Below are 53,815 nucleotides of genomic sequence, written 5' to 3' on the forward strand. Positions count from 1 at the left end.
AGTCCTAGGAGAGTGAAATTATTAATCTGCTCTAGTTTCGTTGTATCGTACGTGTAGTTAATTTTTATAGGGTCTCTTTGGTGTGGGTGGAAGGTTATTAGTTTGGTTTTGGTGAAATTTATTTCTAGGTTGTGGTTTTTTAGCCAATTTATAACAGTTGAAAGGAGACTATTTAGTTTGTAGATTATATTTTCATTGATTTGATAAGAGGTCAGTAACGATACGTCATCTGCGAACAATACACACGGTTCATTTATTGCTTTAGGAAGATCATTAATGTAGATGAGGAATAAAAGACACCCTATGACACTCCCTTGGGGGATGGAAGCATTTATGGCTTTTAAATTGGATCTTATTTGTAATATTTCTTTGGTTTCTTTGTTGAAAAATTCTATCTCGACAACCTGCTCTCTATCCTTAAGATAAGATTCGAACCATTTATATGCATTTCCACGAATTCCGATTCCGTGTAACTTATTTAAAAGTATTCCGAATTGCACTTTGTCGTATGCCTTGGTCATATCCAGTAGTATACCTATAGCGTACTTTTTGTTATTTATTATATTTAATGCTTCTTGAATAAATTTATAGACTGCTAATGTTGTGGATCTGTTTTTACGGAAGCCATTTTGACAATCGTCTAATATTTTGTATTTTTCGCAAAAGGAATAAACTCTTTTACACATTGCCTTCTCAAATATTTTAGATGCTGTTGGCAGTAGGGCAATAGGGCGGTAATTGTTTGGGTCAGTTTTTAGGTTTTTCTTATGTATAGGTTTAATCAAAGCTGTTTTAAGTTCTTTAGGGAATTCTCCTTCTTCAAAAGATTGGTTTATTAGTAAGTAAAAAGGTAGTGTTAGTTCGTCTGCGCAAAGCTTAAGGAGGAATGGAGGCAGGTCGTCCACACCGCAGCTCTTTTTATTACGTAGGTTTTTTATTATTTGGTTTATTTCGTATCCATCGACTGGGCTGAGGAACATGGTATTTTCTGTGGGACAAATAACCGGGGCTCCCTTCGGTTCGATGCCAGAAGTGCAAGTGTTTTCGCCTATTGATGCGAAGAAGTCATTAAAAATATTAGCTACCTGTTTAGGTTCGGTTATTAAATTATTATTTATTTGTAGTTTCAAATTATTTTTGTCTTGTTTTGTTATTTTGTTTGTCCTTTCGTTTATTATACTCCACATTGTTTTTACTTTATTAGTAGATGTACTCATTTTGTTTATATATTGTAGTTTTTTCGATGTTGTTACAGTCTTTTTTAAGATTTTTTCGTATTTTTTATAGTATCGTGTTAGTATAGGGTTGTTGGTTTTTAGCGTAATGGTTTTGAGTAGTCTTTTATTTTTACAAGCTAGTTTGATACCGCTGGTCAGCCAATATTTTTTAAATTTTGTTTTTAATTTAATTTTTATTTTAGGTATACATGCATTCAAAATGTTTTGTAATACTGTTTTAAAGCTTGTGTAATTTTCATCAATGTTTTTATTTGTTGTTATTATGTCTTGCCACTTTTGTTTACCAATTTCTGATTTGAATTTTTTGATGTTTTCTTCTTTATATATTCTTTTTCTCGTGTACCAAGTTACTTGTTTATTGTTTTTAGTGTTTTGTAATTGCGTGTGAAAAATAGTAGCATTGTGATCAGAGAAACCCAATTCTTCAACGGTAGTGTAGTTGTCTTTAGTATTAAAATTAGTAAAAATCAAGTCTAGACATGTAGAGGTAGTTTGTGAAATGCGTGTTGGCTCTTTTATGTGTTGCATGAATTTGTATTCTAACATGAAATCTAAAAATAAATTAGTTTTTAAACAGTTGTCTAAAATATTAATATTCAAGTCTCCACCTAATATTACGTTATGTCTACTGTATTTACTATTTATAAAATACATAAGTTTTTTTAATTGACACATAAATACTTCTTCCTCTCTTCTGTTCCAATAAATAGTTATAATAAGTATATTATCTTTTGGTAATTCTATGGCACAAATTTCTACACAATATTCAATAGACATATCTCTAATATCACAAATCTCTTTATATTCTAAATATTCCTGTAACAAAATGCAAACGCCGCCGCCTCCTCGAGTGCTTCGGCAGTAGGATGCCGCAATTTTGTAGCCGTCGATGTGAAGACATTCTATTTTTTCTTGTGATAACCACGTCTCAGTAAAACATATCACGTTGTATTTCGGGTTATCATCGGTGAAGGCTTCAATTAGATGTAGTTTGTTATTTATGCTTTGTATATTCTGGAAAAGTATCTTAAAGTGTTCTACGGAAGTTCCGAAATGTATTAATTTGAGTGTCTTTGTTTTTGTATTTATTAGATGCGTATTGTTGTTCATGTATTTCTATTGGTAATGTGGTATTCTGGTGTAGACATGTCTCTTCGTTTATTGGTACATGTTTGCCGTCGATGTATAATTTATTGTTTCGTATTATGGCATACTGGCCATTTTTCCGTGCTTTCATCATTTCTTCGCGTAATATATGTCTAAATTTCCGTTCGTCTTTGCTCAGGAATTCGGACACATATAACCCAGTGCCTTGGAAATAATTGCCGTTCTCTAAAATGTACTTGGTCATTTTCTTGCTTAATAGTTCAATTACTATAGGTCGGGTTTTGTTATTGTTTCTTCCCATTCTACAGGTTTCCTCTATGTAGCCTGTCAGGTCTACATGCAGAATTTCATAAAACATGTTTATCAACCTGTTGTGTAGTTCATATTCTGGCTCGTTATAGTACTCAGTAAAACCATATATTACAATTTTTTTAGAATTATTTTCTGTATATTTAGCTTCTGGAATAGTTTTCATAAGTTTCAATTGTTTAATTTCATCCATCAGGATTTCCTTTTGCTTGTTTAAATTCTCAATCTTTTTGTTAATATTATCTATTTCTCGTGTTTTTTCTTCGTTTTGTTTAAACAATATATTTGTTCTTCCTTCAAATTCTTCTTTCAGTTTAGAAATAGCTTTTTTTATTTCATCCTCAATTGTATTTTTAATTTCTGATATTATATATTTATTATTTTCTTGGAGGCGTTGCATTATAATTTCACTTAAATTATTGAGTGAAAGATTTGCTGTAGCATGCTTATCTTTATCTTCGGAGCATAGTGTGTCGCCCAGAAAGCTCAAGTCCTCGGAGAGTGTCGAATTATTATGGTTTAGCGGTTTTTTACGCATGGTTATATTGTTGTCAGGAGTTTTTTCAACAGTTTGGTTTAATGATTGTGTTAATCTATCTGCATGCTGTCGTATTGGTGTATTTAAGTTGCCGGTTTTTGGTATTTTGCATCGGCATGTTTGACATTTCCATAAGTTCTTCTGTTCTGGGGTCATATTATGAAAAATAGTGGCTGAAATATTTCCGCACTGTAGATCATATCTATGTTTACAAAAATGGCATGTTATGTTTTCAGTATTATGCAGATTTTGTTTACATCCTGCACATTCAGCTTCCATTTTTAAGGGTTTTTGAAAATAGTGCCCTCTAGTGTGTAATAGCGTTGAGAAATCAGTATATGTGACTTCTGGCAAGGTTGGGATGTTATTTTTGCTACTTGACGCTAGATGGCGCTATTGTACTTTGAATACGCTAATTTTTATTTGTGGTTTTTATTTTGTGTTTCTAGTTATTAGTTCATGTTAGTTTAATCGGTCAAATACCTTTCTGGTGTGACATTTGGCAATATCCTGCTTGTTGTTCCAAATACCTTTGAGTAATGTTACACAGCACTTCGATTTTTGAAATCGTAGGTAAGTTTGGAAAATGTTCGTTAACGTAACACAAATTGTTTGTTTACATTACTTTTCTTGTAGGATTTCTTTGAACTATAGTTTTTAACACTGTCTGTAATTGAATTTTTCACTTTCATTTAGTTTTTATAGGGATATATGCACTTAAACTATTTATTAACATTTAAAATACACGGAGCTACTGTTTACGTGCGCACTGCAGCGCCCTCTCCCCTAGTATTACTAAACAAGATTGCCCTAATATTACTAAACAAGATTGCGCACGCTCAAAATATATATTTACGAAAATGAACTCTATTCTAACGCAATAAGGTACTAAATTGGTTGCATAATACACAGAGGCAAATCCGAGCCGAGAGGGATAGTTCGAACGGAGGCTGTTTGTCTCTTTCTAACACCTTGCCAGCATAAAAAAATGTTGTGATCAAAAGTTTTGTCTTCCCAAAAAACAATTGAATCACTTATATTTTTATCTTATTTTAACAATTGTAAGTCAGCAAATTAATAACAATCGCATTAATTTATTCGTATTTATTATTAAAACATAAACAACATAAATTTTTATTTTGCTTTTTTTTATTTTCTAGCGGTAACCCTGAACATTCTTGGCGCGTAATCAGCATTTAAAATGTTGTTTATATTTTTTTGTATTAAATTAATTTAAACTATTAAAATGGTGAAAAAGTGTTGCGTTTCTACTTGCAAAAGTGAATCCTATGGTGGTTGCAATATATCGTTCCACAGGTTAGCTAATAATAACATTTTCGTAAATCAAACAACTAGGGTGCCCATGAATTCTTGTTATGAGTCAAAATATGGGTGATGGATTTTAAAACTGTTGTACTATTGTTATAGTTTCCCAAAAAAATGTAGAAAGGCGATATAAATGGCTCAGCAGTCTATATGTGAAGCAAAAATACAAAAAAATCAGTCTGCACTTCGAATCTTCCCGTTTTTATTACTGCTAATTCCCGCTAATTATTAAAAGCCTATATTAGTAGTTTAAGGTCACAAACTGCGTAAGTTAAAACTTCAATACCAATCTGTGTTTAATAATCTTAGCAAACTCGGATTGGTCTCACATAGCTTAATCTCATAGTCACCCTATTAGAAAGGGACAGACGGCCTCCGTACTAACTGTTTCACTCGGCTCGTTTTTTGGTTAAAAATGCGCAGTCCTGTTTACTAATATTATGTCTATGAGGCTACCTTACGTAAAATTTTCAGGGGCCCGATTCTCCTAATTTTACTTAAGCAACATACGATTCACGTTCGACTCGATTCGACTGATATCCAATCCCGACTAGATTACGATTGAAGCGTATGTGGCATTCCGCTATTTTTTCTTTGAAATAAACGTTTTTATCCTTTTCTGTCATTCAATAATGAATCATTTTGTCTGCAAATGATTTACGATTGCAAAATGATTGTACAGCAAACTACCGTATAGACCAAAATCACCAAAATAGCAGACCAATCGCACACCAATCAAATGTCAATCGAATACGATTGGTCTTTTATTAGTAGCAGAATGCCCGATATGGTTAAAACTGCTATTACGATCATATTGCGATTCGATTTCTATTCGATTTTGACATTATTAACTTAGGAGAATCGGGCCCCAGATTAAATGTCAAAACGTACATCGATAGATATGAACGTTTGTTCGGAATTGTATAAAAACAGAAGGAACTTTTTTTCCTTATAAATACCTATAATGTATCAATTTATCAGGGCTAGTACAGCACTACAACTCATCTGCCTAGCCTTCTTTAACCGAGTTCCCAAAAAGGTCTGGATTTTTTTTTATTTTTCTTATATTTTTTACGTATGTTCTCCGATTACTTAAAGGCGCCTGCACCGATTTGCAAAATTATTTTTAGTTTAGTAATACCTACTTCTCACAGGTTATAATCTGATGATGGTTACCCTGAGATATCGAAGGCAGCTTTCGACGGTTGTAGACATGCGAAGGGTAAAAATTTACCATTTAGTTGTACGTGTGAACACATTTAAAACGGTGAAGTTTTACCGAAATCCCGTAGTAAGACCGGTTATCAGACTTTGCTGGCTTCTGAACCTTTAACGACAGAAAAAGATGTTCAAATGACGGCCAGGGTCAACGTGCCTTCCGAAACACGGAAATTACTGAAACACCTCACATTTTGGATGCCCCCAAAGTCTGACAACTGGTCTGGTTGGTCTGACAACTAGGTTGAGGAGACAAGATAGGCAGTCGCTTTATTGTAAAGCAGTCCACACATTGGAAGCTGAACCCAGCCTAGTTGAGAAAAGGCTAGGCAGATGATGACTAAACGAGCGGTAGGTATAGGCAAAGTTTCATTAAACCACAAAGATTTTTTTAAAGTCTGGTTATCCCATATAGTGACATAAGTATAATAATTCCTATTATTCATGCTAATTAAGCGTAATTATTAAATGGTTTTTATAAAATACAATGTAGTATTTAACGAAATTTTCCTGTAAACAAAAGCTCAGTTATCTAAACCTAAATATAAATACTGTTTACTTATGAAGTGTTACGGTGAAACTATAGTGATACATCCAAACTTAATATTATAATTGCGAAAGTAGGTAACTCTGTCTTTCTGTCTGTCTTTTCTTCACGCCTAAACTACAGAACCGATTTCATTTGTGTGAAATTTGGTACAGGCATAGTTTGGAACTTGAGAAAGGATTTCTTTTCGCTCACACATTTTCCTTTCGCAGGTATACTGGAAGATATTTCTTTATTTATATTATGATATAAGCATTACATTTGTTTTTTTTTTTTTGGCAGGGGGAAAATCCTCATGGACTTCCCTCCACCTGGGGTCGGTGGAGGGGGTGTGCCGGACTCTTACCGGCTAAAAACCCACCCAGCGTTGCCTTCTATTACCTATTGTCGAGGGCACGGGTATCGCCAAAGCATTCTTCCGCACCCCCGACAGGTATTGGCCCGCCAGATGTTCGAAGGCGGGCCCCGTCAGCCTCTGTGGCCGTCACCCAGCGGCCACAGCAAACTCCATTAAGAGAGGCGCGCGCAACACAACGCCACCGTCTCGAGGCCTGTTTCTGATCGGACGACAGACGCCCCTAGCGATGCCCACCACGTCTGCTGCGGGCGGGGAGAGAGGAAGCAGTTTCTCTCTCCCTTTCCGCCGCCTCCTTTAAAACCATCACATCCTCACAAAAGGAGGCGACGGCGTTCCACCCTTCTTCGCTGCCGACCATGCAGGACACGCTAGATCATGGCGCTGCGTTGTCCATGCTGGGCATTCCAACAACGTGTGCAGCGCCGAGTCCTCGCTGCAGATCCCACAGTGGTGGCATTCGGGCGTGGGCTCCCGGCCTATGCGACACAGGAACTTTCCGAAACACCCATGTCTGGTAAGAACCTGTGTCAGGCGGAAGCTGAGGGCGCCGTGGCTTCTCTCCAGCCACTCCTTCATAACGGGCCTGACCGCCGCGACAATGGCGTGCCCTGCCGTGGGTCGCGCAAGTCGCTGGTCCCATTCCACCATTAACACCTGGCGGAGCTCTGCCCTGCGCACCTCAACTTGTCGAGGCACGAGACACTCACCCCGCTGCACTGCTTCCTCGCGCCATGTATAGAGTGACGCGAGGACTTTCCCGTCTAGGTCCCATGGTGGGGATCCGGCTAGGAGGCATGCCGCTTCAAAGGAGATCGTACGGTATCCCCTTATGACCCTGATGGCCATCGCTCGCTGAGGTCTTCGCAGCACTGCAAGATTGCGGGCCGTCAGGGTGTTCGCCCACACTGGCGCGGCGTAGAGCGCCATCGCCCGCACGACCCCCATATAGAGCCTCCGGCAAGAGGTATTGGGTCCCCTGAGGTTGGGCAGTAGGCGTGAGAGCGCAGAAGCTGCGGCCAACAATCGGGGAGCGAGACGTTGGAAATGCGGCCCGAAGTCCCACCGACTGTCGAGAACGAGACCGAGGTATTTCATCGTCGATTCGACAGCGATGGTGACCCCTCCTACTACGATGCTAGACCCCAGAGGTCCCCATGGAAGCAGAGGGCCTCAGACTTGTGCAAGGCCACCTCGAGGCCAAGACGCCGGATCCTACCCACGACCTGCGCGACACTGGCTGTGGCCCGAATGGCCGCCTGTCGGTACGTCTTCCCACGTGCTGTTACTAGCGTGTCGTCAGCGTAGCATATCACCCTGACGCCGCACATAGGGGTATTTTGCATTTTTAGCCGGGCGAAACTAGTAAAAACAAACTTTCACATAAAAGAAAAAAATTCTACTTGTTAGCCAGCCAGGTAACTACTGAACGAAATCTGAGCTTTTTTGGACTCCTACCCATACGCCAGCTACCCACAAATCTGTCAGAACTTGGTTGTTGTCACATGCACTCACGTCAGTTACTGGCTACATTAAAAACGTGCCGTGTTTGATACCTCAGAGTTTTTTTATTGTGAGTCAGATAACCAAAACTACTATGGATTATCATAATACAGGTAAGAACAGTTTTATTTGTTACGATTTACTAATGTTTACGTGTATTTTTAAGATTCAAAATCAATTTTTGAAGTTCAACATTTTTAAACGTTTTTTTGTATGAATTCTACTATTCTCAGGGATTAAAGTTATCCTTCCGAGTGTTTCCGGGTAACGATTTCTGTTGTAACATATTACAAAATCTGTCAGGTGATAGATATTACACACATTGGGTGCTACTTTTTGCTACTTTCGACAAAACTTAGACTTTTCTGCTGGTGTTAGCTAAAAACCATTAACCATTATTTTCAAGCAAAGTAGCAAAAAGTAGCACCCAATGTGTGTAATATCTATCACCTGACAAATTTTGTAATATGTTACAACAGAAATCGTTACCCGGAAACACTCGGAAGGATAACTTTAATCCCTGAGAATAGTAGAATTCATACAAAAAAACGTTTAAAAATGTTGAACTTCAAAAATTGATTTTGAATCTTAAAAATACACGTAAACATTAGTAAATCATAACAAATAAAACTGTTCTTACCTGTATTATGATAATCCATAGTAGTTTTGGTTATCTAACTCACAATAAAAAAACTCTGAGGTATCAAACACGGCACGTTTTTAATGTAGCCAGTAACTGACGTGAGTGCATGTGACAACGATCAAGTTCTGACAGATTTGTGGATAGCTGGCGTGTGGGTAGGAGTCCAAAAAAGCTCAGATTTCGTTCAGTAGTTACCTGGCTGGCTAACAAGTAGAATTTTTTTCTTTTATGTGAAAGTTTGTTTTTACTAGTTTCGCCCGGCTAAAAGTGCAAAATACCCCTATGTGCGCCGTGGAGAAGCGCACCGCGCAGGACCCAATCGTATCCAATGTTCCACAGGAGAGGGCCGAGAACTGACCCCTGAGGAACACCGCACGTCATCTTTCGACGACCCCATCCTTCTCGACCCGGGTACACGACAGCCCTTTCCGACAAATAGGCCCCGATTATGCGACGGAGGTACCCTGGCACTCCATGAGAACGGAGCGCCTCCTTTATTGTATTCCAGGGCAGGGTGTTGAACGCGTTGGCGATGTCGAGCGACACCGCCAAGACCACCTCGCCCCGGGCGACTGCTTCCTCGGCCAGGACCCTCACGCGCATGATCGCGTCAACTGTTGAACGCCCCTTACGGAAACCATACTGGTTGTCCGCCAGATCCGGCCCCTCTCCGGTCATGTGCTGAATAAGGCGGTCGGCGATGATTCGCTCAAAGATTTTTCCAACCTCATTCAGCAACACAATGGGCCTGTAGGGCCATAACCTTTGTTAATTCATTCCTTCCTGTCTTCTTTGTTATTATGTGTGTGTACATAAATTGTAAATACATAAATAAAGGACGTAGGATAGTTTTTATTACAAAAAAAAAAATAATAATAATCCGGACATACAGCGCCATCTATCGGTAAAAACTAAAATCTGCCGGAAGTCACTATTCCACGCGAACGAAGTCGCGGGGCAAAAGCTAGTACCCAATTAGTAAGGTATAAAATTACTGAACACTTTGAACATGCTTTGGTAAACAATAATCAGAGGTTTACTGTCCATCAGACGTCTAGACTCAACGAAAAACAATGATCATTCACAGCCTTTTGTATTGTCCCACTGCTGGGCACAGGCCTCCTCTCACACAGAGAAGAATGGTGATTTCAGACTTCATAGTCCAGGATTCTTCGAGATGTTTTCCTATACATTTAATCAGTCATTGGTGTCCATGATATAGTTACAAAGAAAGTACCTACATAAAAACTTAGAAACGTTACATTGATACCTAGGTACTTGTCTGATCTGGAATCTATACTATTATTATAAAGCTGAAGAGTTTGTTTGTTTGTTTGAACGCGCTAATCTCAGGAACTACTGGTCCGATTTGAAAATTTCTTTCAGTGTTAGATAGCCCATTTATCGAGGAAGGCTATAGGCTACTTTTTATCTCGGTACGGGAAGTAGTTCCCACGGGATGCGGGTGAAACCGCTGGCGGAAGCTAGTCACAGTCACAGATATACACTTACTTGAGAGGTTTTTGATTTTACCCAATAGGCCTTCCGCTTGTTACGCAGATTACCATTTCTTTTTTAAATTTAATGCAAATTGTTTTCAATTCGATATTTTTACATTTCCACTATTTAGCACATTGTCTGTAACTTGATTGTAAAGTAGTTAAAAATTACTCATGGTGTTTCCCCTAGCGACATTGTTCTTTGACTTTTGACTAAGAAAGACTAGTATTGAGCTCCTTAGATGCTTTTTACATAATTAATATACAAGTTTAATTAGCTATGTTTTACATTAATTTAATATTTTACGTGTTAAATCTAGTGTTAAATAGTGAAGCAGGCATTACATTCAGTAAGTAAAGATTTTAATTTCCAGAATTAATTTTAGTATAAGGCCATCTGTAGATAAGTTTTACTAACTTCTTCTTCCTCCTGCCCGGTTCCCAATTTTATCTGGGGTCGGCGAAATATGTCATTCTTTTCCATTTTCCCGCATCACTCGTCATACTGACACTCACTCTCTTCCTATTCATGTCATCTTTCAGGCAATCCATCCATCTTTTCTTAGGTCTTCCTCTTCCTCTCCACCCGTCTACATACATTTCAGTTTTACTAAAGTAAGTAGCGATGAAGGAGATTGGCGAACAATAGAATGCTCTTAAGCTCATACATTTCTGATAAGTACACATCATCATCCTCCGAGCCTTTTCCCAATCATGTTGAGGTCGGCTTCCAGTCTAACCGGATTCAGCTGAGTACCAGCGCTTTACAAGAAGCGACTGCCTATCTGACCTCCTCAACCCAGTTACCCGGGCAACCCGATACCCCTTGGTTAGACTGGTGTCAGACTTACTGGCTTCTGACTACCCGTAACGACTGCCAAGGATGTTCAATGACAGCCGGGACCTACAGCTTAACGTGCCATCCGAAACACAGCCAATGGTGTCTAAGATATACTTAGAAAATACATACAAACTTAGAAAAGTTGCATTGGTACTTGCCTGACCTGGAATCGAACCCGCGGCCTCATACTTGAGAGGATGGTCCTTTACCCACTAGGCCACCACGACTCTTTTATCTCTTTTATTTCTGATAAGTACACAAATATGCGAATATCTCTTTTCCTAAATGTCCCACGAGATAACGCCCATAATTAAAGTTATTCTTAATTACCAGCATGTCGATTCTATAAAATATCACAACTCACTTCGACATCACTCTCACTTCGACTTCGATCTAAAGGTAGAATTCCGTGGACGCGACAATAGTCAACCTTTGAAAATGTATGGCACCGTTGTCGAGGCCCGTGACAGTCGCGCGCGGCCGACGAATTTCGTAAGCTGCTCGCGGCATTGTCAAAAATTTAATTCTGGTTTTACTAAAATTCTATAGATGTTATTAAGCGCTAGACCATGTTGAGAAGCGTACGGCCGCGAGCGGCTCACGAAATTCGTCGTCCGCGCGCGACTGTCGCAGCCCTCGGCAGCGGTGCCATACATTTTCATAGGTTGACTTTTGTCGCGCGCGGCTGCGACAATCGCGACCCACGGAATTCTACCTTAAAGTTTCGTGATTGACATTGTCAAACTACACTAGCGCTTCACTAGAAATCAGAAATCAGAAATCAGAAATGTTTTATTTGTCAAACATAGGTGTAACATTATATAGGTCTTACAAATAATAAAGTGCGCTATGTTTTGTCAACAATGACATACAAATTAATATACAATTATAATACATGTAAAAAAAGAAAACATGAATTTAGCATTACAAAAAATACAATACTTAATGTTAGATAAAATTATCATTTAAAAACTCATCTAGCCTATAATAACATTTTTTAAGCAGTAGCTGGTGTAGGGTACATTTAAACTTTAATACTGGCATACGCTTAATCGCGTCAGGTATTTTATTATAGACTTCGGGAGCAATGCCAAAAAAACTTTTCTTCATTAGTGCTGTTTTACATTTGACATGGCATAATGTGTTGAGGTATTGAGCACGTAGCGGCATTTTCTTTACTGTAGCCAGTTTTTGAAATAAATGTGGGTTTTTTTTTACAAATAATGCTGTTTCGAATATGTATAAAGCTGGGAAGGGTAAAATATTATATTTTTTAAAATATGGAATGCAACTGTCTGTCTTTTTTAGGCCAAACATTGACCTTACACACCTCTTTTGTATCCTAAACACGACTTCCCGGTTTGTTGACTGTCCCCAGAAAATTACACCATATCGCAAAACCGAGGATACCAATCCATGATACGCCATTAGTAGTGTTTCAGTGTTCACTTTTTTTGACAGTTGAAATAAAAGGTACGCTGATTTACTCAATCGCTTGCAAATTTCTTCCAGATGCGGTTTCCAAGTTAACTTATCATCAATAGTAACACCCAAAAATTTTGTATTGCTGACTTCTTCTATTTTAATATTATTATAGGTGACATCAACTGGAGTGTTAACTAGCCGTTGGTGGAAGTGCATAATTTTGGTTTTATTTAGATTAATTACTAGATTATTGTCAATAAGCCATTTAATTATTTTAGAAAGAGTATTATTTATGTCAATTTGGTAATTATTTGGATTGTCGCATTTTATAATAGCCGTGCTGTCATCAGCAAAAAGCACCATTTCTTGACTTATCATTTTAGGTAGGTCGTTTATGTATATTAAGAATAGCAGGGGTCCCAAGATGCTACCCTGAGGTACGCCATATTTACACTATCGAGCGTGTTGACAAGTTGAACTAAATCAAAGTCGAGATTTTGACAGATTTGTCAAAATCTGTCTATCTATAGGGGAGGTAGGGGAGAGATGGGCAGTTGGGAGACATGATCAAATCAGAATAAAAGGGGGGTCCTTTTATTCTGATTTCTGATCATAGTTTTGTTTTTTTTTAATTGGGTAGTTTACGTTACCGACTGGTAACGGTGTTCATCCATAGACTATCTGTCATTTCTGTGAGTTGTCAAGAACAAACACTCGTAAAAGTACTTAAATATTTTGTTGCGGTTTCGGATCGTTATAAAGAGAAAACTAATGAAAGGTATGTGTATTTTCTATTATTAATTATTGATTGTCAAAATCTCCAGTTACAATTATAGTAAGTCGATGATTGCTGACAGTATTCTACTTGTGTAGCCCTTTCATTTGATACCCATATTGAGGGGGCTGTGCCATTTTGTGCCGGCGGCCATATTGGATTTAATTAAAGGTGTATACAAAATTTCAGACCAATCGGTTGACAGGAAGAGGGTGAAATTTGAATTACTAAATTTGATCCAAGAATAAATAATAAAACAAACGGGGTGAGCTAAATAAAACCGTTTAAATATCTCGTAATGTTGAAACTGATTGTAATTTTTAGGAAAGCTCTTTCATTATATCTAGCCGAATATAAGAAATGGCAATAAAAGTTGATAATGATCTGTAAAATCTGATTTTTTATGCAATAAATTGTGAAAAAGTGCCCATCCCTCCCCTACCTCCCCTAAAGTATGAAATGACATTACGAATCGAAGTGAAATGCGAGTTGTTGATCGAGTTTTATAGAATCCCAGTACAGAGCTCTCGTTGATTATCAATTTTATAGCTGGCCGCCGATACCCCAGGGTCCATATAGAAATTTGCCTATTGTCCTTTGCAAATGTACCTAAAACCCCTTCGTATGAGTCATATAAAAAGGTATAATAATTTCCAGCTTATTATATTAATTAATTATTAGGATTTATTTACATAGTTATTTACAACTCAAAAAAGAATTCTATCCTAGTAGAACAATTAAAAAAAACACTATATCTAAAAAGCGTCAAAAAATTCATCCCCATCGCTGTCAATTGGGAGCATAGGTACCCAAGAGACTGGCAGCATTACCTCGTTGGATGGCCATGCTGATCCTTTGTCCGAGGCCTTTGCCAGCCCTTTGCCAGCGTTTTGGTCACGAAAAGCGTCAAACAGCCGCCTGAACAGATCTTTAATAAGTGATTCTTTTTACAGATGCAAATTCAGAAATGTCGGTAGATAGAGTGAATGATCTGACTTGCAGTTCACAAATTACCAACGTCGCGGGTTGTACGTACTTGCATCAATGGAATCACGTTTATTCTCAAAACTGGGTAGGATTCGGTAAGTATTCTATAAACCTTAGAGATTCGATACTAAACTGACGCTCAGCCGCCGAATGTGAGCGAACGTTACGAAATTTATTGTTTTCCGTACATATTATTTATTAGGTCACATGTAGCCGACACGTTATGCGTAATATGCATAGTCGCTGACAATCGGCAGCTGACATTTAGTTTAGTTTGAACGCAGTCTTAGTAAAAGGTATGTTTTTTTTTAACGAATTGTGCATTTGTCGTGCCGTAACAACTTTTTTACAGCACGTTTTTTATTGCGAACCAGAAAAACTAACCACCGTGCCGCCGTACGGTGGATTTACCGTACCTATATTTTCATTGCATTTAGGGTGTTTCTACATGGTGCATGAAGCAGGAGCAAGTTAACATGCGCAAGTGACAAGTGACAAAAGCACGCGGGTGGGTATTTTACTTTGGTACATGCGCGAGTTGCTGGACCCGCACGTTTTTAAAATGCATGTAACCTGCGCATGTGCCTTAATATGCGCAAGCTACTTGTACCGTGTAGACTCACCCTTGAAGAAGCGAGTTTTTCTAGTGTTTTATTAACTAATATTTTAATTACAGATGGCACGATAACCAACTACACGACTGTAAGAGCTTATACCAGCAAATACACTTTGACTCTGGAGAAATTTGATAACCTGACAACCATTTACAGTAACTTCGTTTCTAATGACGTAAACAATAATAATGTGATGTCTATGCAACTACAATGTGGCGGAAACCCGAACAAAAACGTCATCAATTTAGTTGATAATGGCTATTGTGAGTATTTTGATAAAAATCTTTAATCGAATCGAATTCAAAAGAGAGGTTCTCAGTGAGGGCTGAGGGATTGTTCGCGCGAGTTACCGTGGCCCTGGTACATAAAAGGCCAACGACGGAGCACGACGGTTTTTAGTCAGTAAGAGTCTGACACTCCCTCACCGCTGCTAACCCACAGCGGGAGGGGTCATTTGATGATTTTTGACGTCTTTAAAAAAAAAAAGTTCTCAGTGAGACATGTTCCTATGTATGTTTGTGCGCGATTAAATGAAGATAAAACAAGATAAACATATGCATATCCTAAAAAGCTTTTCTACAGTTAAATAAAACCGACTTTATTGAAATCACTTTACCCATTTATATATATTTACCTACACACTACCTGTGTGACATCACATACCTATATCTGTATTAGTTAAAACTGCATCAAAAACAATACGTTCATTATATAGCTTTTTGCGGGGACTTTCACTATATATTTAACATTTTCATTTAATTTCAGATCACTACACCGTGGATTTTATCGTCACATATACTGATAAACCGTTCAAGTTTAACTGCCAGCAATATTCCAGTCTTTCAAAATGTAAGTAAACTAACCCTGTCTGCGATGAAGTCTGTTCACTATAAAATACTGGCTGTTTACCCAATAATACATACACATATACATTCTCTCAAAGCTTCACTTGTGTTGCGAGGGGACCGTTTTCACTCAAAAATAAATTATTTATACTAAATTTTCAAAATCGCAGTAACACATTGCGTGCGAACATATCTAAAATGTCCGCGAAATTGCAACCTTTGTGCTCGAACACATGCTAGCTGTGGACTCGCGTCTACATTTTGACACAAGGCAATTGTGGACGAAGTTTCGACGTGTTTTCTCTGTAACATCTTATGGTGCAAGTAACTTGCGCATGTTGAGGTACATACGCAGGTAACATGAATTTTAAAAAACGTGCGGATCCAGCGACTCGCGCATGTAACAAAGCAAGATACCCACCCGCGTGCTCTTGTCACTTGCGCATGTTAACTTGCTCCAGCTACATGCACCGTGCATTCTAACTACCAGATGCTTATTTGTTTCAGATGTGTACGTGGCCTGGATTAACTCCGAAGGGAATAGAGTAATAGTATTCAAAAACAGTCCAGTTCAAGCCGACTTTTCGCTATTAAAAACTCACAATGGTTCAATACTATGTTGTATTTACTACGTAGAAACAACTACTGAAACTTCAGTGGATATAAGACGCTTTGTCAAAAGCAAAACTTTGTTCGTTTATCAAGAAAACTTATCAGGGAATGATTTTATAACGAACACAGTTGTAACTTCAAGTAAGTGTCAAGCTTGTTTTTAGTTTTCAAAAAAATAATCAGTACACTCATAGCAAGATAGGTATGTAGTTGTGAGCCTCGGTCAGGCATAAAAGTAGACTCGAGAGCCCCGAGAGCACACCCAAGTACCACCATCAATTAAAAAAAAATCATCGTTTGACTACATTGTTAGTGAATTTGGGCCTAAACTTCGGCCGATAGTCCGATGGTTGACTGATAGAGTATTTCGATGTCAATGGTGAATCCAATGAAACTTACTACCATTCATTTTCATACTGATTTTATAAGCCCGAACAACCTATCGGCCGACTAAAAGTTTGCAGGGTGCGAAAGCGACGCTCTTATGTGTAAAATAATACACTTGATAAGTAGTTTTCATACACAATAATTACGCTAGTATAACTAAGGGAGACAGAGTAATTAATGAGAATAATTTAAATATTTCAGCTGAGAAAAACTATCGCGAGAATACACCTAACATATCAGTGACCGCAGAAACCACAAACAATGTTTTAAACAAAAGTGTTGAAATAGAAACAGAAACAAACAAACAAGAAAATTCAAATAAAGAAAACATCGATGCCTATTTAAGAAAACTTAAATTAAACATACCTGGCGATAACACAAAAAAATCAGAAACAGCAGAACCAAATGAAAATCCTAAAAGTAATAAAGAGGATATTCTCGATGTCAGTACTCGGAGATCTGAAACGGTTAAAAAAACAGAGAACGAATGTGTTTACGATGAAACAGATTCAGTAAAGAAAATTCCAGATAACTCTAAACGAAATCATAAAATGAAAAATAAGTCTAATGATATTATTGAAAGCAGAATTGGTTCTCCGAATGAAAATCCTCGGGATGATATTAGTCTTCCTAATGATCAAAAAGGTGTATTTGAAATTACTTCATCTAAAGCAGAAGGAGAGATTTCTAAAGTGATAGATTTAAGGAATGAGACTGAAAATAGTAGCACTGGTATGTTCTTCATCATCATCATCATCTCCCGAGCCTTTTCCCAACTATGTTAGGGTCGGCTTCCAGTCTAACCGGATTCAGCTGAGTACCAGTGCTTTACAAGAAGCGACTGCCTATCTGACCTCCTCAACCCAGTTACACGGGCAACCCAATACCCCTTGGTTAGACTGGCGACAGACTTACTGGCTTCTGACTATCCGTAACGACTGTATGTTCTTCATCATCGGCCTTTTTATATTCCCACTCTAGCTAGGCTTCTTCCCTTTCTAGCCATGTCAACTTTCACACAATCCATTCATCGTTTCTTTGGATGTCTCCTTCCACAGTATCCGTCTACATTCATGCTCATCACCTTCCTCATAACATTATCGTCATTCAACAATTCAACAATTTCCGAATATTTATATTTTTATATTTTCTGGGGACTATTGTTCCACCACTTCTTCTTCCCAGCAAAAATACATAGGAAGTGGTGAAGGGCGGGCGTTTTGGGGTTTGTCTTTTGTAAATTTGACCTTCAAAAAGTGCTGTTTTACAGCGTACTTTGAATAAATGACTTTTTAATATAATGCTGAAAACTCTGTTTCAGATAAAGAAGGCGATCATAGCAATCTTATTATTATAATAATATATATATGTGCAACGTTGTTTATTGTTATAGTTTTATTTATAATAATAAAATGTTGCTGCAAAAAGAAACCTGCAACGCGACCACCGATGCCATTACCAAATAATGAAGTGAGTTGTGACTCATTAACGCAAAACTAATAAGTTTTAGGTCCCCGGATCTTCAAAAGAAAAAGACCTATAATGCTGTGTTCAAATATAACAGCCTCCGAACGTTACGCAGTTCATTGTAGTTTTAATTCCGAATATATTCACTTTTTCGTTCACATCTAACCATTCAATATGCTTAAAATGCATGGACGTTGACTGGTTGGTCTGGTTTGAACGCCGCCTAATGGCGTCCAGGCTAATTTGTTCCTTACATAAAGTCCATAAAATTCTTCGTCTTCATAATCCCCGAATTTTCATGAACTCAAATGTTTGTTTTTCAGCGGCCATTTTATTTAAACTTATTGTTCGAGAAAGAATGTGAACGAGAAAGGCAGGCTATCGAGCAACCTGTATATGAAGAAATAGACAACTAGCCGTATACCTGCCTTAGTTCGGATTACACTTTTAAGTATAAATAAAGAAAAAACAGAGTACAGATTGTAAATAGTTTTTTTTATCTTCTTCTTCTTTCAACTTCTCCTTCTTTCCTTCTCAACGATGAATTGATCTGATGGAGCTGCATATTTTATTTCCTAACAATCTCTAGTATCAGAGCTTTCTCAAATCCGCCTGACGGCCTCTGACGTGGAATTGTAACAACGACTGCTACTGAGTAGCTTTCCGGGACGTCCGCTTCACGTGCCCTCCCAGACACAAGGGTGTAACATTTCCAACTTCCAGATTCTGGGCTGCTTTGTGAAAGTTATTAAAGAGAAGTAGAGATTTCGGCAATCGATCACAGGACCTAGGGCACAGCAGCTGCGTCTTTCGAATAAATACAAGGCCAGCTATGGTTCCTGGACAAATGATAATGACCTTCTTTACTAATTTGTTTCTTTGTAAAATCATTAATGACACACCAAACCAAAATATGTGCCTATGTCATGCTCACTATCATGCAGGATATACATATAGTAGGTATCTATGTTTGTTACTTGCTTTTGTGGTTCAACATAGCATGAAATGTGGTAAGTTTTTTACTTACCACATTTCATGCTCACACACAAATAAATCTACTCCAATCTGTAAAACTTTCCCAATCAACATTGAACCTTATGTCTAAGTGATAAAGTTGAAAATCTATTTGATAAAGACAGATTGTAGTATCTTGATGCACTGGCGCCTGAACTTACAGACATGGGTATAAGTCTGCCCTTTTTTAAAGAAAATCGTCAAATGACCTCTCTGTTCATGTTCCTTCTTAAGCCCTTTATGTACCAGGGCCGCGGTAACCCTTTAGAACTTCCTACGCTTTATTTGAAGGGCCGAAATCGCTTTGTGGGTTTAAGAAACTTTCACGAAGCAGCCAGAAGCTTTGAAGTTGGTGATTGATACATCCGTGCATCGGAGAGCACGTAAATGTCGGTCCTGCGCCTTATCTCCCTTCGGTGGTGTCGGATTGCCGTCCCATCGCGTTATGAGAGTGAAGGAACAGTGAGTGCACCTGTCTCTACGCAAATGCTCGTGCACTATAATATGTCCTGCGCAGTTGGCTAATCTCCTTACGTGAGAACAGCCGCCGTAGCCGAGAATCGGCTAGGATAACATCATATACCTATCGGCTATTTTTAGCCATGCCCCAACTCTATAGAAAACAAGCTACTATACTACTACCTACTATTATAAATGACCAGGAAAGCTACACAATTAATTATGCATTGTTATCACAAGGAAAACTGGCCGCTTTTGATATTCGTCTGGTTTCGTTCTTATTTACCTACATATTGTTATAATTATCCGTTCTCCGCCATTTGACAGGACAATTGCATAAAGAGCAGTGATTTACGGAATTGTAAACAAAGTTAAAATGATTTTAACTGTCTATTCTCTGTTTGTACTGACAGTATTTCCTGGATTTTTTATTTGTTTGCCGAACAGTAAGTTGTTTTTAAAACTAAACTAACCCCTGCACCGTTCATCCCTACTAATATTATAAATGCGAAAGTAACTCTGTCTGTCTGTCTGTTACGCTTTCACGTCTAAACCACTGAAGTGATTTTAATAAAATTTGGTACAGAGATAGCGTAAGAAAGAACTTTTGAACTCCCGGACTTTTGAAGAATTCTCTTGGAGACACGATATAACCGAACTTTATGCGGGCGAAGCCGCGCGCGGAAGCTAGTTAGTTGTAGTCATCTGATGATTATCCTGCCTTAGGCCGGCGGCATTACACTTTTACTTTTCGCTCCAATAATTAACTTACGATATAAATGTAAACCCCCTTCGTAAGTAGCTTACAGTAATTCCTTAGAACTTTTTACAACTAACGGAAATTCGCACCCAATTTGTTATTGTTTGCTCAAACTTTTATTATTCTTGTAAAAAATATATATCTTCTTATTAATCGTGCTGTATTTTAAAAAAAAACTGAATAAATGCTATCTTCTGATTCTTCAGTACGTGTATTAGTCGCTTCCGGTTCCTATCTATATTTAAATTTTAAATAGGTAACTTCTTGCTTTTGTAAAACAATCACTTATGGTAGATTCACTAGGTATCACTACTGTAAAAGTTGTCTGTTAGAAAGAGTACCTCGATAAATGGGCAAAAGTAAGTTCGAACCAACTTCGTCCTGGGCCTCATAATATTGTCATAATGTTTTATTATAATATAAGCTGTATTTCTTTTTCAGATATTTATTTTAAAGACGCTCCATACTTCTTCGGTTACAATGTAAATGATGTGTTAAACATCGACATACTAATGATTAACAAACCAAATGACATGACGTTTTATATTTATATTTCCCCCGGCATTCCCGGTAAGTAATTATATTTGTATTATATACGTTCTACGTGGCGGAATCGCGAATCGAATTAATGTGACGGATGTCGACGTCGTGCCATACTGTGCAACGTCACGTCAGCTATTCAAAAGAAAATCGCGCCGCACCGGTAAAATCGGTCCAGTAGTTTTTGAGTTAATCAATTACGAACAAACAAAAATATTTTTTTTCCTCTTAGTAATAATAGTATAGATTGTATTTATTTACTTCATCTTCAGGCAAGAAATTCACACTCCCAGATATCGAAGGTCACATTCAGTTGGGCACAGTAACACTTAAGTCTGTCAGTTATACAATCGATCTGGAATTGCGTGATGGGACCTCAACTATCTGTACAGTGATAATAGCCGAAGGAAAATTGATAGATTATCAAAACTGTGAGTACTAAAATTATAGATGTAATGTACACACTACAACAGGGACCCGATTTTCCTAATTTTACTTAAGCGACATATGATTCACATTCGACTGAGATCCAATCACGACTCAATTACGATTGAACCGTATGTGGCATTCCGCAATTTTTTTTTTAATAAACGTTTTTATCCTTTTCTGTCATTTTATAATGAATCATTTTGTCTGTAAAAGATTTACGATTGTAATATGATTGTAGAGTAAACTACCGTATAGACCAAAATGGCAGACCAATCGCAAACCAATCGAATGTCGTTGGAATACGATTGGTCTTATATTAGTAGCAGAATGTCCAATATGGTTAAAACTGTTATTGCGATCATATTGTGATTCAATTTCTATTCGATTTTGACACGATTAACTTAGGCTGCGAACGCACAGGCAGGTGGCTTGCTTAGCGCCTAGTGTCTAGCGCGTCACCTAGCTAGCGAGTAGCCCCGTAAAACGAACGTTCTAAAATGAACGCGACCGGCTGCACTAGGCGCTAAGCAAGCCACCTGCCTGTGCGTTCGCGGCCTTAGGAGAATCGGGCACCTGTGTTCAAATTAAATTGACTGTCAGCCGCCGATGGTGAGTGAACGCTCAGTGAACGTCACGAAGTTCATACATACATACACAGGTATTCACTTTTTCGGCCATAGTTCCCATAGTTTCCCCATTCCTAGTCCATTAGTATCCCATCACAATAACCCCAGTAGTAGTAGTTTATTCCATAGTTGGCAATAGTTTAGCACCGAACCAGGGATTGTCCTTGGGTACATTTCTATGGTGTATACAGGGATAATCATCGGTTTTGTGTCACCACCTCATTATAGTTGTCTCAAAAGGGCTTCAGCGTGTTGGCTTCGGCCCCACGTTCGCCTTCCAAAAATCGACGCACATAAAAATAATGATTAATCTAAATAATTTCTGTTTCAGCTACTACGATTGTGTACAATAAAGATTGTTTAAACGATGGATATTGTACCATTCTTGTGGATTTTAATAAGTGTCCTTATCGAAGTGAGTATGTAGGTAGTAATATTAGTCTAAGATTCCATCTAGAGGCGACCTTCACCGATCTGCTTACCGGTTGAGAAGTAATTTTTATCTGGTTGCCTAAACACTTCCTTTCAAACTTAAATCAAAATCTGATCCTCTTGATTTTTTTTGGAATTCTTTACTTATTTATAACTAGCTTCTGCCCGCGACTTCGTACGCGGATCCTGTCCCTTATGCCAGCGACTACGGGGTCAGCAAAATCAAAGATCTGAATCGTCTGATATTGAATTTTAAGGGCCCGTTGACTTGAAAACAACGGAATACGCATAGCCATTAGAAACGTTCCATATATTTAATTTTTGTACTTCAACGGCAAAAGCACAGCAGACTAAACAAAACGCTGAGAACTGAACCGCAATAGACGCGACCATAGGGATAAAAGTAGTGATTCTAATTAGTCCGCATTTAAGTTGTGTGTGGCAAAAATATTACACGTATTATTACGTTAAAAAACATTAAATGTTACTGAGATGACAAAGTCGTGATGACTTAGTGGAAGTCGTGGTGGTTTAGTGGGTAGAGAACCAATCTCTCAAGTATGAGCTTACGTCTTTGATTCCAGGTCTGGCAAGTACCTGCCAATGCAACTTTTCTAAGTTCGTTTGTACTTTCTACGTATATTTTGGATACCAATGACCGTTATTTGGAGGGCATGTTAAACTGTAGGTTCCGGCTGTCATTGAACATTCTTGGCAGTCGTTATGGGTAGTCAGAAGCCAGTAAGTCTGACCAGTTTTACCAAGGGGTGTTGGGTTGAGCGGGTAACCGGGTTGTGGAGGTCAGATAGGCAGTCGCTCCTTAGGCTTGGCCGTCCAGAGTGGAGTCGCTAGAGCAGGGTTAGTAGCCCTGCTCGGAGGATAGGTGCCTCGTGGTAAGTGACCCACAGGGAGCGTGTAATCTGCGTTTAAAATCCGCCGAGGTATCCTCACATTTCAACCGCTCATGTCCATGTTGCCCTCTTGTTGCTATTCAGTGACTGATTCCCGGGGGCCCAGTAAGTGAGCTGGCGAGTCTCCACCTGCAATTTTTACATGTATCTAATACATTGTCATCGGCAGGTGCCATAGTTCCCGTAGTTTCCCCATTCCTAGTCCATTAGCATCCCATCACAATAGCCCAAGTAGTTTTCACCCACAGTTAGCAATGGTATAGCACAGAACCGGGGATTGTCTTTTTTTAACGACGTCCACCGGGGATTGTCCTTGGGTTCATTTCTATAGTGTATAAAGGGATAATCGTCGGTTTTGTGTCACCATTTCATTAAAGTTGTCTCAAAAGGGCTTCAGCGTGTTGGCTTCGGCCCCACGTTTGCCTCCCAAAAATTCGGAACTCTGTAGTCCCGAGGTCTGGAAGAGACATACAAAATAATAATGAGATATAACACAACAAATTCGGAGAGTGGGGGCTCGTGAGGAAACGTCTAAGTATGTAAAATTTGTACTAAGCAGTGACTTAACACAAAATTCAAGCGTGTTAATCTTCGTTATTATTTGTTTGTGAGAAGGAGAAAAGAAAAAATACGTATACATTATTTTAGGGTTATCTAAAAGAAGGACTAATTACTTTTTTTGATTCACCATACCTATTTCATAACATTCATTTCTATACATTTCAAGACAGTGTAGTATTGCTCTTGAAGTTCCACATCAGGTGTTCCAGATCTTCGATGTTTTTTCGTCAATAGAGAGTGCTTATCAGATTGAACCAGTTGTGCTAAAACGCAGGGGCGTAGCTACCGCCGTATCTGCCGTATCAATTATACGGGGCCCCCGGGCCACGGGGGCCCCAAAAGTGTGTAAAGACAAAAAATAAAAACTTCCTAATTTATTTTATTTTACAAATATCAAAATTCTGAATAGCAATTCTTTTTTTTTCCCGCCTTAAGCGTGCGTTCAAAAGTTAACAACACTCTACATCGTTATGGTGGGCTGCGGGACTTCCCCGTTTTACTTACTTCATCTTCAACTCAGCGGGGAATCCTTCATCGATATCGCGATTTACGTGTACGTTGTTGTACTTTACACTGGATATTAAACCACGGAGTTAGTAGCAGCATAAGGGGGGGGAGAGGGCGGTCCGCCACTGGTACCACGTCTCGGGGGGTGCCATCTCGGTCGACACATATCTGCACGACCAGGATGGCACGGGCAGAAGGGACAAGTCACTGAGGGTGCCATTCTAATCTGCAAAGCCTAGGTTCACTACCAGTCACTGCATGCTATTCAAAGAAGACGGATCGCAATCCATACAAAATTGCCCCACGTCCTATAACAATGTGACGAATCTCAAAAAAAAGATAAAAATGTTAAAAATAATATGGCATACTCTCTAATTTCTTTTTTTCACACCTTCATATGAAAAAAATGCTTTAAAGATTGTTTAGGCGCTGTTACGAAAACATCGTTCATGGGACTATTTATGGAATATTTTATTAAATTATTTTTTTCTCAAAACTTAAAAATTTCACACTGATTTTTAGGGTACAGTTAGAGAGCTGATATTTTCACAGATGATGTATTTCTGTTGCCGCTATAACAACAAATACTGAAAACTAGAATTAAATAAATATTTTGGGGGGCTCCCATACAACAAGCATGATTTTTTTGTCCGTTTTATAAATAATGGTACCTACGGAACCCTTCATGCGCGAGTCCGACTCGCACTTGGCCGGTTTTTATAAAACATGTTTGGGTTTTTTATATCCCAAATTTCAAAAATAGCTCTTTATAAGTTTGCAAAGACCCGTTTCCGGTTTCTTTACGTTAAATTAAACCTAGCAAAAACCACCACGAATGATTTCTACACGATTTTTAAGTACTTTTATTTACAATTTTAATCCATGATTATTGGGTGCTCAATAGTTAGTCCGCCGCGGGTGCCACCCGATGCTACGCCGCCACCGCACGGAGTGCAGTGCACTGTTTATTTACGCGCTTTATATAAATGTGCATTAAATGAGTGAAAGGAAAATAGATTATCCCAGCGGCGCTGAGAAAAGAAAAAGTTAACAGAAAAGGGAAGAGGTTATAAAAAAAGTGCCATATAAGGGCCTCCAAACAATTTTTTATACGGGGCCCCGACAAGGCAAGCTACGCCACTGCTAAAACGTCATATCTTTATATGATATAGTCTAGCTGGGCTCCTGGGGTTCCACATCAGGTGTTTTACATCTTCAATTTTTATAAGTCAACAGAGAGTGCTTATCAGATTGAACAACTTTTGCTTAAACGTCATACCTCTATATACTATAGTCTAGCTGGGCCCCTGGAGTTCCACATCAGGTGTTCTAGATCTTCAATTTGTATAAGTCAATAGAAAGTGCTTATCAAATTGAACAACTTTTGCTAAAACGTCATACCTGTATATGGTACAGAGAAGCTGGGCTCTTGGGGTGCCACATCAGGTGTTCCAGATCTTAAAATTTATTATCTCAGCTGAAAATGCTCATCACATGAAACAATTTTTGCCATGGCATCATTTTTGTATCTCTTATAGTTTTGTTGGTCTGTTGGTGTTCTGCATCAGGTCTTCAAGTTTCGAAGATACATTATAGCCTATATGTTGACCAGGCTTAATACTGATACAACAAAGAAAAAATCATTGAAATCCGTCCAGTAGTTCCGAAGATTAGCGTGTACAAACAAACAGACATACAGACATACAGACATACAGACAGAATTTTTTTTTTTGGATTTGAGCTCCATTGCTGTTTCTAAACCCCACCCAATTATTATTTTTTAATATATTCAATGTACAGACACAGTTTTTTTACAGATTTATTATATGTATAGATATGTATTTATTTATTATTTAGTACTAGCTTCCGCTCGCGGCTTCTCTCGCGGGTGTTGATAGTTAATATTTTATTATTTAAATACCTACCTACTATACATATGCTGTCACTCGGTAATGTACCCAAAAGGCTGGCAGCATTGCCAAGTTGGATGGCAATGCTCAATTATTGTCGTGCGAGATAAAAGGCAGCCTTAAAAGAATACCTACTTAATTCTATTTGTACTTAAATACTTTTCTTTCAGAAAATACAACAAACTTTCATTGTTCCAAGATCGATTTTCGACTGAGCATGTGCGCTTTTGAAAGTGAGTACGAAACCAATCTCAAATGGGGACAATTCTATGATAATGATAGTAAGTACAGAATAACCAGTATTTTTAATGGTATTTACATATAGACAGTACGTTATGTTCGTAGGTATAGTTATCACATAGCATCATTAAGTTCCGAAATAACATTCCTCACTCAAGTCCATACCATGGAGCAAAATCTCCTAAGAAATTAGCGCGACACCATGCGGGGTGAGGGGGACGAGGAACATTACTTCTTTGGATACGAAAACTTTTTGTAATATTAAATATCGATCACAGGTATCTCATAGAGCCCCATCGGGGCCCAACAGGGCCAAGGTCTGCCGGGGCTGCGGGATTGTTCGAAAGAGTTACCGCGACCCTGGTACTTAAAAGGCCTACGACGGAACACGACGGTTTTTAGCCAGTAAGAGTCTGAAACTCCCTTACCGCTGCTAACCCACAGCGGGGGGAACATTTGATGATTTTTGGCGTAGTTAGAAAAAAAAGGTGTCTCATAGAACCGTACGCAGTCATGCCCACCATACGAATTTAACCCAGAAGAAGGCGCCTGACCTGTCTGGTTTATGGCATCTCAGCTCATATTTCATTCTTCTGTAGCACATACATAATTTATGGAGAAGAGGTTGACAATTGTAGCACCACGATCTTTGTTTTTCCCAGGGTCCGTTCAGACAGACCGGCCCGGAGAGGAGAGCAAATTCCCAACACGTTCAAAATCGAGTACTTAGTATTTGCAGTGTTTTATTCAATAGTTTTACAAAATGATCTTATTATAGGGAAATATTAAAACTAAGTATCAAAATATTCATCCGCATCGCTGTCAGCTGGGATCGTGCCCAAAAGGCTGGCTGCATTGCCACGCTGGATGGCAATGCATATCCTTTGACCGAAGTATAGGCCAGCCCTTTGGACTTTGTGCTCGAAGGCGCTCGGTGTGAAATAATAAGAGGAGCTGAGCTGATCGGCTCTGGCTGCGTACTTTTTCTCGGTCTTGCAGACGTTTGGCTCCGATTGCATGCTCTTTCAGCCGATCGGAGCCGATTCCGGTCTGTCTGAAAAAAAATGCGCGCCTATGCTTTCCGAGCTGTCTATGATTTCATATCTTAAATAAATTTCATTCCAGATCATATTGGATATATGCCGAATATAACATCGAAGATATCAAAATACCTATTCTTCTTAGAAGACTTTGACAACAATACTTTTGTGGGAATAGAGCCAAATAAGCATAAAATAGTCATGCAATCAAAGATTCGTAAGTGTTTCTCTATATTTACATATTTTCTGGTATTATTTTTTTATGTGGCCAAGAAGCCTTACGAGGCTAACCTAATTTTTTTTCCTTCTGTTTTGGCTGCCGTATTGTTCGAGCGAGTTTCCGCGGCCGTGGCACGTAAAGCGCTTAAGAAGGAACTTGGTGGGTTTTAGTCAGTAAGAGTCTGACACTACCTCACGTTACTAACCCACAGCGGGAGGGGTAATTTGATGATTTCAAAGAGTGAGCAGCGTAAGGAAGTGTCAGACTCTTACTGATTAAAATCCATTATGTCTTCTAACTTTGTACATATAATTCTTTCCAAATTTTATGGCCACTCGTACCTAACATTTCGCAAGTCGCTCCACAGAAACTATTTAATAATGGCGCGTCCCAGTACTCTGAAGTTAGTTACAAGTCGCCATCAAGATTGGCGAGAACCATACCAAGGAAAGTTATGTTTTTTTTAGGCGAAGACAAAAATGTGAGCATACTCCTGTTCAATGACACGACACAGATTACATTTGATTGTGAAGAATATAAACGGTATACAAAACGTAAGTTTATCCACAGATTATATAGGTAATCTAGCAGGGCCAAGGCCCGCCGGGGCTGCGGAATGGTTCAAACGAGTTACCGCGGCCCTGGTACATAAAAGGCCTACGAAGGAACACGATGGATTTTTAGTCAGTAAAAGTCTGACACTCCCTCACCGCTGCTAACCCACAGTGGGCGGGGTCATTTGAACATTTTTGCCATATCGATAAAAAAGCCCAGAATTCATATTCTGGTAGTCGGGCCGATTTATTGTAGAAACTCTGCGTTGCACTATATATTTGAAATGAAATGAAATGAAATTATTTATTTGCTATGAATGTAGGTACAAAAATATGGTGTTAAGTGAAAGTAGAGTCCAGTACATTCTACCATGAGGCATGCACTATATTGCTATCAGTCTGTTCTCCTACAAAAAAATCGGTCACCGATATCAACAATGGGCAGCCTTAGTTTCATATAAGATGAACATGAATAGTTTAACACATTTTTTTTTAATTTACAGACTTATATGTAGGCCTTATTAATACAACAGAAAACAAAATAACGACAATGAGTGACAATAAAATTACGATTAAATACAATAAAGTATACAACGCTAGTATATTGTGCTGCATATACTATACGAAGTCTGAAAACACGCCTGAAACATATATAACACGATATGTTGAAAACAAGACAATGTTGTTATTTTATTATAATTTGCCTGGTAAGTAAAAGATGCATTGGTACTTGCCTGATCTGGAATCGAGACACTTTACTTGAGAGGATGGTTCTTTACACACTAGGCCACCACGATTTTCATACATACATACTTTTAGGGTTCCGTACCTCGAAAGGAAAAAACGGAACCCTTATAGGATCACTTTGTTGTCCGTCTGTCTGTCTGTCTGTCTGTCTGTCTGTCAAGACCCTTTATCTTAAGAACGCGTGGACGTATCAAGCTGAAATTCACATGAAATACTCGGGCCTATTGTCCCTTTAGGGTGTGAAAATATCAAGCTTCTAAGCCAAGCCAATCAAAAGATACAACCGATTATGTCGATATTTTCAACAAATTCTCGACACTCGCAAAGGAATCAAAACCTACAGGGTACTTCCCGTAAACTCAGAATCTTGAAATTTGGCATGAAGCATTGTTATATAATGCAAATATAGGAAAAATTGCGAAAATCTCTTTTTTTTTGTTATATAATATAATAAAAATATTTTAATAAAATGAAACTTACTACCTTATTTCTCACGAACGAATAAAGGTACCAAATTGAAATTTATACCAAATACCTATGTCTATTGTCCCTTTAAGCAATGAAAAAATCAAACTTCTAAGTTAACGCGATCAAAAGATACAGCAGTTTTACCGACACCTTAGACGAATTTCCGTCACACGCTAGGGAATCAAAACCCACAAGGTACTTCCCGTGAACTCAGAATCTTAAAATTCGGCACGAAGCAACGTTATATAGTACAGATAAAGGAAAAATTGCGAAAATGATAAATTTGAAGTTACATAAAATATTAAAATATTATTTTTGCTTACATGACATAAAATATTTTTTTAATAATTATAAACTTACTACCTACCCTTTTTCACATGAACGCGTAGAGATATTAAAGTTTTTAATAAAAAGTGAAATTCATATCAAACACTTCTTAAATATAATGGCCTCTAAACTGTGAAAAATTTTAAATCATTCAAAGGTCACCAAGGGCACCTTAGTATGAAAACCATACCCACGGCGGATACGAACGAAATATAGCACAGTATAATGATAAAGGCTCTGATTTACTATGGCATTAGTCGCATCAATGTGAACCATGGGAATCTAGAGAAAATCAGGTGTAAACATCAAATATTTTCCTCATTTCAATGGGGAATTTAAACGACCAAGTTTGACGGATTTGAGAAATCATTTCTTTGTAGTGAAAGAGTATACTCGCCGTTTATTTCCATTGTCATCAGGTCAGGATCTGATGATGGAAATCCTGAGAAATCGAGGGCAACTATCAGAAATTGTAGGCATGCATAGGATTAAAACTTGATTCTCAGATGTATGTCTGGTGATACTATCAAACAGTGAAGGTTTAGAGCTTATCTGATGATGGAGACGTGAGAAAGTCGAGAGAACTCGGTATGTTTTAGTTACGTCGTGTTTGGGCTTATATTATTCGTATTGACGAGAACTTTTCACAAAAGTTAAAAATAAAAACTTTTTACAAAAAAAAAAACAACTTCTAAAACAACAAGAAAACTGTTTATATGCATCGGTCTAGATCTCGGTGGTTAAATAAATATAGATGCATCCTCTAGACACCGACTTCTAGACCGATGCACCTAACATCTTTTTAATTTCTTTCTTGCTTTTGTTTTCTTGTCTTTTTTTTTATATGTTTGAAGTTGGATTTGTTTGTAAAATGCTACAAAATAAAATAATGCCGACTTTATAAAACAAAGAAAGGGACAGAATTACACTTTTGTCAAGGCTCTAGAAACGTAAAGCCAGCAGCGCCGAATCCTACTCTCTAGAAGTCGTCGTTACAATTCGACAGCTACAAGTCGTCAAGCGGTCTGCTTTAACCCAAGTTAGTAGTGAATTCTCATCACCTAAAATAAAATAAGCTCCAACACAAGGTTACGTTATAAATTGTAAAGGAGTTCCCATAACTATATCTGATCTTAGCTGTCGATCCCACAATGGCAGTCAAACCTATCTTTGTGGAAAGTCTTCGCCAATACGAATAAAATAAGCCCAAACACGTGGTAGTTGCAACATACCGTTCGGGAGTTCCCTTGACTCTCTGTAGTCTCCATAATCAAATCAGCTCCAAACCTTCACTGTTTACCAGTACCCTCAAAAATACACTCACATGTCTGGTTATGACTCGATGCGTGCCTACAATATTCAAGAGTTGCCCTCGTTTTCTCAGGGTTTCCAGATCCTCATCAGATCCTGGTCATCCGGATTGGCACCTTCCTTCTTTATGAAATGTCTTTAACAATAAAAACTAGCATTGCAACCTGTACAATCCTCTGAAACTGCTTGTCTTTTATATTTTTCAAACGATCCTGGACATTCGTCTCCATGGAATTTTAATAAAATATTTATATTCAAAGAAACGTCATGCCATTCTCCACGATTTAAAACTACTTTGATTCATGTCCGCCACTTTTTACAAAGCGGGTCAGATATGCCCCATGACCTTTAAGGCATAATTAGTTATTTTCAATCAGATTTCTGAATGATGACTATAAAATGTTGTATATAAATAACTTCAATAAAATAACTTTTACAAGGTACTGGCCTACTATTTTAGTTATATTGTAAAATAAAAAATATTAACTATTTTGACTCTCACGAAATTACCATAACTATGATTGTTCTAAACTGAACGGTTGGCGCGAAACTCACTTTTTATCTATACAGCATTTGTACGGAACCCTCGGTGCGCGATTCCGACTCGCACTTGGCCGGTTTTTTTAACTACAGATTTACAGCCTTACTTATAAAAATCATCTAATCACCATTTTAACTAATTACTACTTAAAGCCTTAAGAAGTGATTAAAATTTGAGTTCATTAGTAAAGACATGCTTAAGCAATGTTTATAAGTAAGAGTATTTCTTAAACAGCCCTTAAGTATTACTTATTATTTAATTCACGTTTATAAGTCAAACTCAAAATTTTTTATTCCAAATAGGCCTATGAAAGCTCTTTCTAAACGTCAAAGCTAGGTGCACGGTTCCAAAGAGTTGGTCTCATGGAGAAGAACCATGGACACTCTTTTTAAAAGAAAATAAAATTAATTACATATTTCATACAGTTTTCTATCTAGTCCTGAGAATGTTATACAATCCAAATTGAGCTAAAAATGTATTAATAAATTATACAACGTAAGGCTGCCATTCTTTTTTTTTCAGAAAATAATTCAATTTCAGTAAATACTGCCGAGGATTATACAGCGAAAACATCATTTCCTCAAAACCACGATATAGTTTACATAGCAATAATAATAGTTCTAACAGTATTATTATTATTTCTGACTTTATCAATGATCAAGAAAATATTTTGTAAGAAGACCTCTGAAAATTTAGCTAAACCTGAATCAGTAGAGTTGAATACGATAGTAAGTATATTTCAAAATATCGCGCCACGTGACTTTGCAACTCTGTTAGCCATTAGACACTTCACGCATGCTCAGCGTTGTTCTATTGTGAAGTCAATAGTAGGTGGGTCTGTGGGCGGTGAGTTCGGGTGGCTCATCGCTCATGTCTAGATAGACAACAGACCCGTGTCGGCGGCGCGCGTTGTTCCACATGCTCCTCAAAGAGATGTCAGCAAACCCAGCGGGGCCCAGCAGGGCCAAGGCCTGCCGGGGCTGCGGGATTGTTCGAAAGAGTTACCGCGGCCCTGGTACCTATATAAAAGGCCTACGACGGAACACGACAGTTTTTAGTCAGTAAAAGTCTGACATTCCCTCACCGCTGCTAACCCATAGCGGGAGGGGTCATTTGATGATTTTTGGCATCGTTAAAAAACAAAAAAAAGTCAATAGTAGCCAACTGCGGAAAAGCAAAGTACGAACAAACGTGAAAGGAGTGAAATGGTGGATTTCAGAGTTGCAAACTTATATGATGCGTATTCTATGTAAATAATAACATCAAATAAATAATTATATTATTATCACTAACTAGCTTACCCTCGTGGTTTCACCCGCATCCTGAGATAACTGCTTCTGGCACCTAGAAGGTGATAAAAACTATCCGCCTTCTCTCAGGTCTGAGCTATCTCTCCTCTAATTTTCAGCTCTCGGCCCAGCCGTTTACCTACGCGTGATGGCGTGACCTAGAGATATAAGATTTATTTTTATATAGCAACTCGTATATACATTCCCGCCACCGGTTTTATCCACGGCAACGGCGGTAAGGGTACTTTTTACCCGAGTTCCCGAGGGAACTACTTCCATAGTTCCCTCGGGAAGTGGGTGAAACTAATGACGGAAGCTAGTAATTAAGCTAGTAGGTATATTTTAATTTATACCTATATTATTTTTTATTAATATACAGGCCACATCAGATGGAGTTTTGTACACTGCCTTCGAAAATAAAGAAAAGGACTTTCGTAAACAGGAAGAGCCCAATTACGCCGAAATAGTAGGAGTATTGAATCCATTTAAAAATGGAAATTTGCATGTACAATTTCAGTAGCAAACTCTTGCTAACTGACCGGATCTACTTCTGCGATAGTTTCTTTCTACTGTCGAATTATATATACAAACTTAAACTACTTATCTTTATACAAATCTAAAAATAAAATACTATATTCAAAATATATATAGAACATCGATCAGGCGTCGAAGTATTCCTCCGTATCACTGTCCTCCGGAAACGTGCCCAGAAAACTGGCTGCATTGCCACGTTGAATGGCAATGCTAATTCTTTGTCCAAAGAATAAGCCAGCCCTCTGGTCACGCGAAGCGTCGACAAGCCTTTTCGCGATGTCCTTGTAAAGTAACTGTCGAATTTACCCCGACTTCACACTCCTAATTTACTAACGTAAAAATTATATACTTTGCCTAACTGCCTACCGCATAATCTTTTCCTTCTCGTCTCAATCCATCCTAAGGTTGTCTGAAAGAGATCGCTCTTAGCGATAAGACCGCCCATTATGTCACCTACTTTCACTAGTTTAAGATCAAAAATGTAAAATTTGTGTACTTACGGCCAGTTTCTTCATCAAAAGTCAAGAAGTTCAAGGCTTAAGTGACAGCAAAACTAATAGAAAAATTGAATTTGACCGTTACTTTTACTTTAGACATTACTTTGACTTTTACTTTGGCTTTAACTTTTGATGAAGAAACTGGCTGTTAATAAAGAATATATATCTATCTATATAAGTCACAAGTATTATAATACATACACACATATATATGTAGGTACCTACGGTTCAAAGTTGGTTAAAATTAATGAAGAAAGTTTTTTTTTTTAACTAAGAGGTACAGAAAGGGATTGTTTTAAATAAAAAATATACAACATAAAAGTTATATTTCATTTCTTTACATTTTTACTTTAGGTGTTATGACTCCAATAATTTCAACTTAAAGCGAAAAACACGAGTAAGTACAGATAATCAAAATTTTGATTTCTCGGTCCCACTGTTATTTTAAACAATGAGGAAATTGAAACGGTTCATGCTACTACTTTTCTAGGAATAATAATACACGCACATATTTTTGGAAAGGGTTTTTCACGTAGATAAGTACCTACCTCAATTTTGATAAAGCAGGATGTAAAACAGTTTATTATTCATTTGTAGGGAAAACCGCAAAATAATGATAAGGAACTGAAATACTACTATTTTTACTTGTGTAAACAAAATCAGGGATATTCATTTTCAAATCAGTTGTCGAACTTCATTAGTTATATACAACATGTAACTTAATTAACGCACATCCTGAAATTAGTTTGTTCAGAATCGTTTACTGAATCGATTTATATCATTTTTAATATAGGTAATTTTTTATCCCAAAAATAATTAAAACTACGGAAATTATAAAATATTAAAAAAACTTAGGTTTTTTTCATAACTTCAATTGCAAATATTAAGAGTAAGAACTTGTTCATTGTCCTTTAAGTCCGACATACATAATAATTTAAATAAAATAGGAACTTTACTAACATTTTAGGAATCTTAAATAGAACAGACGTAATCTAAAATGACGTAACCTGTAGGTTCACTGCCTCGTTGGTCTAGCTGTCGCAAGCGCAGCTGTCGAGCACGAGGTCTCGGGTTTGATTCCCGGGTCGAACCGAAATCGCTTTGTGGGTTTTAGAGACTTTCACGAAACAGCCCGCAGCCTGGATGTTGGTCCCCAGCGGGGCCCAGTAGGTCGAGTCATTTCATGAAGTGGTCAAGTCTACGATAAGGCCACCACATATGTATTATGATTATAACATAATATTCTAATTTTTACTGGGGAGTCCCACATACCCCTCTCCCGTCCCCCGACGGGAAGGGGATGCGTAATAGCATTTTTAGCCTAACGACAACAAAAAAAAAAGAAAGAAAAAAGGGTGTTTAAGGGTGTGCGTTAATTACGTTACATGTTGTATATTTGAATATAGTTAAAAATGATGAAATAAACATAATTTTTAAAAATAATTTATTTGGGTAGTTATATACATAGATATTTACAACACAAAAAAACTATCCTAGTAAAACAACAAAAAAAAAACACTATATCTAAGAAGCGTCAAAAAATTCATCCCCATCGCTGTCAACTGGGAGCGTACCCAAGAGGCTGGCAGCATTACCTCGTTGGATGGCCATGCTGATCCTTTGTCCGAGGTAATAGCCAGCCACGAGAAGTTAAATGGACAATTTAGATCATCAAGTTTGATGTAATTCAATTTAATGAAAGTAAACATAACTTCATGTGATTTAGTATATTTGCAAACTTCTTCTAAACACGATTACATTTTAAGCAGAGCGCCAAAAAACTGGTGGTTCAGAATCAATTTAATAACAGAACATACATAATTATTTGCATCATCAGTATTTTTTTTATTATCCACTAAGACAGCTTACCATGGGGCTAACCGACCGTGTGTGAGAGTATTTCAATCATACTTCAATGGAATAAGAGTGGAATACCGCTAACGTCCACAATTGATTTACAATTGCAATACGATTGTAAAGCAGACTACCCTATAGATAGACCAATGGGAGACCAATGACAGTTCAGTCCAATAGAATGTCATTGGAAAACGATAGGTGCTATATTGGTAGCAGAATGCCCGCTAAGGTTAAAACTGCTATGGAGATTCAATTGATATCCAATTGACATAATTAAATCAGCAGAATCAGGCCCCAGATCAAAACCATATAATCAAACTGAGACCCTTTTTTAAATCGGTTAGAAATAAATGAAGACGAAATTTTTTTGAGAACAAAGTGCAATAGAAAAAGAGGCCGATTGTTATTTAATAAAAAAATACAATATGAAAGTTATATCTAATTGGTTTCCACGTTTTCCTTAGGTTTTAAGACACCAATAATTTCGGCATAAGGCGATTCTTCTGCGCGTACCGGTGTTCGATTCCCGCCTCGTGCCATCTCTAGATCCGCATACAAAACTGGATTTGTAGTTGCCTGAAAAAAAATCATGAACATTGTCGACCGGAGACAGATCAGGCGCAGGACATTAACGTGCTCTCCGATGCACGGGTGTATCAATCACCATCTTCCAGACTCCGGGCTGGTTTGTGAAAGTTTCCTAAGCACACAAAGCGATTTAGGCCCGTCCCGGGAATCGAACCCGTGCTCTAGACCAACGAGTGAGTAGTATGGTGAAAATATGGGATAAAACCTTTCATTTAATACCCATATCATGGGGGTGGATTTCAAACAGCCAGTCCGCCATCTTGGGGAGGCCGCCATATTGGATTTGTAATGACGTTTATAGCTAGTCATGTATTGTCATCAGAATTCAGAGCGTGTGCAAAATTTCATCTTGATCGAAGACCGGGAAGTGGGTCAAATTGAGATTCCAAGATTTTCTTACATACATAGTTAGTTACAAGTAGGGCTGCCATCCGTCCGGGTTTCCCCGGATTTGTCCTCGTTTGGAGGCCGTGCGGGGGCCAGCCGGGAAGGGTTTCCAGAAATGTCCACCTCATTGAATTTAAGTATATGTTAATAGTAAATGGATTACAAATTAGGTATTATTTTGTTTAAAAAAATCGTACTCTTTCGGGAAAAAAATGCGATTTACGCCAAATGTCCGGGTTTTTTTAATGTTTGTCCGGGTTTGGCGAAATTCGAGATGGCAGCCCTAGTTACAAGTGAAGCTAAAAAACACGCAGTATAGGAACTTACATAGGTGTTTAATTCCATTGTTTGCTGAGCATCAGGTTTATTGCGATACCGTCTCACGCACACATAGACAAGTAGTGCCGCACACACAACAACGAAGCCTCCTATACCATATGCTAGTGCATCTTTCCTTGATATTGAATGATATTTGTGTCGACCTCCACTTTTATCTGAATCTGTGTGGTTCATAGAAATATCTGTTATTTCTGTTGTGTCATCGTCTAAAGAATATTTATTTGTAGTTATACTCGTATAAGTTTCACGGAATGAATCTGTTGATGTATATGTTACCGTAAGATTACAAACATCGTTAGATTACAATCTATCTCGAGAGATTGTAAACTGTCGAATTATTGTGAACCGTAACATCTGATTGCAATTTAACGCATTATTTTTCGCTATATTATAATCTATCGATGAGAAATTGTCAAATTGTCAACTGTCCGAAAGCTCTCTCTGATTGGTCAGTCTTTTTGTAAGATCGACCAATCACGACCAGCCGTTCTGTTCCCATGGAGTTCCCGTAGAGTTAGGAATGAAATAGAGGTGTCAGTTAAATAAAATAAATGCTCTTCAAAAATTCTTCAAGTATTAAATTTATATAAAAATAACTCTTATAAAAATACAGTTAGGTATTTTGTCTTCAAATACAAACTAATATTTAAAAATAAAATAAAAGGGGTGCTAATTAAACAGGCTTCTTTTTAATATCATTATTCGCCCCCAAAAATGTATGTTGCCTTCTAAATTACTAAGTCAGCCACAATTAATAAAGCGTCGAGCATCTAAATAATACTATCTTAGCCACGAGTTATCTTCCACTCTAAATACAACTTAGCATGATGGTTATTTTTTTGCATCTAAATTTGTAGCATGCATTCTAACAGTAAACTTCTTAAATACTATTAAATGACATCATAAAAATATTTATTTACCTTCTAATTTTTTAACTCGTACCTACTGAGTTTTTTGTTTAAAATATAACACATCCCGTATTAATTGACCCAGCATGGAAGTAAGCATGCAACATGCAGCAAGCATAACTTCTGTCACGGCTCCGGCGCTGCGGGGCTCCGGCGGTCCCATGCGAGCTTATCGTCGCAGATGGTTTTCACGCTCACCACCGCAGCTTCGGCTTGCTGGCCGGCAGAGCCGGCCAGCCTCAGCCGCGGCGGCGAGCGCTGAAACTACCTGCGCCTCAGCTCGCAGGCCGCCTCGCCCCTCCGCGCCTACGCGGTTTTGAATTGCACTCTAGGGGTAGGGCAGACAAGACCACGTGGAGTCGGTTTTGCAGCGATTCGTTTTCGTCACTAACTTCAATTTTTAATACAATTTTTAATTGTGTGTAATTTGAGTCTTAAAAATTAAGTACAATTTTTGATTTTATAAAAAATTAAACCGTCACTTATTTTTGCACGTCAAAGAGCTGTGACACCGGGAGTTGCAAAGAACATTGTCTTTTTTGACGTTCTACCAATCAGCGCGCAAGATGCATTCCGTTCTACGCCAGTTGACAATTTGACCGCTCTACATCGCTCTCGATCTTACAAAAAGACTGACCAATCAGGGAGAGCTTTCGGACAGTTGACAATTTGACAATTTCTCATCGATAGATTATAATATAGCGAAAAATAATGCGTTAAATTGCAATCAGGTGTTACGGTTTACAATAATTCGACAGTTTACAATCTCTCGAGATAGATTGTAATCTAACGATGTTTGTAATCTTACGGTGACATATATATCAGCAGATCTTTGCGTTTGTCGTCTAAAACATAGGAATTGAAATTCAATTGTTTTATGTACACTCGGAGGGAAAGATGAGAGGGAGTGAAGACAGGTACGGTCGATGTTCAGAATAGCTGAACAAATCTGGGGGCACGGCAGTGCCCCAGCCAAGACTCGAGCAAAGCGGGCACGGCCGTACCATCTTTTCTCGAAGCGTTTCGCGGCTATTTCAGCCCCCTGTTCAATATTTTCTATAGCACCTAACGACGTCGGAGATCATAATTTCAAAACAATAGTCCCCAGGCCGGCGAATAAATTTTTTTTTGATACATATACATTTAAGACTTTGTGAGTGCCTTCCTTACGATGAGTCCGACAAACTTTTCGAATGCGCAAATTTTGGTGCCGCTGCGTTTTTTAATGCTTAACTCCTGGAATTGTCGATATGACGTCACTATGACTCTTCGTACATACACGTTTCATTTTTTGAGATTCGTTTAATAAAAGTAACTAGAAAATGGTGGTCAACTTGTCCGATAAAGATCGTGCTGCGTTTGGAGTGTCCACAATCCGAAAAATGTCGATATGACGTCACTGTGTCTCCCCATACATAGATGTCGGACAAGAATAACAATGATAGATAACATTATTCTAAATGCAAATATGGACTTGTCCGACAAATACATTGAGTTAAATAGTCAGTTCGACAAGAAAATGAGAAAAAAATATTACAATTGAAAGAAGTTTATTCTTTTTGTCAATTTCTGACTTAAATGTTCACGTGCATTATTTAAGTATATTAAATTGGCATACTACTTACCAATTCTTACTGTTTTAGAAAAAGTAGCCTGACTAAGACGTATTGTTGATAGTTTATATTATGTTAAGGAATAATATCCCACATCTATTAATGGACTATATATCAATCAAAAGGTCTTTTTAAGCGCAACATTTTGTCTCAACATACCACTTATCAATTCTTAGTATTTTAGAAGATAAGGCGTATTATCGATAGGTTTTACTATGTTAGGGAATAATGTCCCACCTCAAGGTATGAACCTTATGTCAATCGAAAGATCTTTTTAAGCGCTATATTGCGTCTTAACATACCACTTACCGATTCTTAGTATTTTGGAAGACATAACTGACCTAAGGCATATTATTGATACTTTACATTGTGTTAAGGAATAACATCTCACTTGAAGTTATGAGCCATATTTCAATCAAAAGATCTTTTTAAGCGCAAGGTTGTATTAATAGCATAACTCCGACAAATTGTTAGTACTTTAAAATCTGGAGCTTTTCTAAGATTATATTATCGATAGGTTCTGTCAAGCTAATCCATTACTTCTTTAGTAACAAATAATATATTATTTGAAAAACCTTTCCAAATGAAACATTTCATGTTAACATCATCATCATCATCAGCCTATCGCAGTCCACTGCTGGACATAGGCCTCTCCAAGTGCACGCCACTGAGATCGATTTTCAGCTTCTCGCATCCAGCTCCTGCCAGCCGTCTTGCGCAAGTCATCACTCCACCGTGCCTGAGGACGTCCTACACTACGTTTGCCGAGGCGTGGTCTCCACTCTAGAACTCGTTTACCCCAACGGTTATCGGTTCTTCGGCTAATATGGCCAGCCCACTGCCACTTCAGCTTGCTGATTCGGTGGGCTATGTCGATGACCTTGGTTCTCTGACGGATTACCTCATTTCTGATGCGATCCCTCAGAGAAATGCCGAGCATAGCCCTTTCAATAGCCCGCTGAGCGACTTTAAACTAGTGAACCAGTTGTACCGACAGTGTCCACGTTACGGCTCCGTAAGTCATGACAGGTAGGACGCACTGATTGAAGACTTTTGTCTTTAGGCACTGTGGGATCGACGATGTTAGGACTCGACGTAGCTTCCCAAATGCAGCCCAACCCAACTGAATTCTCCTATTCACCTCGTCCTCAAAGTTGTTTCTACCTAACTGCAATGTCTGCTCGAGGTATACATATTTCCCTCCCCCTGGACACCATAACCCTCGAATCAGGTCACCTAATGTACTTCCGAGAGGGAGACCAACAATCCCAAGGTGGCGTTGGGTTTCTGGTTAATAAGTCCCTAGCTGATAACGTTGTGGAGGTGTCTAGTGTGTCGAACAGGGTATACCTTATCGTAAAGCTCACCGACAGGTATAGCCTCAAGGTAGTGCAAGTGTACGCACCGACCTCGACACATTCAGACGATGAAGTGGAGGATATGTTTGATGATATATCAAGGGCCCTCCACTTCACTACAAAGACCCATTACACCGTTGTCATGGGGGACTTCGCTAAAGTGGGAGTACAGATTTGCGGCGAATCGGCAGTAGGATCCCATGGATTTGGAAGCAGGAGTCATAGGGGGCAAATGTCAACTTCCTCGAACGCGAGGGGCTCTTTTTGATGAACTCCTTTTTCAAAAAGCAGCCCCAAAGGAAGTGGACGTGGCAAAGACCCGACACTATGACTAAAAATGAGATTGACTTCATCATGACGAACAAGAAGCACATATTCAGAGACGTCTCCGTGATCAATAGGTTTAATACCGGGAGCGATCACCGACTTGTCCGAGGCTCTCTGAATATCAACTTCAAGGCCGAACGTTTCCGTCTGATGAAGGCCAGGCTCCGACCAACACTGCTCCAAACCATGACAGGATCTGAAACGTTCCAGTCAAATCTGGAGAACCGATTTGCCGCCGTGGAAACCACAACAGACGTTAACCAGAACCATGAATATGTGGTTCGGATCCTCAGGGAGGAAGGTTCGAGATTCTGTAACATGCAGCGTAAGGGCAAGAAATCAAAGCTTTCGGAAGAGACATTAGGGCTTATGAAGAAACGACGTGAAAACCCGCCTGTCACTTCGTCAGCTAAGCGGGCTCTAAACCAAGAGATCAACAAGCACGTACGACGCGACCTCCGGTGCTCCAATACTCTTGCCATTGAAAGAGCAATTGAGCTGAATCGGGGGTCAAAGGTGTTCGTACAATCTCTTGGAAGAAGCCACTTGACGAAGCTGACCACAACAAGTGAAGAAGTCGTTTCTTCGGTGCCGGCAGTCCTTTCGGAACTGGAAAATTTCTATGGCCGGTTATACGCATCGCATGCATCTCGACCTGATCCCGGAAATGAGGATTCTAGAGCCACATTAACACGCCATTTCACCGAAGACCTGCCAGAAGTCAGCAGTGGCGAAATCGAGATCGCTCTGAGACAGCTCAAAAATGGAAAAGCCCCTGGCGAGGATGGCATTACAACAGAGCTATTAAAAGCAGGAGGAAACCCCTTACTGGGGGAGCTCCAGAAGCTTTTTAATGCCGTCCTGTTTGAAGGGAGAACTCCAGAGGCGTGGAGTAGGAGTGTTGTCGTCCTGTTCTTCAAAAAGGGAGACAAAACCCAGCTGAAGAACTATCGACCCATTTCCCTCCTAAGCCTATAAGCTGTTCTCAAGAGTGATCACGAACCGACTTGCGCGAAGACTCGACGAATTCCAACCACCGGAGCAAGCTGGGTTTCGGAGCGGATACGGCACCATAGACCACATCCACACAGTGCGGCAGATTATACAGAAGACCGAAGAGTATATGTAATCAGCCCCTGTGTCTAGCATTTGTGGACTATGAGAAGGCCTTTGACTCGGTTGAAATCTGGTCTGTTCTGGAGTCCCTGCAGCGTTGTCAAGTAGATTGGCGATACATCCAAGTGATGAGATGTCTCTACGAAGCCGCTACAATGTCCGTCCAAGTACAGAATCAGCAAACAAGGCCCATACCGTTGCATCGAGGAGTGAGACAAGGGGATGTTATTTCCCCGAAACTGTTCACTAATGCAATGGAGGATATGTTCAAGACGCTGAACTGGAAAGGACGCGGCATCAACATCAATGGCGAACACATCTCTCACTCAACGGCGGATCCAGGGGGTAGGTCACAAGGTCATGACCCCCCCCTGGGCCAGGTTCAAGACCTAAGAGGACCAATAATTGAAATGGTTAAACACGATGTTTAATATTTTTGTTATAAGTACTTATAAGATATTTTTTACTCCGAGTGAATAGGTAGATACCTACATAGTTACAGGTTGACTAGTTTTGCTGAAGAATTCGTGCTCGCAAAGCTCGCTCTCTATTCTTTATTTACTATTTATCCGTACCCAAAAGGAGGAAACGGGACCCTGTTACTAAGAATGCGCTGTCTGGGTCGTCTACATTACATGCTGTATCTCATGCAGGGCCGTCTTAACCTATGGTGCAGGGTGTGCGAATAACCTGGGCGCCTCGATATCTGGAAATTATGAAGAAATTACACCCGTTCGATAAGGAAGTTCCACATTGTATCATGATACTGACAAAAAAGTCGCCTTCGCTTTGTTGGATTGATTATTTTTAACTTTAACATCCTCAAACTAAGTGAAAAAATTCTATATCGCTACGCTCGCGAGTAAATGACTATGTCTGTGCTGTATTTCGGATTGTTTATTATTTTTATTGACGCACTGAATCAACGAACGCAATTGGCACTCGCTGTAATCATGGTTCCTTTTTATTTTTACGTAATTCCCAGTCTGATTTGTGAGTCTTCAAACAAATAATTTTAAAAAGTTCGCGCTCGCTGCGCTCGCGGCTACTTGTTGCTTTACAATGTACTTGATCACGTGCTTTTGTGTCGTAGGCTCAAAAAATTTCGCGCTCGCTTCGCTCGCGCAATATTATACAAGGTGTTGATTTGCATTTGTGCCATACGTCAGGAGGAGGACATAAAATACGTATATAATCGATTGGAATTGCAGTAGGCGGGAAATATCTAATATGCACTGCTTTTTTTGTCATTGTAATGTCGTAATATTTCAGAAGTAATCCAATTTTATGAATAATCGCTGCGTATGCTTTGTGTGAGGGCGCAGCACGGTTTTAAGGCCAGTAACACACGCGCCAAGTTTAAATACGGCTAGATGACATTGACGGAATTCCGAAAAAAAAATAAAAAAAAACGTACCAATTTTTTTTTTGATTTGGGTTGAGAATCCTTAGCATAATTACATCCTTGAATATGGCACGGATGCAAATCAACAGCTTGTATATACCTTGCCTTGATAACTTCATAAGTCAAATATAGCAAAAAAATATATTAATGGAGTCCTCAAAAACAAAACAGTTTGCGCTTCCGACTGTTTGTTACTTTACAGCACTTTTTAAAACTTATGAACTTTTTGTGTCCCAAAATTTAAAAATTTGCGCGCTAATTTTTACAATAACGTTGTCCTGTTTTTAGTTCTTATTTATATTCCTTGTAAAGTACTTCGATCAGTATGTACTACTCAACGTGTTTCAATAGATACATAGGTGGCGCTTGGGTGATGATTGCACCCAGGCGCTACATGAGCTAGAGACGGCCCTGATCTCATGAATCCTTACCAGTAAGTAAGACAATTGAAGTTTTCACAGAAAATGTTTTACTGTTGCTGCAATAAAAAACGTACGCACATTTTCTGCGTACCTACACAATACTTTTCAAACGTTTAGTCTTCAACCTGAAAAAATTCTCGCGCTTGCTATGATCTCGCTTTCTTGTATTTGTGCTGTATATTTGTTATACAGCAAGAAAGTGTTTTTATCTACTTTTAGTCCTCGAACTGAATAAAAATTTTCGCGCTCGCTTCGCTCGCGCTTTTTTCAATTTCCCATCTGTGATTATGTCCAAGAAATCGCGTTCGCTTAGCTCGGACCATTTTCTACATAAAAACACTTTTTTAACCTTAGTCCTCGACCTGAACAAAAATTTTCGCGCTCGCTTCGCTCGCGCTTTTTTGTTTGGCACGTCTGTGTGGTATTAATACGAGAACTTGCGCTCACTCTGCTCAGGCCATTTTCTACATGAAAACACTTTTCTTAACATTCGTAAAAATTTCGAACTCGCTACGATCGCGCTTATTGTGTTTATACTACTACTTTTAATATTAAAAGAAACATACGCTACAATATAATACTTTTTGTGACTTGACCACGACTGTGTGACCCCCCCCTGGCGCCGAAGCTGGATCCGCCCTTGCTCTCACTTGCGATTTGCTGACGATATCGTCATCATGGCGGAAACGCTGCAGGACCTACAACAGATGCTGAACGACCTGGCTGAATCTTCTCTACGCATCGGCCTACGGATGAACTTGGACAAAACCAAGGTCATGTTCAATGAACATGTTCTACCGGAACCGATTGCGATACACGGCGCCGTTCTCGAAGTTGTTCATGTTAACATACTTCCGACAAATTGTTAGTAGTTTAGAAGCTAGAGCTTATTTAAAATTATAATTATTGATAGAAGTTTTCAATTAAATAAATCCCATCTCTAGTAATGAGTTATACATCATTCAAAAAACGTTTTTAAATGCAACATTTCATATTAAAAAAACTTCGTCGAATTTCAAAAGCTGGAGCTTATATAAGATTATTTTATCGATAGGTGTTTTCAAGTTAATAAATCCCTCCTGTAGTAATGATACATATATCATTCGAAACGACTTTCTAAATGCAACATTTACTATTAACATACTTCACACCAATTGTCAGTACTTTATACCAAATCTTAAAATATATCTATATTTTCCGGACGGTGGACACTCCATATGCAGCATGATCTTTGTCGGACAAGCTTACCACAATATTGAAAGTAACTTTATTAAACATATTTCAAAATATGAAACTTGTATGTACGAAGAGCCACAGTGACGTCATATCTACATTTTCCGGACGGTGGACTCTTGATATGCAGCATAATCTTTGTCGGACAAGCTTACCACAATTTTCTAGTTAACTTTATTAAACAAATCTCAAAAAATGAAACTTGTATGTACGAAGAGTCGTAGTGACGTCATACCGACATTTTCAGGATGGTGGACAATCCAAACGCAGCACGATCTTTATCGGACAAGTTGACCACCATTTTTAACCGACTTCCCAAAAAGGAGGAGGTTATCAATTCGGCCGGTATTTTTTTTTTTTTTTTTTTTTCTATGTATGTACATCGATTACTCCGAGGTTTATAGACCGATTTACGTGATTCTTTTTTTGTTCGACTCGGAATAGCTGCCAGTTGGTCCCATAGTCATCAGGTCAGGATCTGATGATGGAAACCCTGAGAAATCGAGGGCAACCTTCGAAAGTTGTAGGCATACATAGGGTAAAAACTTGACACTCAGGTGTACGCCTAAAAGCACTATTCAACAGTGAAGATTTGGAGCTGATCTGATGATGGAAACCAGAGAGGGTCGAGGGAACTCGACAACTGAATATGTAAACTACCTCGTGTTTGGGCTTAAATTATTTGTATTGACAAGACCTTTGCAACAGTGAAGGTTTGGAGCTGACCTGATGATGGAGACCAGAGAAAGTCGAGGGAACTCAACAACTGAATATGTAAAATACCTCGTATTTGGACTTATATTCTTTGTATTGATGAGAACTTCCCACTTGTATGGATAGTGACAACTATTCGTATCACTGAAAAGCTTTAAATAAAAAACTTTTTTACAAAAAAATTAAACCGACTTCCCAAGACACTAAAAAGCAAAAAAAAAAACTATTTTTAGGTGCATCGGCCTAGAAGTCGGTGGCAAAATTAACTTAGTAACATCCATAAGACACCGACTTCTAGGCCGATGCACCTAAAAATAGTTTTTTTTTTTTGCTTTTTAGTGTCTTGGGAAGTCGGTTTAATTTTTTTGTAAAAAAGTTTTTTTCTAGTTAACTTTATTAAACGAATCTCAAAAAATGAAACTTGTATGTACGAAGAGTCATAGTGACGTCATATCGACAATTCTAGGAGTCAAGCATTAAAAAACGCAGCGGCACCAAAATTTGCGCATTCGAAAAGTTTGTCGGACTCATCGTAAGGAAGGCACTCACAAAGTCTTAAATGTATATGTATCAAAAAAAAAAATTGTTCGCCGGCCTGGGGACTACAACACAAGCTAAAATTTACTTAATATCCTAAACTTTAAAAATAAGGCGATTATCGTCTGGTAAGTTATCTTAAAAATATTCATAAAAAAAAGTCATGGTGGCGTAGTGGGTAAAGAACCAATCTCTCAAGTACCAGTGCAGGCAAGTAGCAAACTATTCTAAGATTGTATGTACTTTCCAAGTATATCTTGGACACCAATGACTGTGTTTCGGAGGGCATGTTAAAATGTAGGTCCCGACTGTCATTGAACACCTGTGGCACTCGTTACGGGTATTCAGAAGCCAATAAGTCTGACAGCAATGAAACCAAGTTCTATATGGTTGCCGGGGTAAACGGGTTAAGGGGGTCAGACAGACAGTCGCTCCTTGTAAAACACTGGCACTCAGCTGCATCAGGTTAGACTGGAAGCCGACCCCAACATAGTTGGGAAAAGGCTCGAGAGATGATGATGAGTTTGGTAAGTTATCGACGCCACGGTGTTGAAAATTAAGATTTGTTCAGCCACTTTCATAAATGTATAAAAAATAATGTGGTTTATCAGAAACCAATACTTACCAAGACAGTCATCACTTAGTGTTATTTCAACTAAGCAGGGTTTATTGTATGTACAAGTTCTAACTGAAAATAAATAATAATTAATTATTTATTGTTTAATTTATTACTATGTATTCTAATTATTTTATTTTAATAATCCTTGTGCAACAATGGCGTCCTAACCGATTATCGGCCACGCGCTATTCTCTTATAAGGAGATCAGCCAGCTGCGCAGGACATATTATAGAGCACGCACATTTGCTTGGACACAGGTGTACTCGCTATTCCTTCACTCTCCGGAAAGAGATCAGACGGAAGACCGACATTAAAGTGCTCTCCGATGCACAGGTGAATCAATCACCAACTTCCGGGCTCTGGGCTGCTTTGTGAAAGTTTCTAAAATTCACAAAGTGATTTCAGCCCGACCCGGGAATTGAACCCGAGACCACCTACGAGAGTCCTTAAATATATATATATATATATATATCCTTACTGTTACTGTTACAGCCTTTTTATCATCCCACTGCTGGGCACAGGCCTCCTCTCACACGGAGAAGGATTGAGCATTAATCACCACGCTTGTTCAATGCGGGTTGGTGATTTCAGATTATATAGTCCAGGTTCCCTCAAGATGTTTTCCTTCACCTTTTTATCAGCCATTGGTGTCTAAGATATACTTAGAAAGTACATACAAACTTAGAAAAGTTGCATTGGTACTTGCCTCACCTGGAATCGAACCCACGCCCTCATACTCGAGAGATTGGTTCTTTACCCACTAGGCCACCACGACTTCACTGTCCCCCGAAGGCATGCCCTGAAGACGTGATGCGGAGGAGTACTTCGACGCCTAACCCTCAGCTGGGTTTTGGTTTTGTTTTGTTATTTTCTATTCCCTTTTTAATTTTTATTCTTGATTGTACGTAATAAGTTTGTAAATATAGTATTAGACGTAGAATAGTAAGTTAGTATATAACTGTATTACAATAACGTATGTAATTATGTCGATAACAAAAATAGCTTTCACGTCGCAGAATTGAATAAAATAAGTTTATCCTTAAATATATATACAACATGTAACTTAATTAACGCACATCCTGAAATTAGTTTGTTCAGAATCGTTTACTGAATCGATTTAAATCATTTTTAATATAGGCAATTTTTATCCCAAAAATAATTAAAACTACGGAAATTATTGTCATATTAACCCTGTACAGTCAAAACAAATTCAAATAGACCGTAACTCAAAGTAATAAGACTTCGTGTATTGTCGGCTTTTTCCGTAGTTTCGTTATGTTGTGTCGAGTCGAGCGGCGCGCGGCGCGAAATTTGCGTGCGTAGTAGTACGTATGACCAAAAAGTTCTCCAAGAATTGGTATAACTAATTTAGTAAATAACAATGCATATACATGTTAAATTAAAAATTCAGTGTATGTATTATGATTATAACATAATATTCTAATTAGGGTATTTGAGGGTTTGCGTTAATTACGTTACATGTTGTATATAAATGTGTATATAAATATACACCACTGGTAACAAAAATCTATTACTTACGTCCACATTCCATATGACATTTTTTTCCTTTAGTTCTGGTTCCATCAAATAATCGCCAAGTACAATACTTTTTTTTACCAATCTTCAAAAAGATGTCTATTTTCGTTTTTTTGGTTTTCAGTTTACCTTTGATACTATATGTTTCTACAAGAAGAATATCCTTTGAGAATGTATCTTCGTCATCATCTGTAATTATTTAAAAATATACCTAGTTATATCTGTAATTATTTAAAATAAACTTATCCCTACTATATGAATATATTATATCAATATTGTAAATGTGAAAGTAACTCTGTCTGTCTGTTTGTTACGCTTTCACGTCTAAACCACTGAACTGATTTTAATAAAATTTGGTTCAGAGATAGAGTTGACCTTGAGAAAGAATATAGGATTGTTTTAATCCCAGACTTTTGAAGAGTTCTCTTGGAAACGATAACCGATATGTGTTGATAAAAAGTAGCCTATGTGATAATCCAGGGGCCCGATTCTCCTAAGTTAATGATGTCAAAATCGAATAGTAATCGAATCGCAATACGATCGTAATAGCAGTTTTAAGCATATCGGGCATTCTGCTACTAATAAAAGACCAATCGTATTCGATTGACATTTGATTGGTGTGCGATTGGTATGCTATTTTGGTAATTTTGGTCTATACGGTAGTTTGCCGTGCAATCATTTTGCAATCGTAAAACATTTGCAGACAAAATGATTCATTATTGAATGACAGAAAAGAATAAAAACGTTTATTTCAAAGAAAAAATAGCGGAATGCCACATACGCTTCAATAGTAATCGAGTCGGGATTGGATCTCAGTCGAATCGAGTCGAACGTCAATCGAAGGTCGCTTAAGTAAAATTAGGAGAATCGGGCCCCAGGGTATCACCTATCTACATGCCAAATTTCGACCAAATCGGTAAAGGCATTTTTGCGCAAAAGAATAACAAACATTCATCTATACATTCTCACAATGTTTCACATTTATAATATTCTTTTTTATTTCAAATTTAAAACATTGAATTATATTTACATGTACATATTTACATGACTTAAAAATAATCTTACTTATACATACAACTGAAAACAATTATAAAATGGCATAAAAAAAACTGCTCATCGCTGCCCACCGGGAGTGTACCCAAGAGGCAGCATTGCCACATTGGATGGGAATGCTTGATTTTTGACCAAAATAAAAACCAGCCTTTGGGTCACTTGAAGTGTCAGCAAGTCGCTTCTGCCAGATCTTTAAAAAGGCCCCACGGCCCGAGGGTTTCAACCCCAAACGGCTCAAAGGTATAGTTACCCACCTGGGTACTGATTAGGGAATGCAATCCCGACTCGAGGTTGCAAATTCGTGATCCCGCGGGATTAGAAATATCAATCCCGCGGGATCCCGGGATTTTCGGGATCCCGTCTAATTAAAAAAAAAATTGAATTCAGATGACTGAAAAAAGCTAATAACTGCTTGTTTGTGATAGTGAGGTTAATTAAAATAACATACCTATTACTCGAAAGAAAATAAAAACCTTTATTCTTTAATCTTACCAACTAAATAATAATCAGGTTGTAAGGAAATTAACGTAAGTAAATTAGGTAATCAAAACAATAAGCTTATTTCAAGAGAATTAGGAAAAAGAGTGATTTTGAAAATGACTCCTTAAAAAACAAATAGTTTCACAACAATTTAGTGGTAGTGGGTATTAATAGTTTCATCTGCTAAACGGCATCTAATGTCCGTTGCAATGCACCCCGCTGCTGAGAATGCCCTCTCCGACTCAACGCTGGTTGGCAACAGCGTGGCGAAGCAATTATATGCAAACTGCAAAAATCGCCCCCTTGTTCCTCCACAGTCAAACAAATCCATTTCTTTTTTAATGGTAGATTCTAATTTGTCTAAGCTCGTGGACGTAGATATACGTGTAAAAGGACTTGGTTGTGTGTGTGTTGCGTCGCTGACCACTGCCGCCCAATCCCGTCAATCTCGAACGGGATCTCGTCATATGATGCGTCGGGATTGATCCCGAAAAATTACACGAGATCTCGCGAGATCGGGATCCCGCGGGATCGGGATTGCATTCCCTAGTACTGATACACCGTGACTTTTTAGTCGTCTTACAACGGCAGCCCACTTCATGTATCCAGTGACTAGTAAACGTTCATAAAAAAAAAATATATTTATGAGATTTGAATAATTTAAAAATTAATTCATTATTATGATGCATGACGTAGATTATAAGAACACCCTGTTGTGCGCGCTGCCCGAATCTTGTATCAATGGAGCGCGGCGCGTTGGGAAGGTACCTACTTTCTACCGTTTGATACGTAAACATTTTTTTCCAGTATTTTTCTTTGCACTTATTATCTTAATTAAGTAAGGCTATAAAATTAATAATCGTGTCTAGTGGTATTTTATGTCGGATAGATTGAGTGGACCTTTGTAAGACGACTAAAAAGTCACGGTGTATTTGCGCCGTTTGAGGTTCGCTGCAGCTGCAGCACGATATTATATTAATAGGATAAATGATTGCCTGATAATATTAATTACCTGTGATGATTTTAAAATGCAGTGACACATTTCCGTTTAACTTCTGGAGCTCGTTGCGAATTTTCACAACCATATTTAATTGTTCAGTATCGTTATAATGAACTTTATAAGGGATGGATTGTACACTATCATCTGGCACTAAAAAAAGTTTTAGGTTAAGAAAATCCAACAGTAAATGGCTCCGCTTTTGCAGAAGCAGAGAACCTAAATGGTTAATAGTCAACAACGCCGGATTTAACTAGTGCGGGGCCTGTAGCAAATTCGGCCGAGGGTCCCTTAGTCGTCCTCAGATAAAAAAACCGGCCAAAAGCGTGTCGGGCCACGCTCAGTTTGGGTTCCGTAATTTTTCCGGTAATTATCCGACTCCATCAGAAAAAATCTTAACAGCTATAATTAGCCCAATGTACAGCGTTATCTATAGGGAAATTAAGTTACTAATTTGCAAAAACTAAATGGGTTATGTACGTTGGGTTTTTGAAGGATTCAATTGCCCCTAACTAACAATTCCTTAACAATACCAATTTCTGAAAGAATATTTAAGGAATACTACATAAATGTTTGTTCAATATGTATTCGTATCGAGATGTTTACCTTTGCTAAAGTTAATACTCAAATGAAGTAGGTATTAATAACATTAAATCAAGCCATTAAAATACAGGATACTCACAATATTCCGTTTTATATATGTTAAAATGTTTATAAACTGTCGACATTTCTATTGTCATCACAAACCAAGACATTATGACCACAAAAGTGACGGTTTCATGGTTTTTGAACACCATTTGAACTATCAAACATATTATTTAACATAAATTAATATCGAGTAATAAAAGTTTTGATAACCAACACGAATAGCATTTGAACAGTTACTGACTTATAAGTCAATGTTTTGTACACAATTTTCCTGCACAAATTATCCTATGCGGTTTTCGTACTGTAGGTATCGACTGTTAAATTAAACATTTGGTAATAACAAGTTACATCATCATTTTGTCCCGTGGCCTTGTCACCAATTAATAATTATTTACAGGTAAGAGAGTTAAGGTGGAATAGTTGTGGTGGCCTAGTGGGCAAAGAACCAACCTCTCAAGTGTGAGGGCACGGGTTCGATTCCAGGTCAGGCAAGTACCAATGCAACTTTTCTAAGTTTGTATGTACTTTCTAAGTATATCTTAGACACCAATGACTGTGTTTCGGATGGCACGTTAAACTGTAGGTCCCGGCTGTCATTGAACATCCTTGACAGTCGTTACGGGTAGTCAGAAGCCAGTAAGTCTGACACCAGTCTAACCAAGGCGTATTGGTTGCCCGGGTAACTGGGTTGAGGAGGTCAGATAGGCAGTCGCTTCTTGTAAAGCACTGGTACTCAGCTGCATCCGGTTAGACTGGAAGCCGACCCCAACATAGTTGGGAAAAAGGCTCGGAGGATGATGATGACGAGAGTTAAGGTGGGAACACGACACGCCACGACGCATAAGTTTGCAGTCACCTATTAGTTAGCTTAAAAATTTGAGTTATTAACTTACGGTACATACAGGTACATATTATACTGACTAGCATTAACCTACATCCCGTAGGAACTACCTACTACTTTCACAAAAATCGATCTCCTCAATGGGTTGAGCAACTTGATTGAGTGGGAAAAGGGAAATTTGTATTTCCCTATCTAGGACCTATCTAGGATCCACCAAAGAAAATTTCATCTCAGAAATTGTAGTTTTGTTCTTCGATATCTGAGTGCAAAAGCCGTTTTTAGGAGTCCGACTCAAAGGGTAAAACGGGACCCTATTGTTTTTGCTTCTCTTTCCGTCCGTCCGTCCGTCTGTCACCAGGCTGTATCTCGTGCATTAGTCACTCTATCCATTCGCAACACCACACATTCCTCTTGACATTCTCATCTCTGCCACATGCTATGAGGTAATATCTCCGGCTATGGGTGCAGCGTAAGGCCAGGTTCCCTCTACGCCGGACCGGCAGATCTGCCGCGCCGGTAAATTTGCCGGAAGGGCTAGTGGCTTTACAATTTATATGAAGCTATTCACATTATCCCGGGTCCGGCATTTTTGCCGAGCCCGGCATTTTTACCGAGCGTTTTGTCACTACGAATTGCCGGCAGAACGACGGGCCCAACATTTGTTCTGGGCAAATACATTCTCTG

The 53,815-nt window shown here is 38.5% G+C and overlaps 3 protein-coding genes across 12 annotated transcripts; 2 read left to right on the forward strand and 1 right to left on the reverse strand.

The window, feature by feature from the left end:
- Positions 1–8,859: 8,859 nt before the first annotated feature.
- LOC124643853 lies at positions 8,860–18,723 on the forward strand. Of its 7 annotated transcripts, none has more exons than XM_047182965.1 (8): positions 8,860–8,882; positions 14,278–14,406; positions 14,988–15,188; positions 15,691–15,774; positions 16,278–16,523; positions 16,971–17,501; positions 18,091–18,239; positions 18,560–18,723. In XM_047182965.1, exons 2-8 carry the CDS (start codon positions 14,292–14,294, stop codon positions 18,650–18,652), a joined length of 1,419 nt encoding a protein of 472 aa, XP_047038921.1. In that variant the 5' UTR covers positions 8,860–8,882; positions 14,278–14,291; the 3' UTR covers positions 18,653–18,723. The 7 variants fall into 7 exon arrangements, with proteins under 7 accessions (XP_047038921.1, XP_047038919.1, XP_047038922.1 ...); XM_047182963.1 differs by having other exon boundaries at positions 8,879–8,939; XM_047182966.1 differs by lacking the exon at positions 8,860–8,882 and adding an exon at positions 8,917–8,935.
- Positions 18,724–20,028: 1,305 nt separating this feature from the next.
- On the forward strand, positions 20,029–33,718 carry LOC124643873. Of its 2 annotated transcripts, none has more exons than XM_047182995.1 (10): positions 20,029–20,155; positions 20,911–21,039; positions 21,282–21,440; positions 22,396–22,479; positions 26,556–26,666; positions 27,751–27,882; positions 28,353–28,439; positions 28,943–29,146; positions 32,356–32,561; positions 33,502–33,718. In XM_047182995.1, the coding sequence occupies exons 1-10, from the start codon at positions 20,086–20,088 to the stop codon at positions 33,640–33,642; spliced, it is 1,323 nt and encodes a 440-aa protein (XP_047038951.1). In that variant the 5' UTR covers positions 20,029–20,085; the 3' UTR covers positions 33,643–33,718. The 2 variants fall into 2 exon arrangements, with proteins under 2 accessions (XP_047038951.1, XP_047038952.1); XM_047182996.1 differs by having other exon boundaries at positions 26,556–26,618.
- Positions 33,719–35,865: 2,147 nt separating this feature from the next.
- On the reverse strand, positions 35,866–52,505 carry LOC124643749. Of its 3 annotated transcripts, XM_047182811.1 has the most exons (7): positions 52,325–52,505; positions 51,658–51,795; positions 49,116–49,301; positions 47,583–47,645; positions 39,053–39,077; positions 37,313–37,595; positions 35,866–36,586 (listed from the first exon to the last, which is right to left on the reverse strand). In XM_047182811.1, exons 1-7 carry the CDS (start codon positions 52,437–52,439, stop codon positions 36,449–36,451), a joined length of 948 nt encoding a protein of 315 aa, XP_047038767.1. In that variant the 5' UTR covers positions 52,440–52,505; the 3' UTR covers positions 35,866–36,448. The 3 variants fall into 3 exon arrangements, with proteins under 3 accessions (XP_047038767.1, XP_047038769.1, XP_047038768.1); XM_047182813.1 differs by lacking the exon at positions 51,658–51,795 and having other exon boundaries at positions 52,325–52,493; XM_047182812.1 differs by lacking the exon at positions 39,053–39,077 and having other exon boundaries at positions 37,313–37,485; positions 52,325–52,480.
- Positions 52,506–53,815: the final 1,310 nt, after the last annotated feature.

Source organism: Helicoverpa zea, chromosome 28 (assembly GCF_022581195.2).
Source record: "Helicoverpa zea isolate HzStark_Cry1AcR chromosome 28, ilHelZeax1.1, whole genome shotgun sequence".
NCBI classification, from domain to species: Eukaryota; Metazoa; Arthropoda; class Insecta; order Lepidoptera; family Noctuidae; genus Helicoverpa; species Helicoverpa zea.

Bases quoted from the DNA above. Each gene is read 5' to 3' on its own strand.
- LOC124643853 (XM_047182962.1), top strand. From the start codon at position 10,564: ATGTTTTACATTAATTTAATATTTTACGTGTTAAATCTAGTGTTAAAT. The intron at 16,524-16,970 runs GTAAGTGTCAAG...TAAATATTTCAG, and splicing joins GAACACAGTTGTAACTTCAA to CTGAGAAAAACTATCGCGAG. The intron at 18,240-18,559 runs GTGAGTTGTGAC...TTTGTTTTTCAG, and splicing joins TGCCATTACCAAATAATGAA to CGGCCATTTTATTTAAACTT.
- LOC124643873 (XM_047182995.1), top strand. From the start codon at position 20,086: ATGATTTTAACTGTCTATTCTCTGTTTGTACTGACAGTATTTCCTGGA. The intron at 21,441-22,395 runs GTGAGTACTAAA...TTTCTGTTTCAG, and splicing joins ATTGATAGATTATCAAAACT to CTACTACGATTGTGTACAAT. The intron at 28,440-28,942 runs GTAAGTTTATCC...TTTAATTTACAG, and splicing joins ATATAAACGGTATACAAAAC to ACTTATATGTAGGCCTTATT.
- LOC124643749 (XM_047182811.1), bottom strand. From the start codon at position 52,439: ATGGTGTTCAAAAACCATGAAACCGTCACTTTTGTGGTCATAATGTCT. The intron at 49,302-51,657 runs GTAATTAATATT...AAATAATTACAG, and splicing joins GCATTTTAAAATCATCACAG to ATGATGACGAAGATACATTC. The intron at 39,078-47,582 runs GTAAGTATTGGT...CCTATGTTTTAG, and splicing joins ACTAAGTGATGACTGTCTTG to ACGACAAACGCAAAGATCTG.